This window comes from Sinohyriopsis cumingii, chromosome 2 (genome assembly GCF_028554795.1).
Source record: "Sinohyriopsis cumingii isolate HCF-2022 chromosome 2, ASM2855479v2, whole genome shotgun sequence".
Taxonomy (NCBI): Eukaryota; Metazoa; Mollusca; class Bivalvia; order Unionida; family Unionidae; genus Sinohyriopsis; species Sinohyriopsis cumingii.
The window spans coordinates 122,403,193-122,475,281 of NC_142962.1; positions in this window are offsets into that span (position 1 = coordinate 122,403,193).

Genomic DNA, 72,089 nt, shown 5'->3' on the forward strand with positions numbered 1-72,089 from the left:
ATGCCTGTGTGCTATGGGAAGCTGACGAAGCAGATCAGTTTGAAAATTTCGAAACTAATGCAAGCAAAACACCAAACAATGACGGATTTATAGAACGAAGAGACAGAATCAAAGACGGAAAGAGTTTAGAACTGATGGATCGTTTGCATTTGGACATGTGTTTGCAAGAGAAATATTTGCTGAACGGGGTGAATGTTCGCCTGAGACTTAATCTCAGCAGTACCGCTTTCCATTTATTGGCTGATACTGACGATAATTACAAAACCAAAATCCAAGAAGCCAGACTCTACGTACGCCGTGTAGAAGTGTTACCTGAAGTGGGAAACGACATCAGTCAGACGTTGAGCAGAACGACCGCCAAGTATCCCATACGACGCGTGGAAGTGAACACTTTCACCATTCCTGCTGGACAGCGATCCATGTTCGAAGATCATCTGTTCCAAGGACAGCTACCCAAACGTTTAATCCTTGGTATGGTCGAGAATATAGCCTTCAACGGAGCTATCGCTAAAAATCCTTTCCACTTTCGACACTTCAACGTGTCCAAGATCGAAGTCAGTCGCGATGGCAAGACCTTGTGTACCCGACCTTTCGAACCTGACTATAGTGACACGAAGATGAATTACTTGAGATCGTACTTGTCCCTGTACGAAGCCACCGGACAGTTAGGAACCAACACCAGTCACGGCATTACGTACGACGATTATGCAAAAGGCTACGCTTTGTGGGCTTTCGATTTCACTCCAGACCAAGGCAGCGACGAGGGACATTTCCACCCATAAAATCCGGCCAGATTCGTGTGGAACTTCAGTTTGCTAATGCTCTACCAGAGACGGTGAACGTCCTCCTGTATGCAGAATTTGATAATACTATAGAAATCAACAGTTTGAGAGAAGTCATTCTAGATTACTAGAAGCCATGGAAGACTGTTATCCCTCTTTACCTAGTGGAGAAACTTTGGACATGAAATGTGAAGAGACTGTGGAAGAAGAAGTGATCATGATGAAGTCGAGATGGCCAGACCAAGAAGCCCATTTAGTCTGCTGTTTTGCCAAACACTTGGCCGAAAAAATGACGGAATTGATCAAGAAAAATTGCTATGGATGTCAAAACGATCATCCCAGTCAAATTCAACACGATAAATGCCTGATGTTGAGTCAAGAAGAAAAATTGGACGAGTATCTGGACGAAGCTTGGAGTCTCATCTCGGACGAAGACGTGTGGCACCAGTGGTTTAAAGACTTGCGTGAACATTCTTGTCCACCATTAACCACTTAAGAGATCCATCGTATCGAAGCTCTCCTGAATCAGAGTGAGGAGACGAAACGAAGAAACGGTTATTTGTCAGACATTTTCAAGCAAAAGGTCAGGATCGAATTGATGACATATTATTACCTGTGAAGAAGAAGAAAAAAGCACACAAAACATGGATACCTGGGAACTTTATTACCTTTTGAACCACAGTTCGTATACGGCTTCTTGGAATCCTGTCGTCTGTGCTAAAAATGAACTCCCTCATCGCAAACCTCAAGACCATCAAGCTTATGTGATCAACACGGACGACAGTCATCTCCCAGGAACCCACTGGGTAGCCGTTTACTTTCCTCAAGAAGGATGTGTGGAATATTTTGATTCGTACGGATTGCCCCCCCCCCCCCCTTTGGAAGACGATATCATTGACTTTATGAGAAGAAATGCTCAGACCACCCGATTCAATAATGTGAAATTACAAGGCACAGATTCCTTGGTGTGTGGACAATATTGCGTGTATTTTCTGCATCATCTGAGCCTGGGCTATTCCTTAGAACATTTAGTAACTCATTTTGATCCTCGTTCTTCTTCAAGAAAGTAGATCGATGGTTTTGTGACCATTATGCTTATCTTTTGTCTCAAGCTAGGAAACGTAGTGTCCATCAATGGCCTAATGATTTCCAACAGTGGAAATCACAATTTCATTCACAACGTTGTCAGCCCTGTTTAAAGTAGAGTGTGAATTGAAAAAATGTTTGTAATTAGAAAAAAATGTTTGATGTTATAATGTTGGATTATTGTTAAAAAATGTTAGAGTTGTTGTTGTTTAGTGTTAAGTGATTTTTGAATAAAAAAAATGTTGTGTTTTGAAAAAAATGCCTTTGTCTTTTGTTTGGCTATAAGAATGTTTGATGCATGCTCTTTAATTTCTTACTATCCCTCTCATGACACTCACTGAACGTTGCGGCTCGAAAACCGTGTGGGGGATGTTTTCCTTCACGTCCGCGCTTTGACTTTAAGAACCGGGTTGTTTCCAGTCTAACCATCCATTGTCGACTCATCCTCCTACGAAGATGTGCTCCAAACTAGCTAAGCTAAACGAAGCCTACGTGAATTTGCATAGGGTCAGACACAGTCTGATACCGAAGCCAGAAGAGATAGAGAATGTGAGAATGTTAAAAGTCACTGAAGACCTGATAGAAGAGCTCTTTAGAGAAGAAGTGAACAGGGAGAAAGAAGAATGGACAGAGAAATACAGACTTCAGAGACAGCAGCAGCAACAGCAACAACAACAACAACAGCAACAGCAGCAGCAACCTGAAGCTGACAGAGGCTTTGTCGATTGTCGTATCGACACCAAAGAGTTCTTCTTCTCTTTCCGAAGAAGCAGACCTATCGCCAGAAAGTCTATCCTCAGAGGACATCGCATTCTTAGAAACTAAAAGATTGCCATAGCAAACAAAAAAACAAAAAAAGAGCCCTTTTCAGGGCTACCACAATACTCTAGAAAGAAATAACCATCAATTTGCCAATGTGTGTAGGTAGAGTAGTGTGAATATAAACACTAACTCTTTTTTTAATAGTGTGAGTGTATGTGTTTGTGTGTTTGTGTTTGTAACCGCTCACGTACGTTGGTGTGGATAGTAGATTAAGATGATTTTTTTTTTGGTGTTTGAGGTGTGGGGATAGTAGATTTGGGGTTGGATTGGATTGCTTTGCGTATGTGGATAGTATATTGAAGTGGTTAATGAAAAATTTTTTTAGAATAGTGATGGGTAGTATAAAAAAGTGAGTGAGTGAGTGTTTCTTTTAGGTCCGCGCGTTGTTTTGGTCATGATCTAGGTAAGATCAATTTTATGTTTTTAGGGGGGATGTTTTCCTTCACGTCCGCGCTTTCACTATAAATTGAAACTCGCTGGACAGTCTAGCTACCCTGTTCATTCGTTGACAAAACAATGAATACCAGAATTGTGAAACTGCTAGAACTCCAGATGCACCTGGAACATGCCAGGCGCATACTAAATGAACTGACCGCGGAGGCCATTGTAGAAGAAGCAAGAATGAAAGAGGAGGAGGAGGAAAGAAGAAGAAGAAAAGAAGAGGAGGACAAAAGAAACAAAGAAGAGGAGAGAGGAAATTTCAGAATCCCAGAGACAGAAAATTGGGATTCTGATTCCACATATCCCGCCTCTGCACTCCCAAGAAGAAAGGTGAAAGGAGACTGGGGAAGAAGATGCGTGTGTGGCGCCAGGCCAGGAAGGTGCCATCATTAGATAGGTGCATCTGGAGTTAAAAAAAAACCAACAGCCCTTTTCAGGGCTACCCAATACTCTAGAAAAGAAATAACCATCAATTTGCCAATGTGTGTAGGTAGAGTAGTGTGAATATAAACACTGACTCTTTTTTATAGTGTGAGGGTATGTGTTTGTGTTTTAGTGTTTGTAAGCGCTCATGTAAGTTTGTGTGAATGGTAGATTATGGGTTGGTTTATTGTTTCTTAGCGTATGTAAAGAGTATAGTTTGGGTTTTGTAAAAGCTAAAGTAGGATTGTGTGGATAGTAGATTATGGATTAGGTTTTAATGATTTGCGTGTGTAAATAGTAGATTTGGGGATTGTTCATTGATGGTTCACGTATGTGGATAGTAGATTATATGAAATGAGAAAAGTAGGGGATGTTTTCCTTCACGTCCGCGCGTTGCTTGGTCATGATCTAGGTAAGATCAATTTTATGTCTTAGGGGAATGTTTTCCTTCACGCCCGCGCTTTTCGTATAAGAACTCACCACGTTCGTCGTTCGAACCATTCTACGGAATAACAATTACAAGATGGAAGTGTCGGCGTTGTTTAATGATTTAAGAAATGTTTACTTTTGGATGATAGATGGAGAATATACTATTGAAAGGATAGAAAGAGAATGGAGGTTGAGAAAAAGTCTTGACTATGTCAATGAACTAAAATTAGCGAGGAAGATGATAGAGGAGATGATAGAAGAAGAAGTTAAGAGATTGAGAGGATTGATTCAACCAGAGTATGTAAGAGTGGGGACTATAAAAGAGTCTATGGACAAGGTAAAAGGAGTGAGATGCTATTTAGAAGAGCTAGAGAAATGGTCAGAGTGGAAGTTGGTGAAAAGGGGCAGTGAACAACTAAAGAAAGCGGAAGAAAAGATGAAAAAGATAATAGAGGAAGAAGTGCCGAAAATTAAGGACAGGTGGGCAAAAGATAGAAAATAACAAGAGAATAGAAAGAAAAAAGAAGAATATGAGAGACTGAACAATAACTGGATAAAAATCCAGCAGAAGTTCCGAGCCATGGGTCACCCGGACTGGATACCGGAAAATGAAAAGAAGAAGAACAAAGGAATTTGGGGAAAGATTAGGGGCTGGATGAGGAAATGGAGGAAATAGAAGAAAGCCAAAGGCCCTTTTCAGGGCCACCCACATTTCTCGAAAAGAGAATGACTTTCAATTGCCTACCCCTTTTTTTAAAAAAAAATTTTTTATTTTTTTTTTATAAAAAAAAATCCCATGTTCAATTTTCTTTTTGTCCCTAGATAGACCCACACTTTATTCCCATGTTCAATTCCCCTTGTCGCTAGAGTGGCCCACGATTTTTTCTCCATGTTAAATTCCCCTTGTCGCTAGATTTGCCCACGATTTTTCTCCATGTTAAATTTCCATTGTCGCTAGATTTGCCCAGGGGTCTCTGTAATGCTAATTCCCATTGTCGCTAGGGTGCCCCCATTCACTACTGATATAGTTAAAAATGGAAAAATAAATGCTACACAACCAATTGTGCCTGCTAACATGGAAAACTCTTTGCAATAGCTATCTTTGTTCGTTGATTATGCTGTTTGTGGAAGCCAGTGTTGATTTTGCCCAACTCCATTCCAAGGTCGTCTGGGTCATCGGAATGGGAGGCGGCAGCCTCGAGTCACCTGCATTGTTATGGCGTGCAACAACAAATTGACTGATTCGTTTAAAAGCATTACAGCGTTACTTATATCTCTCACCCGATGTGCTATGTTAAAATCTTTTGAGCTCTTGGCTCAATGAAAGTAATCTGCCCTTTCAGTTCAGGTCGCCCTCTGCTCTTTTGATAAAGTTGATTATTTGAGTGCAGGCTACTTCAGTCTATGGCTGATTCAGACCGGACTTATTCCGATCAAACGTCAGGCTTATTCGGACTGTGTGAATATTCAGTTTCGTCTTAGATTAAATTGTGACATTTATAGTTTCAATTATATGATATTTCTCAAAACAAAATCTGGTTTTTGCGCAAGACAATGGCCCTCTTCTGAAGACAAATCAAATACAAGATTGTTAACCTGGCATTTAAAATTTAAAAGTGAAATATTTTCAAAGCGGTTCTTTCAGCTTCGAGCAAAATTAAAATAACTCAGTTATTTTGCAGAGATGCAATACAATTACTATACTTAATTACACCCTGCCAATTATGAATATAGTCCGATAAATCAGCCATGCAAATCTGTGTGGATAATGATGGACGATATGTGGATCTGATGTCACCTGTTTATTAAAATTTATAATTTTGCTGCAAGCAGATCGTTCCGGAGCAAAGCTGCGTACAGTTTAGACACTTGCTGGTATTTGGTAATAACGATATCTAGCGCGAAATTCAAAATGTCTACAGGACAGAGTGTTGTGCTATTTCACGTGGAGTTATAAGTGGCCAAATATATGATTTGATCCGGAAGTATTATGTACATTACGCCAAAAGAACCCTTCAGCCGACGGTAGCTCAACAGCCACGAAAAATACCAGTAAGGATATAAAATATTCACCGATGTGTGCTAACAAAATTGTCCGCAGATTTTTGCAGGTTTAAATGAACAGGCGATATCTGTCCCTAAAACACCAGTCAATATCATTACAGGTATGGGATCAATTAATCGGCCATTTATGAATCATACCTCGCCTCTTTTCCTCGAAAGTATTTACCTGGCACACTGTCAAGCTGAGAATTATTTAATCCCTTTAAATTTTATAAATTTCAAACCAGGCCTTGTTCCGTCAGCTAAAACTTTTATAATTGGGAGAAAAAAAGCCGCCAGCATCGAGTGCAATGTCAAAAATATGTTATTTTTAGGTAGATGAAACAGCCAAGTGTATATCATAAGGTGCATACTTATGACGCGGATGCTTCAGTGTGTAAAAATTAAAGTCGGTAATCTATACTAAACACAACGAACAAGAAAGATGAAATATATTCGACTCATCTTGACTCAAAGAGATATAAGTTAGATTTGCCCCGAATTCATCGTGTCTCCCTTAATTTTAGGCAAATTATTTACATTGAATTAATTGATGCAGCCATGATTAAACATAATATTAAAATCGTCTGTTTAATGAGTTGGTTTGGACAGTACGCCCTTAATTCATTTTATTTCAAACAATAAAAGCGAGAACATCTGGACATCAATTTGCAAAACCTGTTTGACCCTTAAAAGCACTTTGCTCCCATTTTCCAATTTACTGAAATTAATACAATTCAAGAGCACTAAATGTAATTCAGATTTTAAGTAACAATAGTAATAGGGGACGATTCAGCGTCAATGGGAATTAGCATTACAGACCCCCCCCCCCCCGGGACTGTTTAGCGTCAATGGAAATTTAACATGGAGTAAAACCCTGGGACTGTTTAGCGTCAAGGGAAATTAACATGGGAAATAGATTTTGGGACTGTTGAGCGTCAAGGGGAATTGAACATGGGAATATGGGACTGTATAGCGTCAAGGGAATTTAAACAGGGTGGGACTGTATAGCGTCAATGGAAATTTAACATGGGATTTTTTAAAAAAATAAAAAAATAAAAAAATAAAAAAAATAAAAAAGGGTAGGCAATTGAAAGTCAATCTCTTTTCGAGACCTATGAGTGGCCCTGAAAAGGGCCTTTGGTTTCATCATAATCTTCTTCTTTTATTTCCTCCACTTCTTTAGCCATCCCCTTATTTTTTCCATCATTCCTTTCTTCTTCTTTTCTGTTTCCGGTATCCAGTCCGGGTGAACCATGGCTCGGAACTTCTCTTGGATTTTCATCCAGTTAGCGTTTAGTTTCTCTAGTTCTTCCTTTTTCTTTCTATTTTCTTCTTCTTTTCTTTCCTTTGACCACTTTTCTTTGATGTTCTTGACCTCTTCGGTCAGCACTTTCCTCATTACTTCTTCCGCTTTCTTAAGCTTGTCTAAGCCCCACTTCACAAAAGACCAATCTGTCCATTCTACAATGTCTTCTAAAAAACACCTTACACTAGTCACATAAACTATGGCTTCTTTCAACTTGCCCACTTTCGCATACGGTGGGTTAATGAAACCTCTGATTCTCTTCTCATCCTCTATCATTTCTTTCACAATATCGATTGCTAAGTGGAAGCTGATTACTTGTCTTGAGACGAAGTCTTTTGTCACTGCATGCCTCCATTCCTGTTCAAGCCTTTCTGCTACATTCAATCCATCCACCATCCAATACCAACTTCCCATAAGATTGTTATACAAAGCTGAAGCTGCTGGCATCTTCTTGTTTGCTTATTCCGTGGAATGGGCTCCAATGGCAAACACTGTTAGTTTTATAGTTAACGCGCGGACGTGAAGGAAAACATCCCCTAAGACATAAAATTGATATTACCTAGATCATAACCTAACAACGCGCGGACCTGAAGGAAAACATCCCCTACTTTTCTCATTTCATATGATCTACTATCTACACAATCGTACGTGAGCGGTTTCAAAACCCTAACTATACTCTCCACATACGCTAAGAAACAACAAACAAACCCATAATCTACTATTCACACAAACGTACGTGAGCGCTTACAAACACAAACACACAAACACATACCCTCACACTAGGAAAAAAAGAGTCAGTGTTTATATTCACACTACTCTACATACACACATTGGCAAATCGATTGTTATTTCTTTTATTGAGTATTTGGTAGCCCTGAAAAGGGCTGTTTGTTTTTTTGAACTCCATGACACCTGGTTAATGATGGCACCTTCCAGGCCTGGCACCACACACACACATCGTCTTCCCCAGTCTCTTTTCACTCGTTTTGGGGGAAGAGCAGAGGCGGGATAAGTGGCTTCAGAATCCAATTTTCTGTCTCTGGGATTCTGAAATTTCCTCTCTCCTCTTCTTTGTTTCTTCTCTCCTCCTCTTCTTTGTTTCTTCTCTCCTCCTCTTTCATCCTTCCCTCTTCTACTAGGCCTCTGCAGCTAGCTCATTCACTATACGCCTGGCATATTCCAGGTGTGCATGAAGTTCAAGCAGTTTTGCTAGTCTGGTGTTCATTCTCTTGATCAATCAACAAGGGTAGCTAGACTGCCGAACGAGTTTCAATTTATACTGAAAGCGCGGACGTGACGGAAAACATCCCCCTAAAACAAAATTGATCTTACCTAGATCATGACCAAACAACGCACGGACCTTAAAGAAACACTCACTTTTTTATACTACCCATTACTAATTTAAACATTTTCATTAATCACTTCAATATACTATCCACATACGCAAAGCAATCAAACCCCAAATCTACTCTCCCCACACGTCAAACAGCAAAAAAAAAAAAAAAAAAAAAAAACCCCCATGATCTTAATCTACTATCCACACAAACGTACGTAAGCACTTACAAACACACAATCCTATACACAAACACATACACTCACACTATAAAACTCACACTATAAAAAAGAGTGTTTATATTCACACTACTCTGCCTAAACACATTGGCAAATGGATTGTTATTTCTTTTCTAGAGTTTGGGGTAGCCCTGAAAAGGGCTGGGGTTTTTTTTGTTTGCTATGGCAATCTTTTAGTTTCTAAGAATGCGACGTCCTCTGAGGATAGACTTTCTGACGATAGGTCTGCTTCTTCGGAAAGAGAAGAAGAACTCTTTGGTGTCGATACGACAATCGACAAAGCCTCTCTCTGGTTCAGGTTCCTGCTGCTGCTGTTGTTATTGCTGTTGCTGCTGTCTCTGAAGTCTGTACTTCTCTGTCCATTCTTCTTTCTCCCTGTTCACTTCTTCTCTGAAGAGCTCTTCTATCAGGTCTTCAGTGACTTTTAACATTCTCACATTCTCTATCTCTTCAGCTTTTGGTATCAGACTGTGTCTGATCCTATGCAAATCGTAGGCTTCGTTTAGCTTAGCTAGTTTGGAGCACATCTTCGTAGGAGGATGAGTCGACAATGGATGGTTTGACTGGAAACTGCCCCGGTTCTTAAAGTAAAAGCGCGGACGTGAAGGAAAACATCCCTCTACGGTTTTCGAGCCGCAACGTTCAATGAGTGTCATGAGAGGGATAGTAAGAAGCCAAAGAGCATGAATCAACATTCTTATAGCCAAACAAAAGACAAAGGCATTTTTTTTCAAAACACAACATTTTTTATTCAAAATCACTTAACACTAACAAACAACTCTAACATTTTTAACAATAATCCAACAATATAACATCAAACATTTTTTCAAATCACAAACATTTTTTTTCAATTCACACTCTACTTTAAACAGGGCTGACAATGTTGTGAATGAAATTGTGATTTCCACTGTTGGAAGTCATTAGGCCATTGATGGACACTACGTTTCCTAGCTTGAGACAAAAGATAAGCATAATGGTCACAAAACCATCGATCTACTTTCACATCGTTTCTAGAAGAAGAACGAGGATCAAAATGAGTCACTAAATGTTCTAAGGAATAGCCCAGGCTGCGATGATGCAGAAAATACACACAGTACTGTCCACACACCAAGGAATCTGTGCCTTGTAATTTCACATTATTGTATCGGGGGTCTGAGCATTTCTTCTCATAAAGTCAATGATATCGTCTTCCAAAGGGGGCAATCCGTACGAATCAAAATATTCCACACATCCTTCTTGAGGAAAGTAGACGGCTACCCAGTGGGTTCCTGGGAGATGACTGTCGTCCGTGTTGATCACATAAGCTAGATGGTCTTGAGGTTTGCGATGAGGGAGTTCATCTTTAGCACAGACAACAGGATTCCAAGAAGCCGTATACGAACTGTGGTTCAAAAGGTAATTAAGTTCCCAGGTATCCATGTTTTTTTTTCTTCTTCACGGGTAATAATAAGTCATCAATTCAATCCTGACTTTTTGCTTGAAAATGTCTGACAAATAACCGTTTCTTCGCTTCGTCTCCTCGCTCTGATTCAGGAGAGCTTCGATACGATGGATCTCTTAAGTGGTTAATGGTGGACAAGAATGTTCACGCAAGTCTTTATACCACTGATGCAACACGACTTCGTCCGAGATGAGACTCCAAGCTTCGTCCAGATACTCGTCCAATTTTTCTTCTTGACTCAACATCAGGCATTTATCGTGTTGAATTTGACTGGGATGATCGTTTTGATATCCATAGCAATTTTTCTTGATCAATTCCGTCATTTTTTCGACCAAGTGTTTGGCAAAACAGGAGACTAAATGGGCTTCTTGTTCTGGCCATCTTGACTTCATCATGACAACTTCTTCGTCTTTGTCTTGGGATTCTTCTTCTTCCACGATCTCCTTACATTCCATCTCCAAAGTTTCTCCACTTTATAAAGAGGGATAACAGTCTTCCATGGCTTCTAATAATCTAGAATGACTTCTCTCAAACTGTTGATTTCTATCATATTATCGAATTCTGCATACAGGATGACGTTCAACGTTACATCAGGGTCTCGTTTTGCAAACTGAATTTCCACACGAATCTGGCCGGATTTTATAGGGTGGAAATGTCCCTCGTCGCTGCCTTGGTCTGGAGTGAAATCAAAAGCCCACAAAGCATAGCCTCCTGCATAATCGTCGTACGTAATCCCGTGACTGGTGTTGGTTCCTAACTGTCCATTAGCTTCGTACAGGGACAAGTACGATCTCAAGTAATTCTTCTTGTCAAAGTCGGGTTCGAAAGGTCGGGTACACAAGGTCTTGCCATCGCGACTGACTTCGATCTTGGACACGTTGAAGTGTCGAAAGTAGATAGGATTTTTAGCGATAGCTCCGTTGAAGGCTTCATTCTCGACCATACCAACGATTAAACGTTTGGGTAGCTGTCCTTGGAACAGATGATCTTCGATCATGGATCGTTGCCCCTTGAGAATAGTAAAAGTTTTCACTTCCATGCGTCGGATCGGATACTTGGCGGTCGTTCTGCTCAACGTCTGACTGATGTCGTTTCCCACTTTAGGTAACACTTCCACACGGCGTACGTAGAGTCTGGCTTCTTGGATTTTGGTTTTGTAATTATCGTCACTATCAGCCATTAAATAGAAAGCGGTACTGCTACGATTCAGTCTCAGGCGAACATCCACTCCGTTCAGCAAATACTTTTCTTGCAACCACATGTCCAAATGCAAACGATCCATCAGTTCTAAACTCTGTCCGTCTTTGATTTTGTCTCTTCGTTCTAGAAATCCATCATTTTTTGGTTTAGTTTTATCCTTTGTATCAGTTTCGAATGTTTCAAATTCGCCCGCATCGTCAGCTTCCCATACCACACAGGCATTGAGATGCGTGTTCTTGGCGTCTATTCCGTACGTCAAGAGATTTTCCAGGTACGCTCGATAAGGGTAAGTATCCATGCTGCTACTGACTAGTTTGTTATTCAAGTACAAGTCCACTCCGCTAAACAAGGAATGCATGAAATTGTTGACTGGAGCTACTGGCTCAGTGTCTATAGCATTTCCATCCTTATCTTGAACTTTGACTTTCAAGTACAAGTAACTGCTATTCAGATCGATGTAATCTTCGGGCTGTCCTTTGATTTCAAACTCGATGGGAGCTGAATCGGTCAATGAGGAGACGGGATGAAATTCCACCCACTGGGATTCTTCCATGGTCATCATCGTGGGGGGCATGGCAAACAGATCCAGTTCCGACTTGGAACAAGCGCAAGACTCTCGGTGCATCATTTTTTTCTCTGTGTCTCAATAATCGAAAACGTCTAAGTCTCGAACGGTTCTTCTTTTCTTTGTCTTTCTAGCTTTAGACGTGTGAAGTCTGGTGAAAGGGTGTTTTCTTCGTCGTCTCTTCCTGCCTTGTCCTTGCTGAATGCCAGACTCGGTAGCGTGCAGAGCATTTATAGGTGTTTCTCGTCGACCCAAAAGGTCTTTGCCCGTTTGCAGCAAGACATTTTTGCCTGCCCTCATGAAGGCTTCTTTGGGATTTTGTTTGTCGATAATGACATTTTGGAGAAATTCTTTGCCTTGCGTCAGTGCCGCATCTTTCAAGGCGTGCAATCCGCGTGTCACCATCGGTTTCAAGACTGGGGCCACCGAACGAAAGGCCGATTTCAGCATATCTCCTAAACCGTGTCCTCGCTGTCGAGCAACCCCTCGGTACACTGGATACATGACTTACGAGTCGTGAGAGAACCGTTTTCGAAAATGGAGTTTCACCGTGACTTTTCCTTTGATGAATATAATATTTTGTCCCAGATCTCCTTTTATAGCAATGTTGACCGTGTCCAAATAAGACTTACTGACAGGCAACTAGTGAGGATGTACAAATTCGCGGTGAACGTGGTAAGTGTTTCCACCTTCCTCGTCACTGGTCGTGGCACTATCCACTTTCAAAGGAATGACACGCAGTAACGGCACGGAGGTGTGTCCCACCACGTTATACTCCACCACATCGGAGTACACAAACATCAAATTCAGTCCTTGGTTCAGTTTTACAGGGAATCGGAAAGACTTGTAAAATTCCATATTGCTGTTGATCTTCGGTTTAAAATTTTTAGCCATTTTTGTGTCTCCACCTAAAATATCAAACAAGTCACGATTAAAACTGATGGACAACGTTTGGGTATCCTGAAATTTCATCAGTAAGCGACGAGCCACTTTATGGTACTCCAGGGTGACACTTTTTTGATTCTGTTCAGGGCTTTGCCAAAGGCTAACTCGAACCTGGAAGCAATGGTATCCACTAAATGTTGACCACTAAAATAAAACCCTGAAGGAATTTTCAAGGTGTAGATACTGAAGGCTGGATTGCTGGCTGGTCTTTTGTCCCTTGAAAACACGATGTCATTCATGGCTTGTTGCAATTGTTCGTTCAGGATTTCCACCTCAAAAGTGTTTTGCTTTTCGGTGATGTTTTGGATTTGTGTAGGGTGAATCATTTCCACTAAAGCCACTTCCCAATGGGCTTCGTGATCTAAGTGGATGGATGAGGTAATTTGGCCGTGTAACAGCACAACATGTTGTTGGGAAACACCTCCATGGAACTGTCGCTGGGTAAGGTTAAGTAAAATTGGTTTTGGTGACTCATAATTCCAGAGTTCTGTGGCTGTCCGAGGGGTTACTGGACGTCAGAGGCGTGTCTCCGCCCAAAATGGGGTTCTGGTTGTTGTTGTTGGAGTGGTGACTGGCACTGGCACTGGCACTGGACACAAGGTTTCCGTGGTTCCCGTTCGAGGAGAATTTCAGGGAGAGATTGGGAAGCAGGTAACTGATGCAACTGCTCAATAAAATGGTTCACAATTGTTTGTCTCCTTGTTGCAAACTCAAATTGGCAATGACTGCCCCGATGACACAATACACCACGAAGATTTGGCAGAAAAAGACGATTTGCGTTTTTGGCACACGTTTACGCACCACACCCACAAAGGTTGTTTTGTAAATCTTGCAGAGAAGAACTAGGTGAAGGAGTGGTCGACGTAGCTGCGTCTGTGTGAAAGGGCATGATGGTCACTTCTTTTTATAGTCGATGACTTGCGAAGCGTCGATCCAAGAATCAAAACTGGGTGGATATCCTTTCCAACGTACTTTGACTTCTTTGACACGTCGTTTGCCCACTTTACGGGTTCTGCGTTCGAGAATGCTTTCGATGTCGTAAACGTCGTCTTCTTTTTTGGTGACACGTTGTAACTCGGGTAAATAAAACGTTCCTTTGAGCACTTCTCCGTTCATGTCTTCCAATTTATAGACGGCAGGATGACGGCCATGCACTCGTCCAGTGACACGAAACAATTCGGTCGTCCAGTTAAGTAAGTAACCTTTGTCGAAAGTGCGTTTGGTTTTGCCAATATGCACCCAATCTCCTACGGCCAACTCTCCACTTTTCTTGGGGACAGCCCTCGTCGGGGACGTACCAAACAGGCGCTCAAACACCAGCACTTCGTTGTCGGGAGTCATTTCTTGCGGGGCACGTCCAATGCTTCGATGGTAAGATTAGTTGTACGCTTGCACCAGGTGCGGTAAGATGTCGATGTACTTCAGAGTGTGGTGATGCGTAAAATATTTCCACATGCGTTCTTTCAAAGTGCGTTGAAAACGTTCCACGATGCTGGCTTTGGTTTCGGGATTCCCGGTGGTAAAAAAATGAATGTCACGTTTCTTTAATTCTTTTTGGAAAGCTTGGTTCAGAAATTCGGTGCCTTTGTCCGTTTGCCATCGAAGAGGGTGACGACCGCTTTGTTTCAACACTCGTTGCAGGGCTCGCACTAACTCGCTGCTCGATTTGGAAGTCAAGGGCACGACCCAGGCAAATTTGGAAAAGACGTCGATGACACAAAACAAATATTTGTAGCCACGATTGTAGCTGGCCAAATGAGAGACATCGGCTAAATCGGCTTGCCATTAATGATCGATGCCTTCCACTCGGGTGCGACTTCTGGCAAACTTGCGTCGAATGGGTTTGTGTAAAGTGTAGGTAGCTTGTTCTTGTAACCATCGTTGCACTTGAGGTAAACGGAGACTTTTCAGTCGCATTTTGGCAGCACGATACAATTTTTGAACTCTTGCGTAACCTGCAGGATGAGAGGGATCGTAGTAAATGCTGGCTAAGAGTTTTTCCATTTTTGTGTTTGTTTGTGTGTTAATAAGTCACCCACTCTTCGGTGATGCTACTTTGGGTGGGTCGAAAGGGTGGTTTAGAAACGGATTTACGTGTCCGATGGGCTACGGGAGTAGAAGTCGAAGGTAGTGGTGGTGGAGGTGGCAATGGAATGGCTTTGGTCTTCTTTTCTTTTTTCACTTCTGGTTTCCCTTCTTTCTTTTTCACTTCTGCTGAAGGAGGAGTGGACATCATCTTTTTAACCCAAGCTTTCATTTCTTCTCGTTGGGGTGTGGGGGACGGGGACAACAAGGATGCTGCAATCTTACTTGAAATGGGAGCTGCTGACGGTGTTTGAAACACTTCTCGCATCTCTTCTTCCTCAGGTCTTCGTGGGGTAGCATCTCTGGTGACCCATGGGGATGGTAGTGGTGGTGGTGGTAGTGTTGATGGTGCTGGATTTTTCATTAAGGTCTTAAAATCTTTCAGAGTGGGTAGAGCTGTTTCGTCTAAAGCTTTCTGGTGAAAGAGTTGCAGTCGTTGCAAGAGTTGACCGTACTTTTGCGATTTTTCTGTTTCGGACAAATCTTGGCGATTCATCAAGGACTGCAATTCGTGTTGTAACTGGGACATCTCGCTCAAATTGGGATTGGGAGGTAAATGCGGGGTGCGTTGTTCTTGCCAACGATGGTATTCCATCCATCGTTTGTAAGGCACTAAAGCCAGTTTTCGTCCTTCCATGGGGTTGTCAGGGGTTGATTCTGAGATCTTGGGACTTCCGAGGTTTTTTTTTTATCTTGCTCCCACCAGTCCTCCCAACATGGTTCTCAAGACTCCTTTCAGCAAGGGACCTAACAAGAGGGGTAAAATGCCTCCACCTTGGACCAACATCTTCGTCTTTTGACGAATGGGAATTTTTTTTTTGAACCATTTGGCGAAGAACGTGACGATGTTTGCCTAAGCATTGTTTCTGGTGTTTGGACAAAGGGATCGTGCCTTTCAAGACGTTCAAACAACATCCGCACACGGTATCGATGACCTCTTTGGAGGCTGATTGAATGAGTTTTTTTTCGTAGAGGTAGAGAAACTTGGACAGGACAGATAACATGTCCCCATGTTTGACTAAACGAGGTTGCAGTCCTTTTCTTTTCTTTCCTTGTGGCTGTTTAGAAGAGGGATGTTTTCTGGAGGGTGACATCTTTGAGTCTTCAGGAGCACCAAAAACACTGATACCCCGACTTGGTCACAGGCCTTTTTTATACTGGAACGCGTCGCCACTGATTGTCTTTACGTCGTATCAGTTTGAGGACAGGCATGACACGTCGTGCAGTGGTACGCAACGGACTAAATCGAGCCAGTTCTTGCTTGGACAAATCCAGTAAACTTTGTAACATGCCAGATCTTTCTTGGACTTTGATTTTGGGAGAAGGTACTTTGTGAGCAGCAGCCACTGCCACTAAATTGGAGGGTCTGCCACTGGGGAAGTTCTTTTTGGGGTCATCAACGGAGAAGTTCTTGGTGTGATCAACGTCTCCAAGTACTCTTCAGTTCTTGGTGTCATCAACGGAGAAGTGGATGAACGTGAGGCTGCCGGAGACGCAGTCACCGCTGTGGCAGGTCGTGGTTTGCGAGTGTAAGGTTGCGTCCTGGCCGAAGAAGTGCCTCTCTTGCGACTAGTTTTCTTCTGTGGACTTTTCTTTTTCTGGGGACTTTTTCTCTGTTTCTTTTTCTGGGGGCTTCTTTTCTTTTTCCGGGGTGGTGTCTGGTAAGAGGAGGGTCCCGCCACTGGAGAAGTTCTCCTTGGGGACCTGGTCTTTTTCTTCTTCTTGGAGCTTCGTTTGACTTTTTTCTTGGGGAGAAGTTTGGGGGCATTAGGATCCCATCTTAAGAGAGAGCGAATGATGACCCCTCCTAGAGTACCGCTCCCTCCACGTTTCAAAATGATTTGTTTTTTGGTTTGAGTGTCGATGCGGGGATCGGCCACTTGGGTCAAAGCGACTTTGTTTCGATCAAAAAAGTGTTTGGTTTGATGAGGAATCTGAATGATTCCTTGGAGTAATTGACGTGCCGTCACCGTGAACCATCGTAAGACTTCTTTGAGACTAGCTTCTAAGACACGAGCTCGTATTTGTGGATTTTTTTCTCGACTGATGCCATACAAGGCACGAATCAAATTGACGGGAAGATGCCACTGATGGGACGTCATGTTGACGTTGTGTGAGACAGACGAAAAGGGTCTGAGGTTTTTATAGATTTTTTTGTGGAATGAAGTTAAGTTGAGGACGGAGACGTGTACAGGACAGATCCTCCGTCTTGACACCAGTGGTGAAACAAGTGGGTACGAAATCGCAAATCATCGGGGGTCGTAGGTTTCAAATCGACAAGTAAATAGGCGTGTGGAGTTTGAGTGGCATCGTCGTACGCCTGAGTCAGCCAAGGCGTTCCTAATTGTTTGGCTAAGACTTGCACTTGCGATTTATCTCGAGGGCTTTTAAACAAGACCACGTAATGCGCATTGAGACTGATGGTGCGATGGGCTTTACTTTGTTGAAACAAATTTTGGGTGATGTAAACGACACTGGCATTACGGTGATGCCCTTTGCGCGTGAACCACAGTTTAATTTCTTCTTCGTCTTCTCCTAACATGTCGTCGAAAATGACCAAATGGGTTTGACGGGAGTCAGAGACGATGCCGTCGTCTTCTTTAGGAATGCCTTCCACAAACACGATGGAATCGCCTTGACTTTCTCGCAAGAGGCTGTACGCCGATTGCCACTCTTTGTAACACCACACGATCCGCTGAGGTGGTCGATCGATCAAATGATGTTTATGTTCGATCAAACGTTTGACGAATTCGGTTTTGCCTGAACCGCTAGGTCCAGCAATGAGCATGTTAAAGGGATGGCGAAGATACAAAGCCTCCCAAATGGCACGATCTAAGTGTTCGTCGATGACTTTGACAGTAGAGGAAGAGGGAGCAGAGACAGCAGAGGTAGCCATAGTGTCAGGAATGTCACTTGTGACACGAAAACAAACAAGACGAGAGTTTATATACTTTTTTTCAGAACACGCTTATTGAATGTTTTAAACATGAATACGAAAGACAAAAATACATAAAAGCCAAAGGCTTAAGTACAACGATAAAAGGCACATGAAAATCATTAACGTGGAATAAAAACAAGTGTCTGTACAACATGTTTTGGGTAATGTTCTGACCAGTTCTATAGGGGGTAAGGTCACACAAGTGTCCTCCCGAAAGGGTCTTTCAGGCCTGTCCACGACAGTCATGTCCTGGGTGACGGGTTCTTCTGGTACCGTCTCTAACACAGGTTGAAAAGTGACTTTTTTCCTTGAACAACTCTCGTGCATACTGGGCCACTTCTTGGGTCCAAGCCTCAAAATCCCATTCTTTCCAGGCACGGACATCTGTCCAATGGGGATGTAAGTCACAAGCCACACACACATCGTCATACACGTCTTGGGTAGCTAAAAGTTGACGAATCTTTTTTTCCCGTAGAGGTCGAGAAGTATCCAGATGAAAACGTAAGGCTTTGAGCAAAAGGAGTCTCTCGTGAACATTTAAAGGCACGACTTTCATGTTGAATGGGTGGTAAATGCTGTTCGTAAAGAGTCCACAAGGAATCGTCTGGTAAACGAAATCCCAGTAAACAAGTCACTAAGACACACACTTTGCGTCGTCCCAAATTGAATGGATACAGTTCTTGTAATAATCGATGGTAATGATCCACGGTTTGAATATGGTCATTGAGTTCCTTCCACGGAATCTGTTGGATTACATGCGATAAAAGTCGTGGCATGGCAGCCTGTTTTTATAGTCTCTTTGTTTCGGAAACAATACACGTACTTTCTAGCCAGAGATATTCGTTTCCAGTGGGGAATTTAAATGTTGCATACTGTAACCGAAACGTCAGACTTCGTTTAGAAGTTTCCTCTTCCGCTAAGTAGATTCCACGTAAAATATGTCGGTAATCCTTTACCTTGTCTTCCTCAATGTGTTGTACTAGGTGAATCTCGAAGTAACCAAAATGATCAACACGTGGATCATCGGGGGCCTGGAAATATTGAACAAGGTCTGACAACTGAAACAATTTCTGACGAATCAGTTCCCTTATACCATTCAGGTACCAGTGCTTAAAGATCTGGTGACGTAACGGATTCAACTGTTCTTTACGTTTGACATGTATTTTGACCAGCTCTCGGTAAATGCGTTCTCTCAACTCCACAGGCAAAGCACGAATGTTCTCGTGTAAAGTATCCATGAACAGATTATGGTAAGTTACTTCAATGTCTCGGTCCCACTAAGGGTAAGTAATGACAATTCGGTGACCATCGAGCATGTTCTACGCAGGCCGAATCTTGCGGTTCCCAGTGGTGAAGTGACACACCACAACTGAAGCACTTGACTTTATCTCCTTCGCCCAAGTAGAAAAATCCGGCTCTGGCTAATTCTTCGGGGGTCGGTCCTCCCAGATACTTAGGCCATTTTCCTTTGAACGATTGAAGACGATTTTCAAAGTCGCAGTATTCCGACAAACGCACAGGAAACGTTTATTCGACTTTCACAGGTTCGTTTCGATGAGGGTTGAGTGACATGGGCAGGAGTTTGCTCAGAGCTGGATGACATCCGTAGAGGGGTAGACGTGAAGGTGAACATTCCCCTTTAAAACGAAACCCAGTAAAATGTCGAAGAGGACGAGTGTCATCGCTTTCGCATCCCTCAGGTTTGACACGCACAGCATCACTTTCCATGATAGGGGTAGTGAGAACAAAGTTCCCACGATGCTTTACGGCATCGCTAAGGTCACAACGTACAGCATCGTACCCATCGCAAGGCTCACAATCGCGTTCCACTTCCGAAGCCCCACACTTGAATTGTGCCTGACTAAACTTGTTTTGTGTTTCTCTGAAAGTATTCATCTTGTTCGCTCGGTCTTGGTAGTCCCAATGAACTATCGATCTTGACCATAGCCCCTTTTTATACTAGTCGCAATGCAGTCTCAAGCTTGTACATCGTTCCTTTTTTATGTTTTTTATGTCTTGTTTTGGAAGGTACCGTCTCTAAGGTACCGTCATCATTGTACCGACATGTCATGGGTGGAAAGGCCATAGAAAGGTAAGGGCAGTGCAGAGACCATCGAGTATGTTCCAGAATAGCTGAATCTTTGTAGATACATAGATCCATTCGTAACTTCAGTCCGCAAGCGAAACACTGTACTTCGTATCCCAATCCTGACTCAGGTCCCAAGTAGACAAATCCTGTTCTAGCTAAACATGCGAAGAAGGTAATCCTTTCCTATCCGTAGGCCATTTCTGAAACGTGTCCAATCGACGGGCACAATCACAATAGTCAGGTAAGAAAACCGGAAAATGGTAGGGTTTGAACTTGGAGTTCTCATCGGGTTTCTCACTCGATTCTTGCTGTGGCGAAGTCATCTTTCTGGTGGGTGGCTATCCGCTTACAACCAATGTTTTATACCAACATGTCCATACGGCAAAGTGAAATGATTGGGAAGTCGCACTCGCTTTTGGTACACGATTTGATAGACTTTTTTCCAAGGGTCGACTGACGATGTGGTGAGTGGGTAAACGTACAGTCTTGTTCGGTTGATAGGTGGTCACTTTAAAGTGTTCATCCTCTCCGGATTGCAAGGCTTCTTTCAATACCCCAAAGTTGACCACTCGACTGGTACGATAATTCAGAGTCAATCCTTTCACTTTACACGTCGTGTGCGCTTCTCCTTGTTTGTCCCGGTATTCGTAGCCGTAATTTTTGGGACCGCCACTGACGAAACTTAGAATCTTGTCGTCGGGATACTCGTATGTCCAGGCTCCTAAACGGTCTCCTTCGATGTCAGGGTGCTGTTGACTCGGGTGATGGATGTAAATGCAACTGTCCGTGTCAAAGTACAGGACGCGTTCCCCTAACAGTTCTAAAGCTTCGTACAATTTTAAGCGAGCATGAGCTGTCACGTAAGCTGCAATGATGACATTTCCAAAAGGGTCGTCTTGTACAATGTCCAGATCTTCTTCGTAATTGACCAAGATCAAATCCTCGCGAACGACGTCCACGTGTTTCATGCATTTGGTTTTGTCGTGAATCATCTGGAAGTAGCGGGAAGGTTCTGTCAAATATTCCGTCTTGGGTAAACACGGTCGTTGTGCCATTTTACCCCACAAGGAATTTAACATCACTTTGGCAAACGATCGCCTGCCTTCGTTTTTCTCGATGTGATCTAAAGAGATGCCTTCTTGTTCATAGTATTTCTCTTTGAATTTTATTTGGTCTTCGGGAGTGTGACACCAGGACGGATAGCCGCTGGCTTCTTGCTTCAGTTTCAAAAAGGCATCCACGTAGTCGGCGAAAATGCCTTTCTGACTGGGGTCACCCTTGTGGTATTGTTGTGTCTTGGGAAAGTGACAAATTTCGTACACTTCTAACAGTTGGTATCCCTTGTCCAGAGCTTTGAACAATTCTACGCTGACCCACGTCCCCGTCAAGGCACGTTCTTCCTGGGTGTGCTGACAAGGCTGATCTTGGTTGCACGTTTCGACACAAGTACGGCACAAAGGAAACATCAGTTTGCCTTGGCAATGGTGAGGTAACACGGGATGGTACAAGTCCGTGGGAGGCAAGACTTTGCACTTGATCAAGCCTTCGTATTGTCGAATGTTTCTCTGGTCGATGTGTTCCGTCAACAATTATGGGTGCCCTACAGGAAAGCGACAATATTTGCACACGTAAGGATACAGCGAACACACGTCCAAGTATTTGATTTCTTCTCCTTTCTCTTCGTCGGCTTGTTACAGCAAACAGGTGGCATTGGTCCTTCCTCCGTACAAACTATCCCTCTGGTTCAGGGGGTCCATAAACTGGTAACTTTCCACGAGGCGTTTAAACTCGGGATCGGTTTTCAAACGGTGATCGTACTCGTGTTCCCACATTTCCACCACCTGGTATCCTTCCTATTCTAACTTTAGGCGTCGCTGACAAGTGTCCTGGTACAAGTCTTCCACGGTTCGTTGTAAAAACTGATTTTTAGTGTCGCTGTCAGGGTAACAGACGGGACATCCGTGAAATAAGCAACCGTTAAACTCGTACACGATCTTGGGGTTTTCTAAGTCCCAGCCATCGACCGAATGCGTTCCGATGGTCTTTTCACCTCCTCCGTTGCGGGCATGCTGAATCCATTTGTCTTCCTTGTCGCACAAGTAATGTAACCAGCGTAGGGCTTTGACCGAGTATTGACGTTTGACATAGTTGGTCGTTTGAGGACTGATGACAGCCACGGTGTTTTCAGGCATGAATCGTTGCCGGTACACTATGGAACACGCTTTGGCAATGGTGCAAGCTTCTTTCAAAGGATCGACCCCTCCGTGTTCCATGAACAGTTCTCGAAATTTTCCACAGCATCGCCGTAAAATGTCCACGTCGGAACGACAATACTTTAGCATTTCTTCCTGAAAGTCGAAAGGGTCCGAGGCGTGAGCCTGGTACCAAGCGTAGAAAGCTTCTCGTTGTTCGGTACGCATGTTGTCGGGGTCGTAATAGTGAAACCTAGGTAAATCGGGTAGAACGGCGTGTTGATTGGCTTCCGTATTGAAAAAGTGTGGAAAGTACCCTTTAGCCATTTCTGTCATTCCAAACGTTTTAGGCATTCGGCTCAAAGGCATGGCCAAGTAACTCATCGAATCTTTAAACTGTACTGGTCCCACTTGCATGAAAATGATTTTGGCTCCGTTCAAAGTGACTTTAGGACGCTCGGTGCCATGTTCCGTATAGTACCTCAAAAGAAACTGTCCATCGTATCCGGAAAAATTGTGAGCCATCACCGTGGCATGACGATGACAATCTCCGTAACGTTCGATGTCCTCTTGGCTCCACGTCTTGGGGTCTAAGACCCATTGGGCGAAATCGGCTAGCGTGTTCGGTCCTCGAAAGATTTTTTCACGCCCTCCAGGAATATTGCTGCAGTGAGGGCAATGACTGAAGATAGGTTCTTGAATGCACTTCTCGCACGCATCTCAGGAATGCCACAGGGTTTGTCTTTGGGCAAGTCGGCTTGTTGCAACAGGAGTTCTGCTTCGTTTCGTTGTTTGGCTCGGTCCGATTGTTGAATAGTTTTCCAGGTTCTTTTCCATTCTGTCGTGTCGTTCTTGTTGGCAAAGGTTCGTCCCACCATGATGGCTCGGGCTAAGCACATCTGGTCTTGAGAATTGTGAATTTGGACGACACTCTTTTTGGTGCTGCGAAGGTCGTTCACCAGTAACACCTTATTGCGTTGTCCGGTCCCTTGAGGAGGAGAGACGTGGGTCATGTCCAGTGTGACTTTTCCATCGGTGATGTCAAACTGGTCATTAGATTGTTGCACGTGTTGAATCTTGTCCATGACTTTGGAAGCAGTTAGTTCTGCGGGTCTGCTAAACTCGATCCAAACAGGGGATTTCAAACCGTCGTGTTGTATGGAAAGTCTCAAACGATCGTCTTCTTTGGGTTGACATTGTCGCTTGAGTGCGGTGAGCAAAGAATCCCACACCCCAGTGATGAACCCTTCTGCTTTCTCTAACGGTACTTCAGCCTAGAAATTTTTAAACTTCACTGTGTATTTGTAAGCCGTGGTTCTAAATTTTCTAGAGGAGCGCTTTTCAGTCTCTCGAATGGAATAGTACTTTTCAGGGTTGACTAAGGGTGGTGAACTTTGTTTAGAGGGTTCGGATTCTGGTTCACTCATGTCTTCTTCAAAATCACTGGCATGAATTTGTGCCAAGACTTCAGCCCTGGTACGAGGCGATAGATCACGTTTCTGCCTCTTACTTTCTTCTTCTTTCTTCTCGAATGAATAGGATCGTTTCATCTTGAGTGAAAAACGTCAAATGACTCAAGTTTAAACACCATGGACTAATTTATAGTCATGGCAGACCAGCGTATATAAAAGGGTGTGTGTCTTGTCCTTTCACTATTCATTTCACTCTCAAACCGAGCACAACGATGGAAGAGACTAGCCAAATCGAACGTTTCATCAGAGCTTTGCGAGGGGTCATTAGAAAATTCTCTTCAGACCAGCCGACGGACTACTCTCCTTCATTTCAAGATAAAAGTCAAGATACTTGCTATATCTGTCAAAAGAAAGGGCATTGGTCTTCAGAGTGTCCAGACCGTCAAAAAAGAAAAAAACAACAGGGGCTAGAAAAGACAAAAGTCAAGATACCTGTTATTATTGTAAAGAAAAACGACATTGGTCTCCAGATTGCCCAAAAAAGAAACAAGAGGAGTCAGAAGAAAAGAGTGATTCTTCAGAAGAATAGAGGGATTCTTCAGAGGAAGAAAGCAGCCAGGTGAAGAAAAAGAAACAGGAGAAGAAAAGAAGGGAAGAAAGTGAGGAGGAAGAAGAGGAAAAGACTGTGACGGTGAAGAAATTTAAAAAACAGAGAGACTAAACAATGAGACAGAAGAAGTGTATGAACTTTTTAAAGTGCTCTGTTGTGAATTGGATTGTAACTATTGATAAAGGAATAAATTAATTATATAAGGTAAGTGTCTTTGGGTTTTGATTTTAAAATAAGAACGTACAGTCACGCACTCATACACAGACACGTACTATAGGGGTAAAATGTTTTTTTTTTTTTTTTTTTTTTTTGAGTTATTGGCAAATTGAAAGTGTATCTCTTTTCGAGAGACGTGGGTCTACTTCTGGACTGCGTACTGTTGATGATGATGATTTGGTTGAAATTACTAAGGGTGGTACGGTAGGCTTAGTCACAGGGTTGACGTGTTTAGCTCGGGAAGGTCGTATTCTCTTCGGTCGTGATAAAGAAGTCTGATACATTTGTTTCAGACTTCTTAACTTCGCTAAAATGTCCAACAGTACCGTGACCGTTTGATTTTCACCCTCTTGTTTCTTTGCTGCTACTTTTTCTTGTTGTTTTTTTTCTTACCTCTTCTTCTTGCTGTTGTTGCTGTAGGAGAAAAGTTTGTTCCGCTTCCTTTTGTCGTTGTATAAATTTCTCCAATTCTTCTTTCTGTCTCTGTCTAAAATTCTCCAATTGCGGTAATGAAGGTGACGAAGGTTCCGGAACAAATTCTTGCGAGGTAAGAAAATCCAAAAAATCCCAATTTACCTCTTCTGAAAGTAAGTCCGGGTTCCCTTGGGACGTCTCCACTGCTGGTGCACCCCAATGGATCGTTTTCTGAGTTTCCGTCATGTTGAATCGCTGTCGCGTTGATTGACTGCACACAGGCGCTAGCGAATCTATATAGACCACTTGACGTCACAGACTGCTCTCTTCGGATTGGATGCGGGCTGACTGAATTTTGTAACGCGTGTTTGGATTGGTCAACGAACTCAATCCGTTTCAATCCTACCTCTACCTATAAATAAGTGCAGTTCACTGCACTGATTCACCTGTTCTCGGTGCCTCAAGATGTGGACCGATGTGCAATCTTCTACGCTTGTGTCTTCAATGATGTTCCGGACGGACATACCCATGTATGTCCGATCCAAGTGGACCGTTGTCCACAGGACAGACACCAGTCTGTGGATACGTAGGATCTACGTAGAAAGACAAGGATGCCTCAAAAGAGTCCTGATTTACGGTCCTACAGTGAGACGCAGCCTAAGGACAAGAAGAAGACCAATGCGGTGCCCTTTATGTTAATGGATACATTAACATAAACCCAAAGGCCCTTTTCAGGGCCACTCATAGGTCTCGAAAAGAGATTGACTTTCAATTGCCTACCCTTTTTTTTATTATTTTTGTTTTATTTTTTTATTTTTATTTTAAAAAATCCCATGTTAAATTTCCCTTGACGCTATACAGTCCCACCCTGTTTAAATTCCCTTGACGCTATACAGTCCCATATTCCCATGTTCAATTCCCCTTGACGCTCAACAGTCCCAAAATCTATTTCCCATGTTAATTCCCCTTGACGCTAAACAGTCCCAGGGTTTTTCTCCATTTTAAATTTCCATTGACGCTAAACAGTCCCGGGGGGGGGGGGGTCTGTAATGCTAATTCCCATTGACGCTGAATCGTCCCCTATTACTACTAGTAACGTTTTGATCTTTGGTTACTTAGAAGTGTTATTATATTATATTTTATTATACATATATGTTTTAATATAACAAAATCTATATTCTGAAATCAAGCTTAATGGAACGGAAATGCTCTTTGAGTGAAATATTTACAATCAACAATATTTGCAACATTTTCAAAGGTTAGGATGAAATAAAATAAACTGGATTACTGGTTCGAGATTTTACTGGCAAGTTAAAAATTGTATCGATAACACTAATATACATTTTACTAGTGTGATGCTTACTAATAACTCTATATACAGTATTTGGTAAATTTAAAAAGAAAAGAAACATGGTTTGCACAAGACTTCAATAAACGACATGGTTCAGTTAATACAGATTACGCTTTATAATGTTGAAAGTCGGCCATACTGGTCTAATAAATGAAAGTTTCAAAATGTTTTTAACATATATTAATCGAAAGAATAACTTTATGTTTTCTTTATTGTAAACATGACAAAATTTGGGGTTTGTTTTGGTTTTGATTTTAAAATATTTTTAATGCGATATCTCATATCTATTTTGTTCTGATTTCGGCTAGAAACAACAAGGAATTATTAATTTCGGCTAGAAGTCTACGAAGAACTAAATTTAAGAGCTCAAAATCAAAGTTCTATTACTAAGTTAACGAAATAAATCATGTAGGTGAGTTCCATTGTTTTCTTACACAATTTGGCATGGTCCGAATCAGCCTGGCCTTTGGTCAGAATCAATCCGTAAAATTGGGTGCGAATCAGCAAGTAATTTGATCCGAATCAGCCAGTATTCGATTGTTCAATATTGTGTTTCGTTCTTTTGTCAGTGGTGTTTGCGCAGTGGCGATGTACATGCTTTTAGTTCTTGAAATATTCTGTTGTTACTTTATTACATTTATATGTCAGATCAACTAGGCTGATTTTTTTTTCTCGTTTAATTTAAATACCGTTTGTTTGGTTTGGCGTTTGATTATTTAATTCGTTTTTTTTATTTATGTTCTATTAAACATTTGCTGTTGTATGTGATTATTTCATATATTATTCCACTGATTTCATTTCATGTGGCATTTGTTTGCTAGTCATGAGTGTTGCTTGGTTTTGTTTCATTAGAATTTATTCAGTTTCTACCGTTACCAACTTCCCTTTGTTTCTGGTCTGCTTTATTCCGCTATTTTCATTTCATTGTATGTTATTTGTTTCATTAGGCTTGAGTCAGTTTCTATCGTCATGAAATGCTGTACCTTTAGCCTGGTACCCTAACAATTAGTTGGCTACTTTGCTCAGCGCAATTAGCTACAATGTAGGTAAGGTCAGGCTACCTCTTTCTCTGTCACTTCCACGTGTTATATCGGTATGGAGCTTGCAGAGCGGCTAAAACAACACCTAAAATACAGATGATACTAAATTATATATGTAATAATGTAAAGATAAGACACAACATGCAAGATTATGTTTTTGTCTGATTTAAAATTGCAACTATGCACTTTGAGAGATGCTTACATAGGACCATTTAGTGAATTTGATAAGTTAAAGAAAATTCAGATATGCTAATTTTTGACAAAACGTTTAACAGTAGCACTTGGGATAATGGAGAAATCCTACCAGTCATTAAATATTCGTACATTCAGATATGCAGGAAGCTGTCTCCATCTAATGACTATATTTGCATTTTACAGTCCCCCCCCCCCCACACACACGCATATACACATATGACAATCACAACCAGACTGAGTCGCACAAAAGAGGTCAAAACGTTTTCATTCCCTATCGTAATGCCCAAAAAAAAAAATGCAAAACAGAGAAGTGGAATACCAGTGTGTGTGTGTGTGTGTGTGTGTGTGTGGAAAGAGAGGAAATATTGAAGAGAGACAAGTTACCTCCCTTCCATTATGAAAATTTACTTTAAAGATGTTGCATTCGTGCAGATTTAGAAAAAAAAATCCCATGGTAAGGAATATGTTAGGACAAGATCAGACAAAAGGGTGTGACACATGTTTATCTAATAAAATATCCAAATGCAGCCCCCCCCACCCCCATGAATATATTGGCCAAAATAAGAGATGTCTTCTTTTTTCACGAGCATTATCTCCGTCTCAAAACCTGTAATGGCATTTGGAATACCCCCTCCCGTTCATAAAGAACACTTTTTTTAATTTAAAATTTCTATATGCAAAAATATAGTTTGTATTTTTGAAAATGAATATGGACATCATATACACCAGATTGAAAATCACCTTGGTATTCGACTGAAGCACCTATTTAAGAAGATCGTAGTTTTCTTACAGGTTTATATATGGTCATAATTTGCCTCTTTTGCTGACGTCATAGTGTGCCTCTTTTGCTGACGTCATAATGTGGCTCTTTTGCTGACTCTGACCCATTTTCTAGGTTAACCTGAGCAGGTCAATAGAAACATGCCGTCCAAAAATTGTCATAAACGTTCAAATTTTTCTTCTTCTGCCAAACAATGTAAAAAATCATCCATTTGCAAGTTGATCAAATCATCCATTACCTGGACAGTTTGGACCTTATAGCAATAATCGTACTTGAAGTGAAATTTGAAAATATTTAGCATTGAATCTGAGTTTATATCTGGGGTTCAGACAGTTAAAGTCAAACTTCAGAATTTCTGGTGTTTATCAAAACTGATCTTTTCAGTTTAGGCATAATGGGATCGAGGACTACATGCAAGAGTTACTCACCTCCGACACTGAAGATTTTAACACCTTTAAAAATGAAGATTTGATAGCAGAAGTGCTCCAATAAAAATAAAAAAAACACATTTTTTAAAAGACGAATCTAACATAGTTTAAATTACAATAAAGAGATGAATAATAAAAATAAGCAAAGTAATGAGGCCAAGTCTTTGGAATTATTTTGTTACTCTTAACATTACAAACTTGTCCTCTGAATTGGTCGGTGTAGGGATAATATCCAAAAATGGATATAATATCGTTAGATATCGGTGACGCTTACGTAGCGATGGTGCCGAGTGCAACTGAGTTTTGTTCTGGTGCTCAGACAGTTTGTAACTAATGAGTCCGTTTTGTTTACGTTATGGCTGCGCATTGGTTTGCCTTTTATTATTCTGCAATAAAACACATTTATGCGGCTTAATGTCGTAATGCTTACACAATATATAAATGAAAAGTTTTGTGATAGAAAAACATTAATTAGCTTGAAAATATATTAATAAACTTATTTCTCTCAAATGACGCCAACACTATTTACCCAGAATAGTTTCGCCACCTGTCATATTAATTTGTTGCTATTTGCGTGAATGCTATAAGCCGACTTTGTATTGCTACTTTTGAATAATGTCTACTGTTAAGTTATCTCAAACAGTTAACAAGATTCATTTTATAATTTGTAGACTTTTAAAAAATTTATTGGGTTTCTACCATTTTTGGCGCATTTTTTAAACCTTCATACTTGAAGTAAAGAAATACCTTTATCCATGTATGCAACATGTTATATAATCAATTCTAACTAATTTTGATTGACCTTTTCCTGACGTAATAATTGTTCTGTATAGTTTTATGTAAAATACAAATTTTCTTCTCAATTATAAAAAAGAAAAAAGTTAAAGAAATGAAAATAAGTTGGATCATTAGCAGAACAAATGTACTTGCTACAACAAGTATACTTTTGGTAGATGTTCAGTGTATCTTCTCTTCTGTCTTCTATAATCCATGTCGCTAGTCATGACGACTGTGAATAGTATTGACAATAACTAGGCAGAGGCAGCAGTTTTGTAACAGTAACAGTGGTAGTAGAAACAGCAGTAGCAACAGCAGCATTAGCAGATTTGTTGGTGGTATAAAGGAAAGAGAAGGAGAAACATTATGCATAGCAAACAATTTGTTATCAGTGGATTGACAAACTGAGAAGTGTTTTTGTTTGTCATGCATTTGTCATGCAGCCGTTACATTCTTTTGAGCGACACATTAGGACTGCACTCAAAATCGTTTCCTTTGTGTTTCTTTTTTAAACTGTGAACACGCACGTCTATATAAACAAAGAGTTGTTGTTGTTGTTATGGATGGTGTCTTTGTTGTGAAACTTAGAGATTCATTCCTTACATTCTTTACTTAAATAAGACCTTGGTTTTTAACAAATAACTACACGTACAAGTGGTCTCAAGTTCTCAACTTCCACATTTAGAACGATCTAATTAGTGCGATGCTCGTTACCGCAATAACACAGACGTTTACACTTAGTGATCGACCTTTAAATTATTTTTTGTGGGGGAGGGAGACAAACATCTGCAATTTAATCTTATCAGAAGTTTTGTTCCCCCAAGATCTGTGGCCCCCTACCCCCTCCCCCCGTTAGGTCGCTACTATGGTGCTCAGATTAGGTCATGATGCCAAGGTCAGTTTCTTTTGATTTCCTTACTCTCAGTATTTCTTGACGATAATACATATTTAGAAAAGAAACAGCTACTAATTCTAATATCAGTGATGAATAGTATCTAGGTTACGGCGAAAATCAACAGTATGTGTAATAGCTGGAGTTTGGGAACTGTAACGAATATCCATAAAACGTGTACATACATTTTCTGCCCCTCGAGGGAGTGGAAAGGGTGGGAGTGTTGGTTGGTTGGTTGATTAGTTGGTTGGTCGATTGGTTCATACGTGTGAGAAGCATGTACACAAGTATATTAGAAATTGACGTCATTTCAGAACGTGCTACTGGCCACGAAATGCATATTTTGAATTTGGTATGAAAGAAACAACATGGACCGTCGACGAGTACCATAATGGTGGACAGTTTAAAATTTAAAAACAAAAACGTAGATGTCTGAAAAAGGTGAAACATATTGTCAGACCTTGATTTTGTTTTATTCCTCTTTCTTTAGCTTGTTTTCAGCATTTCTTTTCAGAGTGGTATAAGCAGCAAGGCCGACTATACTAAACGTTCTCATTTTCACTGTGCTGACTCAAGCTATTAAAATGTCTTAGTAATTGCCTTGTAATCATGACTGCTTCTTAAAATCTGTCATAGTTCATACTCGTTGTTCAATACACCTACTCATTACTCATATTCATTGTTAATCGCGCGTATTCAGAGCTCATACTCATTGTTAACAAGACCTACTCATGGCGCATAGTCATTGTTAACTACACATACTCATAGCTCATACTCATTGTTAACTACTCCTACTCATGGCTCATACTCATTATTAACTACACATACTCAAAGTTCATACTCATTGTTAACTACACCTATTCATGGCTCATACTCATTGTTATCCACACCTACTCATGGCTCATACTCATTGTTAACTACACCTATTCATGGCTCATACTCATTGTTAACTACACCTACTCATGGCTCATACTCATTGTTAACTACACCTACTCATGGCTCATACTCATTGTTAACTACACCTACTCATGGCTCATACTCATTATTAACTACACCTACTCATGGTTCATACTCATGGTTAACTACACCTACTCATGGCTCATACTCATTGTTAACTACACCTACTCATTGCTCATACTCAGTATTAACTACACATACTCAATGTTCATAATCATGGCTAACTACACCTACTCACGAATCATACTCATTGTTAACTACACTTACTCATGGCTCATACTCATGTTTAACTACACCTACTCATGGCTCATACTCATTGTTAACTGCACTTACTCATGACTGATACTCATTGTTAATCGCCTGTAGTCATAGAACATAATCATTGTTAACCACCCATACTCATGGCTCATACTTATAGTTAGCCGTTTTTTTATATGCATATCTATGTGTGTGTGTGTGTGTGTGTGTGTGTGTGTGTGATCTGCATGCATGTATTATCATCATCAATTCCTTTATTTCCCTCTAGAAGATACATAGTCTGGCATACAAAATAAAAATAAAATGTAACATAATTTTAAAGAATCGTTGAAAATGGTAAAATATGCATTTACATACATAAATACGCACACATACATGTACATTCATACACATACACGCGCCAACGCAGGCATCCAAAATTGTATAATAATGAATTTAGTATTACGCCGTTCAGTGTCACGGTTATCGCATCATTATTTCTCATAGTTGCGACAGTTCCAAAGGCATTGCATATCAATCGATACAATCATGGAAATTACATTCTGCGACATGATGAAGATTATGTTCTAAACTGCGTTGCACAACAAATATAAAGCAATCATATCCGCTTTGTTAGAAACTAAATTGTACATATAATCAAGCATGCAAATCAAGCCACAACACATTGTCATTGGTTGCAGTCAAATGCGCATTTAATCAAAAGATGCAAAACTAGAATATTATGTTCTGACATTCAGCAAGTTGTGTGTTTATGCCACATCCCAAAGAACGATTGAAACATCATCCATTTCACAACCGTGTTTATGGCAGATCCTAAATATTGAGCAACAAAAAGTCCTGTTTCATATCTGTTTGTTAAAACAGGTCCTAAAGAACGAGTAAAAGGTCATATGTTTCACAACTGTGTTTATGACAGATCCCAAAGAATGAGTCAAAAACCCTGTTCAATGCCTGCCTGAACAAAAAATATTAATTATATACTCCGTGCTTCAAATTGAAAGAATAATAAAATTAAGAAAAATTTATTTACATAGATATATTGATCTGCTTGGTGTTGGGTCCTTGCCTTATAATCTAGATACCAATCTAAAAACTTTATTTTAAGAACAATATCTTTTAAAATTGTCCAAACCATGATGCGTTCATTTGTTCAGTCCTTTGTTCCATACTGGCCCGAACAATAACACAATTTGGTATTTTAGAGTTTTATTGTAGATGTAGTTTAATTTTTCTTTCACTAATTTGCACCAAATTGATTTCAGTTGTTGAATTCTTTCTCTACGTAATTCTGCAGTATTTTATATAAGTTAAATCATCGAGATATGCTTAAAATGTCTCCAATATAAACCATACCTCAGGCGGCCATCTCGAGTGCAAATAAGGTGAGTAAAGCCCCTTTGAAACATTTTGTTTTGTTAGAGATTCTATATGAGGCATGTCCAATCTGTGGCCCTCAACCCGTCTTTATCCGCTTTTTTACGCCATAGGGTGTGGTTTTGATTATGGCTTATCCGACCCGCGCCCTAGAAGTTGCACATCGGGACAAGTCGTTTTCTTTGGCTACCTCTACCGGGAGTATGGTTAACCCAATCAGATATTAAACATGGCAGACTGTGCTTGCTTAGGAAATTTATGTAACTAGAATATACTCTATCTTATTTAGACAATCAACTTTCTTATACAACCATGACGAAACTTATTGCGTCTCCCATCAAATTCCATTATGGCGCAAAGGTAATCCTTCCGTCCCTACACGCATCTTCCGTTTTCTTTGTTGAACGTAGATTATTTGAACGCAAAGTTTTAATGTGATTAACAGAAGCAGACTGGATAATATATTTGTGTCCGATTAGAGAGTAGACTTGTAATGAAGCAAACTATACTTAGATTGCTTTAAACATCTTTTAAAGGAATGTCTTATTTTAGAGTGTCTTTGCATATTTGACAAAATAACCTTAGCTGGAGTAATAATTTTTCTAACTGCAACTGTGTCAAAAATGCTTCACAAAACTGGAAATCCATTAGAAATTTCTGTATTTGAACAATCAACATTACCATAAACAAATCTTTCCAAGCAAATCATATTTTTCCCGACATTGTTGAATTCAGCAACTTTAAAAAAAGAAATTAATTATCAATTTCTATTCATGTTCTTTCAAAAAAAGTTTTGAATTTCCTCCGTGTTTACAGTCGGAACTTAGCAATATCTTTTATACTTAAAATATAAAACGCGTGCCATGCTTTATGCTGACCCTTAAATAACCCAATTGTTCGTTTCGTGCGTGCTTTTAGCGTCTTTAAATCTTTAGACTAATAAGGTTTGGCTCAAGGTTTAATTTAATAAGCGACAATAAACACTGCACCAGTCTAGTGTCCATCTAAGTTATCCATATCTCCGTTAGTTCATCTCGAAAAAAGCAGCGAAGAAAAGACTTTTTGAGAATTACTGAACATGTTCATGCCATCTGTGTTGAGGCAATGCAATACCTTTATAATTGACATTTCTTTTTTTGGATTAAAATTGTTAAACGATCCAACCATATCCAAACTTACACAGAAAGTGATAAAAAAAATGAATGTGACAATGATAATGTCTTTAAATTTTATTTGTCACTTAACGACTCTATACTGAAGAAACTGGTCAACAAACGGGTGATTTATCAAGGTTCTGTACGGTACAATAGTATGTCTGTATGCTGAAATAAATCAATGCAAGCAATAGATTCCATGAACATTTGTTGGAACATTCAGCCAAATTACGTGATTTAGCGTTATACACATTTTTGTCAATTATTTGCGTCTTTTGCAAAATACATATTGTAACAGTGTGAATGTTGTAGATGTCATCGAAACACAGAGCAATTTTAAGTTGATGTATGTGATTGCTCATGGAATTAAATCCGTGGCATGTTGAGGATGCAAATACTTTAAAATATATCTTTAGGACTTGATTAATTCTGAATGAGGTTCCGTTTGAAAGCCATGTTAGGCGATTTTGGACAAGGGTGAAGAATGGGTTTTGCTTATCGAATTGCTACGGGTTGAAATGTTCCTGAAACAGCGTTTGTAATTGCTTAAATAATTGTCACAATTCGAAACTTTGCAGAGATCGGTCTATTAAAGGAAGCTGGAAAAGATGCCGACTCTTTCCTAATCTGGTGGTTCGTGTGTTAATAATGGCGGTTAGATCAACCTGAGTTCTGATTGGACTATTTAGCGGCTGGGTGTGTTTCCCAAGCGAAGTCTAGTGCATTAAATTTGAATTACACCACAGAACACCTAGTCTAAGATTTTGCGCGATGTGATGTGTGCTGGCTCCGAAGGAAAAGGCGAAATCCCTCGTAAAGATTGTCCAAGGAACGTCTAGTTGATGATCTAAGAGAGAATTATATCATGTGTGTAAGAAGACGGTTCTGCTGAAAGAAAATGGAAGCGAGCCTCAAAGCAAAGCAAAACTGTACATTATTTTAATTTCATACGTCATTTTTTTGATCCGAGTCTTAAGATAAGTGTCTGAATTGTTTTGTCTTAAAGGATATATCAATCATGTATAAAAAGAATCGACCATTATCAGGCATGTAGGATGCTTTATGTCGATGAATTATTAGTTAGCTGTAAGTAGTATAAGCAAAGACATGAATTTTGTTTGATCTATTTGTTTAACTACGATGTGAATTATTTGATCTTACGGATTAAATTGCATTAATGTTTGAGCAGCATGATCGGATGTGCATCTATTTATTGTCAACCGTATGTGTGTGCATGTGTCTAACATTTAGTTCAATATCGTGATTAATAGTTCGCCATGCAGGAGCTTAACTATCATTATACGAGAGCAGACTATGATAGCAATCAATCCTTAATGGTAACTGGTTCCAATGGAGAAATGCGTTGATTTCTCTGTCCTGAGTTTTCTATGGATAGAGTTAAGCTAGAGTTTATACGGCACTATTGTGTTGATGCAAGGTTATGACCCGAGGCCAATTATCAGTGAAATGTCTGTTGTAAAATCTGATATTGGTATTCTGCGCAACGAGATGGGTGTGCATATTCATTTCTATAAAGACGATATAGTTTCCAGAGCAGCGATGCTACATGACTGACATTTATTAAGATATTTGGCTGAATAGTGAAACGTCTTTCTTTAGAATATATTTTTGCATATTGCCGTTCTGTATTTGAGCGAAATGTTTAATATCGTGTTGTAGGAATCTCATGTAGGATTGAGTTTTTGAGTGAAATGTTTAAAATTATGTTTTATGAATCCCACAAAGACTGAGAGTGTGTGAAATATCTAAAATTGTGTTGTAGGAATCCCACATAGGATTGAGAGTGTGCGAAATATTTTACATCGTGTTGTAGCAATCACACGTAGGATTGAGAGTGTGTGAAATATTATTTGACATCGTGTTGTACCAATCCCGCATATAACTGAGTGTGTGAAATATTTGACATCGTATTATAGGAATCCCACATAGGACTGAGTGCGTGAAACATTTGACATTGTATTTTAGGAATCTAGCATAGGATTGAAAACGAGGGGATACTTTATATCTTTTGTTGTCAACGCTATACTGGTCTCGATTAGTATTGCCATCAATAGAAGACGTGATACATCATACATTCCAGGCATATAAGCTTAACACAATAATTCTAAAAGCCACGAATAACATCTGCCTCATACACAGCGTCATACATAAAGTCAGTTATTTTCTGCCCAGCAGGCACTATTTTAGTATGAGTACCAGTAAAGTCTGTCACCGTATCTATCATCATATTCTCTCCCTCTACCATTATCCGACCAGATGAACAATCTCATTCAGCCACCCTGTGTGCATTTATGTGTGTTATATTCACATCTAGAATAGTTTTCAAACAATTCATCAATGTCATTAAGACGATAATCGGAATTTCTTCCATACCACCTTTCGTCCGAATATATGTATACCTAATTTCCATTACTAAATAGCTCATAATTATCCACATTCTACAGTAGATATTATCTAAGAAAGAAATTTTCAGAAATAAGCCAGCTGGCCCTTAGCAGACATGCAACATTAACATTAACGTAGTTAAACTGAAGAAAGTATATAAATATAAATATATATATATATATATATATATATATATATATATATATATATATATATATATATATATATATATATATATATATATATATATATATATGTAAGCGTCACCGCAATAAATCTAATAAGGAAGAAAATGATACATTACCATTTTTGTATCTTTTAGATATTCTGAAGAAGTGGGGATATGATCCCTCACCTGTTATGGTACTTTGGATATCGTTATCTAAGAGATGTTCGATCACGGTGTTATTGCTTGGATCGAGCAGCATAACCTGGCTGTTTCCGGTCCTTTCCAAATCACTACTGGCGTCAGGTCAGCGTTGCCGTATTTCATCATTTCCTTCTCTCTCTCTCTCTCTCTCTCTCTCTCTCTCTCTCTCTCTCAAACCTCTTCGGGTAATCAACTGTAATTCTGTTATAGTCTGTTATCCCCTTAAAATAAATAATGGGCAACCTAAATATTTGTCAGGTTTTTTTCTGGACAATATTCCCACCCTTGTTATGCCAGATATTGTCTTTTCGTAACTCAGCAGACAAGGGTAAGAAGGTCATGTCGCAACCTGATATTGATAAACAATCAGATTAACATAAAAAAGTAATGTCTCTCTAGCAACTACCCATATTTCTAACTGGAAGCATGACATAACTAGACCTCTTATATAAATTATTACATCACACTCTGGTCTGTAAATTACTAACTGAAATCACGTCATGTCTTAAATAAATTATTTACTAACTAGAGATTCATTGAAGTCGTAAAATCAATTCCTATCATACATGCTACATATCATATAAGACATATAAATTATTTTTCACAATTTCACGCGATTTCTAGCAGACGTAATGCAGGTAATTCGAACAAATTCATTTAAATACGAACAAATTGATATAATACATGCGTCATATAATATTCGAAACAAATACATGCAAACCAATAGCTTCCGAACTCACGGAAAATTGAGGTATGAATAAATTCTATAACGAACAAATTCAAAAAATATTTGCAAACTTATATTAATGACCATATTGCATGTGATTGAGACAATATATTTGTGACTTTTCGAGACCCGCTCTTTCAATGCAGCCGAATGTCGTTCCTTTTCCGTGTCTCTCAAATTTTTCCATCCTCCTACCCCACCCACTGAACAATGTATTTAACCGGAAAAATCTCTTGTTAATATCATCCAGACTTCCCTTTCGGCAAAAAACTTCGGCTTACGAATTTCGTCTGAGAAACATGCTCCCATCCCCTCATTTAGGCTTAGCTAATTAGGATTAACAAAAATTTAACACGCCCGTCGAAGCTATAATAATTATTTTCATTCCACCTATATTATTAATTATTTCTGGAAAATTTCATTTTATGACATATTTGCAAATGGCACAACTTGTCTCTGGATTGTCTCTACTTTGTTGTGTCCCCCGACCTTAGGTAACCATCTCTGTCAGACCTTTACCGTAGCGGGTGCTAATTAAAATCCAATCATACCCCTAAACAAAGCATATCCCGTCGTCCTGCGCAAGCAGCAATTTATTGTGAACCTAGCCCATACTTCAATCTTAATTGTTACGTGTGGAGCTGACCACGACAAAAATGTGCTACGACAAAATAGAAATAAGCACCATTACATACCACTGCATACATTATTACAACTGTCAATATTGTATACTTTTTAATTAAATATAATGCATTGTTTGTTCTAAGCATTAAACTAACGAATAATTGAATTTAAAAAGCTTCATAATTAAAAATATTTAACTTCCGAACAAGACATTCATTAGAACTAGATATTAAGGTGGAACATTTAAACATTCTAGGTTTTCTCCAATAATGCACTGGGATATGACATTATCTAAGCTCCAAATGCAATTGGCATTCAACGAGAAAATAATATTCATCCAGTAGAACTGAGCAAAATTTACAAGTTGTATTTATTTTAGATTCTAATTTGGTTCGTTCCATCTTTCATGATCAATTTTTGAAAAAAATATTTGATGATACTCTTACTTTAGTTAATGAAATTCTATAGTTTTTAATGCTAATATATTCTGCCTATTAATGATAGTAAAACTTAACTCTTGATGAGTTCGCCAATATTCCAATTCGATTTGGACAATCTTTGTTTTTACAATAGTTTGAAAAAACATTATCATACCAAACGTTAAAAAAGATATACTTTATAGAAATAAACTAGACTAGATAAAATAAGTCTAACCATTGTAGCAAAATTTTGCCTTCCTAGTTAAACAGTACTATCACTTAGCATTATACTGTATAACTCTTTGTATTTATTCTTTCACAGAAGTTACAAGTGTGTCAGAGAAATACAAAATTGGATTACAGAAACATCAGTATTCTTCCTATCAAAGAGATTTACAATTTCGAGTTATTCTTCCATCGTTTCTAAATATCTTTACTTTTATTTTAGAGTAATTTACTGACAAATTCCATATCTGACCGTACAGTTTTAAAGTGTCAAATCCTTTTTTCTAATGGATAATTGAGTCATCAAAAATTATAATGTTATCAGATTCCAAGAAAAGGAACCAGTGTGTCAACGTTATAAATATTATAAAAAAATAATTTACATTAAAACTGAATCATTTAAAATCATCTTACCCACTAATTTTCCTACTCTTTACGTTTGCATTCCTTTAATAATTTCATGATAAACTTCAATAATTCATTCAGCAAACGTGATCTGGCACACGTACTTCACATAGCGTTAGTTCAAATCGATATTATGTCAGCAAACGTGATTTGGCACACGTACTTCCCATAGCGTTAGTTCAAATCGATGTTATGTCAGCAAACGTGATTTGGCACACGTATTTCACATAGCGTTAGTTCAAATCGATAATATGTTCAACAAGAGTAGGAAACTGATCTTAAGAACCATTAATCCAACGGAAATATTGTGCAAGTCCTGACAATGACGTATTAGTTGTTTTTGCATATGATGTATCCTTTAATAACTTCCAATAGTTTTTAGCATTTCTGAATTTGGCTTCACGCAATGTATCGTTCTTCTGTTTTTCATATTCCATTCTACATTTCCTTGCCGTCTTACATAATTAGTAAAGACGTTTATCAATTTAGATCTACCAACATTTGATTTTGATGTTCTATGATCATTTAAGGTCAACAACAATTCTTTTTTTTCTTTAATTTACACTTAAACTATACCACAGTATATAACATTTATATGACTAGTAGAACAACACTAGCTCTTTTCTAAAATATAGAGGGAATAAACAATATAAACGATAAGAAAATTGATTTCTACAACTATTAACATCTTTATATGTTTAATTAGGATTTAACAAGCTATTTTGTTTTGCACCGAATCATCAAATCGTAAACCTAAGACCGGGCTGTTTACAGAAATCGAGAAGAATATTCACGGCTTCTTGTCATGCGATGCACGTAGAAAACACAGGTAAATAGGAATATTTATTAAGTTATAACCAGCTAAAAAATCAGGTAAAACTCGAGTTCTTACATGCATGTCGCCACAAAAGATAAACGTATACGTATCATCATTTCGCTTTGGAATTTAATTCTACCTACTTAGGATTCTGTCAGCATCTGAACCAATCAGTCGCAGTCTACTTTGGGGTAGAATATAACAATCGAATTTATAGGTTTTTTTATTGCTCTTTTGAACCATGAGTAATCAACTATCGTCAGGTTAATGTCCTCGGAATCCTTATTGGATTCTTTGTCATATTTAATATAAACAAGGCAACCGAAAACTCGTTTAGATGTCATTATAACAGTGTCCAAAACTATTTGACTCAAACGGTGACGAATTATTTGTTCATGTATCTACTAAGAGAACAAGTTTTTCGCTCTTAAGATTGTTTACCCTATGATTTTTTACTTCTGTTTTAACAAAGCACAGATGTTATCTAATTTTCTCTGTTGTCCAAATAAAATTTATCTACAAAACCATGAGCAGTTCAACTATTTTCTCTATAAACAAATTATGTTCATAATTGTAAATACGCTGGAACGAATTCTGACTAAAGAGGGCAGTAATAATAATAATAATAATAATAATAATAATAATAATAATAATTTAAGTTGAAAGATTATGACTGTATCATGACGTTTAAAGACTTGTGGCTAGCAACGGCTATTCGGGTGTACAAAATGGAACAAGATAGAATGAATCAAAAACGTACAGAAGTTATGAGTACCAATAGTTCATGTACAAAACGCTGATGCAGAAGTCGTTAAGTTTACTGTATACGGAAAGACAGATTGCAATCCACTTGATCTGAAGATACTAACAGATAATTTCTTCTTTGTATCGTTTATTTTCTTCCTCTGAATTTGAGATTTACAATTACACTGGCAAAATTATAGAAATCGGTAGAATGTGAAAACAAGAATTCTGCACTTGAGAAATGTTCTCTTCGGCACTTTAAAAGTGCATGTTTTCTAATGGCTAATTCTGGTTACAAAAAGTGAAGAAATTTGATTTCTTTCTTTACGATTGCATAACAAATGCGAAAAATATTGATATGGCAGCTAAAACAATCTTGGCAAAGGTCACGCTTCATTCGCCAATAATGACTGTAAACAGAGTTTTAATACAGTGCAAATGACAGAGAAACTGAAAGGGAACAGTGTTAAAATTCAGCAAAAGAAATGATTACTGTAAAAGGTCTACCCAGCATGGCATGAAACAGCAACACAATATTTCTTTGATGAACAGTGAAAACACACTAAACTTGGTAATGTTAGTTGAAACAATTTTGTTACTGAGCGCCATTGTTTATGGCTGGATCTGAGAAGGACACGTAATACTAAATTTCATGGCTCATGCCACAAATTAGATGTTGTTCAGTAAGAGATACACCTGTATATAAACAGAAAAGAAAAAGTAGATGCACAGATAATGTATATTTATTTTATGTCAGATGTTCCGATAAAGAGTCGACCAGATAAAGTAAATTCTGTTCCTGTGTTTGGATTTCGTTGGATTTAATCTTTAAAGTAAATTAGAAAATGGTCATCTTTGTGACAACACGAAAGTTCGTAACACGAAAGTGACTGGGTTTCGTGTATGATTTTTAGTAAATGTGACAAATGTGATCAGAATGATCCAGTTGAGCAAGAAGGCGTAAGACGTGGGTTATGAGGATGAGGTAAATATAAAATTCTTAATGACAACTTATTCACTTACAAAATAACGAGATAATTACCAGCCAAGCAATGATATAATTAAGGGCATTGCAGAATAAATGAAACGGATAACATCATAGAAACAGAGCTGAAACTCTGCTACATCTCTAAATTTGTTAAGATAACAGTATCATAAATGACCACAATTTGGTGTACACTTAACAAATTAAAGGGAATAAAATAATTAACAGTCTGGTTGCTAGTGTATTTGAGTTCAGTGGTTTTTCAAGAACATAACGTTGCATATTTGGTAATAAGAGCAAGAACACCTGAAAGGTAATAAAACAAGAAAAGAAAAAGAAACAGGATGGAATATCCGCTTGGTTTCAGTGCTATATAAAATTTGTACTCCCAAAATTCACATGGTGTCATTTAGGATCATCCACATCATTAGAAAGGTATTCCAAGATTAGCCATAATGCACAGTATTTATGTTATCGGCTAAATACTTCCTCTGATTAAAGGGTGAAAGACCGGCCTTATTTAACATAATAATGTATGTGTGATGATGATGATAGGATCAATTTAAATTCATCTCTTGGCAATTAATAGTTTTAATTAATAGTCACTCTTTTAGGTATCAGTTACTAGGTAACCGAATAGATTGACCCATGCTTTAGATCCATTTTTAAGGTCACTGACCTCAATTAGTCACATATCTATTGATATATTATAGGAATTATTATATCCATCAATAAAGTAAGGTAATATATGTACGCAAATAATTCCCCATTCAAGCGTAGACAGTTATATTAAGTCACTCCAATGCAGAGGCATTTTTATCTGATTCAGTGGAAAAGTATTAAAAAATGTTCTCTACATTTTCCCCTAATGTTTCTGTATTATAATTCGTTTTCTGCATCGAACTGTATGTTTTCTGTCTGTGTGTGTGTGTGTGTGTCCTTCTTGCTTAACTCTTTGCTTGTTTTGGTTGATGACATTCGTGGTTATTCTAGTTTTATTTAGATTATTTGCAACGGGACTAAACAAATGTGATATTAAGATATACAGAGAAACCTCTCAAAACCGGTACCTGGGTATACTGAAATCTCCTCCAGATCGACATTTTTGGGGAGGGGAGCCCGAATTTTCCCCTCTTTAATATTTTTCATGGGAAAAGAAACAAATTTTAGCCTCAAATTTCATGTTTACCTAAAACAAACTACCGAGATACGTAAACTTGCATCAAGCTTGGAATTTTGCCTGCTAAATTTATGACACACGCTGGACCGGGTTAATTTAGTACCTGTTGTAGTGGGCTTATTAGTGAGAAGAAACAAAGAAACAGTATTCACAGGGCTAAAACAACACTTGACACTCGCGCCGACAGAAATAACGTCAGGCAAAAGGCTAATCTAAAAATAGCCATCCCTTAAGGTAAATTATTAATAACTAAACGCTTGTAGATAATGTATTTAAGTAAGATTATGTTGATCTGCATTTTATCTAATCGTGATTGATTCTGTTAGTTTGTATAAATGATTCGTCGAACATATTGTTACTGTTTTCGTTGTTGTTGTATTGTTTTAATTTTTTTTAAAATACCATGGTTTTATTAACCATGCATGTCGCTGCTTTTCTAGCAGTATTCAAAAAGTCAGAGTCACTCAAATGATTTTCAAAGGAAAAAATAACTACATACATGCAGTTAAGTAACCATGACTGTTAGTTGTCTTAACTCGCATGTGAAGATGTCAGAATAACTAGATTGAATTATCCTTACAGGATAAACTTGGTCTCATCAACACATATGAATATTTGCCAAAACCTACGTTGACGAAACTTTAGCACAAGAACATTATGCATTAAACGGAGTACTGAAACATTGTGGACTATATTCAAAATTTCAATGGACTTATAGTAAGGTTATAAGAAAGTATCTCGTTCTTTAAAGATGTCTTGATACGATGACTATATTTCTGTGTGTAACAACTGTATTTATTGTATTTATTCATGTGATTGTATGTGATTTTCGGAAGCAGCATACATTGTTTATCTAATTTTTCACTGAATGTGTTTTATATAAAAAGTCAAGAAACAAACAACGTTCTATACTTAATTTTCCCTCCGTCCGTTTATGTCTGTTTTCAAGCACTGTGCATGGGCTTTTTTTTTTCTATGTTCGTGTTTTATTTTTAAAATTTTTTTTTACACTGAGGCACCTTCTAGGTATATATTTTGAAATGCCGCGGAACACACCCAACAAAAATTGTTGAAGTTATTATATGCTTTTGCAGCAGCAGAAACAACAACAGCTACCATTATTACCACCACTACAACTACTACTGCTCGGTGACTTAACATGGATGAAAATTTTGTTGCAGTAGTCTCGAATGTCGTCACGCAACCTGGCGTCCAATTTTCTGTGGAGTATGGTATTTAAGTATTGTTATCAAAAGAGTAAAAAGTGAAATGAAAAAAAATGAGTTAGACTTGAAATGATAAAAGCGAGCAATAGAGAAAGGATGAAAAGGCTAGGTATCCACGCGTTGTTTTAACCGTGTTGTGCACAAAATTAAATGGCTGTCATTCGTTGTTTTGCAGTTTGTGTGTTGTGAGATAAATTGTTCAGTTGGTAACGGGTTTCGGCTTTGATACCATCCCTGGCCTGCCCTAATAGGTTGTTTCGAATCAACGAACTAAAGGATGAAATTAAGCATTATTACCACCTCCCATAAAAAAGTCCCCATTGCTGTATTTACTGAAGTTATTGAACGTTTAGAAAATCGAAGCAATAGTTTTTGCTGTAATTTTCATGAAAATAAAAAGTAGCTGAAGCTGAATTTGATCTTATCACTGCATTACATTAGCTATCACCGAATTACATCAACTACAATGTTCAATGCCTTTCCGATCTTATCCCTGAAGAATTACATCAACTACAATACTCAGTGCCTATTCGATCTTATCACCGAATTACATCATCTACAATGCTCAGTGCCTATTCGATTATATCACCGAATTACATCAACTACAATACTCAATGCCTATTCGATTATATCACCGAATTACATCAACTACAATACTCAGTGCCTATTCAATTATATCACCGAATTACATCAACTACAATACTCAATGCCTATTCTATCTTTTCACTGAATTACACCAGCTATACTGCTCAATGCCTCTTAAAATCTTTTCTCTGAATTACATCAACAACAATGCTCAGCTACAATGCTCAATACCTCTTTGATTTTATCAGTGAATTACATTAACTACAATGTTCAGTTCCTCTTCGATCTTATCACTAAATTAATCAGTACAATGCTCAATGGTTCTTCTCTCCAAACGCAACAGCAATGACTTCAGAGTTTTATACACAAGGAAACAAATCATTGATATGTAGAGCAGCTTTCGTTTGGACATATACTTATTTTGTCCGAGTGATTACCGTTTGCGCTTTATATTTCTTCAATTTCGCTTTAAAGTTTTCGGCTCATGTGCATGCAAATTTCCGGAGATGATGATTATGATGATAATAATAATAATAATAATAATAATAATAATAATATCTGACATGGAATCAACCAAAAGACTAATGGAATAGGAAGACTTGGACATAGAGACTGACCTCTAATGGGCAATCATGAACCATAAAACAGGGGCTCAGGATGTTAGAAGACGCTTCAAGTCAGATAAAATATATATTCTTGTTTCCTTTTACATGATAATGAATAAAATGAGGTTCATATTTATATTCTCTTTATGTCGTTGTCACAAACTGTTCATCAAGTGTCCGCAACAGAGCATCTTTGCTTCTGACAAATAACACTTGTTGTAAACATGGTATATAGAACCGTTCTTACAGTCTTCCGCGTGTAATTCTTAACTAAGAGAGACCCAGATAATCTCTTCCAAAAAAGAATTTTAAGCAGATTTATTTTTCTAGTAGACATAATAATTAAGCAATATGAGAAAGTAGGGTAATTCATGTTTATTTTTTTTCGCGTTTCAGTGCGTGTGACAAGGAAATTCTCCCAAATTATTATTACTTTCAATTATGCGACACCGTATTTTAAATCGAAACTGCTTGTCTTCATTGCAAGTGGTTCGTACCTATTTCAGTATTACAACGTCTTAACTTTTGTAGTTTTAACTCAGGAAGAAAGGATAGAATGAACACAAGTTAAATTTCATCCCCCTGTAAGTATGAACGTGGCAAACGAGCAGGAGGATCGAAGTCGACTTAAAAAGATTTTGTTCACTCGCACGGATAGTTTGTGACAACATTTACTCTTACATTGTCTCGGTTGAATACGGTGCATAGAAAAGCTAATCAAGAAGGTAAGTGGAAGCTTTGAGAACCTAATTCGCTTTTATTAGCCAATCAGATAGAAATAAAACTCGCCTAAGATAAATTAGCTCACAGTATAATCATGAATATAGACTAAGTTTTGTGCCAAAATTGTATTTCCGGTACGGTCAACTTATGTAACTTTACCATGATAGCTCAGCCATAAACACCTTTATTTTCATTTTCAAAGATAAACACCCTACCCCACCCCTTAAAGCAAAACAAATTTTTCAGAAACAAACACCATAAATAACACGTACAATACAATTCATTATTTGTTTTCGACAGTATGATTCCTAACTCAGTCACCCCAGCTCCACGATTTTATCTTCGAAATTGAAATCCAAGTTTTAATGCGTCGCAAACGAAGTGAGTGAGGCAATGTCAATCACTCATTCCAATAGTTTTGATTTTGTACACACGCTCTATAAGCCAACTGAAAGATGATCGAATGAAGGTGGTCGAATGAAGATGATGGAATGAAGATGATCGAATGAAAGATGATCGAATGAAGATGGTCGAATGAAGATGATCGAATGAAAGATGATCGAATGAAAGATGATCGAATGAAAGATGATCGAATGAAGATGATATAACATAATAATAAGTGTCGTGATGTAGGATCAGCATACAATTCAAAATACCTGGTCGTCTGGTAATATTTTCAAACTGACACCCATTTGGTTTTAATAATGGTATACAATACATAGTTGCACACTTACACTGGTACCATGTGAAAATAACGTTGAGAAGACGGCCGGTGATACAAATATAGCTGAAGAGTGTAAATTAACACACATTATATGTATAAAAAAATTGGGCTTGATTTTGTAGTGTTAACAGACCTCTTGAATTACCCACCCACCCTCTTTTAAAATGCATTCTTTGCAGTCTCTCTGACTTTACAACCCATCGTAATCTTAATCAACAGATAATGGGCGTGCCTCTTTACACATTAAATAATCACTGCTTAACTTATTTCGATTGAGAATGGAGTCTGGAGAGAATGATACACACGTGCAAGTACAAGTTTTGTTGGAGCCGTTTTAGCTTTGATTGTCCGTCCGATCTCTTCGAAACCACTTTCTTCTAATCGAAAAGACTGTCTTTGGATTTACAAGTGTTGTCACGTGGTTGCAGTATATTCTAGTCTAACCCATTCAAAGATCAGCCAACCCGCACCCCCACCCCACTCTTTGACCGGCATCGATTCATTATACTAGTATTTTTAAATCTTTTCTGATGAAATGACTTCGGAAACCAAACACATGGGAAACTCATAATATTTCTGTAAAGAGGTGTGTTTCGTCTTGGCTTACAATCGTGTAGAGGACTTGATAAGAAAACTGGAGATTTAAGCAATGTCTGGTTTTCATATCGTTAAATAATTAAAGCTAGGGAAACGGTTCAATTCCAATCTATTTTAATGTAAAACTATTTGCTTGTTTAGAAAATCGACTATTTTCATTAGACAATCTGCTATCTAGGTCATAAAATCGTATGTAACATCATAAATGAACTTGGAAGGTATGTCACCGAATTTAAACAAGTAGTCTTGCAAGTTACTCTCTTTGCCAAATTCATTTAATTAAAAGATTCGTGTGTCGAACGAAAATTTGATCAAGAATATTTACTGTAAATATTGTCGACATAAATCATATCGCCAAGAATATGTATTTCAATGCTTTGCTTGAATGTTAGGCAGGACCAGTGCGCGCGCGCACACACACCCACACACACACACACGCGAGCACGAGCACGAGCACGCAGTTCTCTATGAAACCCATAATTACTGTTTCCAAGGTTGCTGATAAAACTATTCCAGGAGGAAACAGTTAACGACGGCGTGTAATTTAAGTTACAAAGCGACGCCCCACATATCAGATTTTTTTTTTTTTTTTTAAATGGGATCCAACTAGGATAAAATGCTTCCGGGTCAGTACTCTGATAAGTAGTTCATATCTAAATTTATAGGGGTTTTGTGGTTGTGCCTTTCACTGCGAAATACTCATGACAGGGGCTGAATTTTACGATATAATAATTGGGAAGAAGTCATAATTTATTTTGAGATGCATTTGATTGTGGCTGTGTAAGCAATATGGTGGAAGTGCAAAGGTAAAGTAAGTATGAAATATGGTAAAAAAGTATGTTTCAATTGACCTGGAAATGGAACCATGGATCCGGTAGATTTTATTAAGATGTTATTCGTAATAAGGCTCTGAAATAACTGACAAATCTTGGTGTGTGTAATAGACTATAATAGCACTGTCACCCCTAGGAATCCTAGTGTGATTGGAATGTCGATCTGAGTCCAGCTTGGAGAGATGCATGTATATTATATATATTAACATTAATGGTGGTCTCACCCGTTACGAGCTCCAGCTTGACTAGGCTTGTTGTGGATCTCGTGAGATCACGCGATACTCCAGTCGTTGAAATTAAGATAAGCCAGAATAAAACTCAACCTGATTTCCCAATTTCTGAGGAAAATAGAAGAACAAACAGCACACAAGTTGTGCGTAATAAAATAGTATCCAGTCAACGAATTGTCTCCTGAACGTATGTTGATTCAGAAGCAGAGCTTGGAATACCGTAGTGGTGAGAATGGGACGCAAACAAGCAGGCAAGAATTATGTAAAATGGAACACCTGGTTGGGACCCAGACAAACCCCACTTTAAGGTTTTGCTTGTTAGGCTTCTCCAGGGCGTGATTTTTAACCCTCCTGTAAAGGAAACTTCCTCCTGGAAACATCCTAGTAGTTTCGCCCTCATTTTTTTAGGATGGGTGGGTGGGACTGCGGTCATTATGCAATTGTTTTTCAGTAACAATACCTTGCTAATACTTTCGTCTATAAATGTTATATATTCACAACTTTCCTCTATACATGCGTTAACGTGAGTATTGGACTCTCCTTATCGTCCGGTCTCTTTCACCTGCATATATTTAGATACATTTTACGATTAAACCAAATTTTACCCCTTTTAGCACTCACTGTGTGTGTCTCTGTGTGTGAATTTTAACGTAACTTTAACAATTTTTCAGTCTTGTCGCTATGATGCCTGCAGTGTGGCAGTTTATAGTGATGTCTAGCACTGAAACATCATGCCGCAGACATTTAGAATCATGTCCCAACCGGTCATATTATCCTGACACCAGACCGAACAGTCATAACTCCAACCTCTTAATGCTGAACGGCAATCGGTTTGTTTGTAATTTATACTCTCCTGCATTATACAGAACTTTCCCTAAACTATGTTGTCCTTACATTGCATAATAACAAGTCATTCATTTCTCTAGTGATGGATAATATCATTATCTCTTTAAGTATCTTATCGGCGCAGACTTGTACCGAGAAAATAAATAACAGGAAATTCAAGAAGACGATTAGGGCTATAATTGCTCTCCATGAATTAGTTTGAAAATCTGTTTTTCGTTGCAAGTTTCTACATTTATTATTGATCTGTACTGAAAGGCTAACAAAAACAGTTGTTAAGTGTATGATGTTATTTTAAAACAAATTACTGCATATAAAATGATATTGTAGTAATTATCCTATGTTCTCTACGTAATATGATAACAAATATTATACATATAACCTTTTATAACACGAAGTCATCGTTTTGGTGTTGCTTTAACCCCTTTTATAACACGAAGTCATCGTTTTGGTGTTGCTTTAACCCATTTTATAACACGAAGTCATCGTTTTGGTGTTGCTTTAACCCCTTTTATAACACGAAGTCATCGTTTTGATGTTGCTTTAACCCATTTTAATTGGGTTTCTTTTTTATTATTGGTAATGCTGGGACATGAGAAGCTTTAGCGTTAAGAATGATGTCATGCCATGATGGTTGCGGTGTTGTATCTCTGGTTACAATGTGCCAGACAGGCTGCTGTGTTGTATCCTTGGTAACATCGTGTCAGGCTGTCTGCTGTGAAGCATCCTTGGTGACATGGTGACATGGTGCTAGGTTTGACTTGGTCACGTGTGTATAACGACATTTTTCAGCACATTATTAGACTATACAGTATATTTTGTGGAGGAAGAACCCAGGAAAACCCTGGGATAAAACACCGACCCAAGGGAAACTACTGGCAAGTTTTCTTACATGCCCACTTTGGCCAGCATGAGACTCGAACCCACACGGACAGAGGTGAGATGTCAATGATCTTAGACCACTCTGCCACAGTTGGTGTTGACATCGTGCCAGGCTGCTGTTGTGTAGTATCCATGGTGGCATCATGCCAGACCGGCTGCAGGTTTTATCAGTGGTGATATCATGCCAGACCGGCTGCTGTGTTGCATCCTTGGGGCAAGACATTTTGCTTGTATTACCAAACAATACTATCCAAAGCCTTTAGGCAAAAGGCACCTTAAAGTGGATTTTGCCCAACCATCTGAAAATATTTTTGTCCGCCTCTGATGCACATAAATCTCTTCGTTATCCAAATATACTTTATTATCATTTCCGCATACTCTTCTCTTAGGCATCCACATGCACCTAATGTCATATTATCATACTAATACTCAAGTCATTCAAATATGCTTTCTTTTACCATTTCCTCATACTAATCTGCGGCCATTCTTGAATAAAATTATCGATGAGCTAAACATGGTCGTATATTTGTTCTCGTTTCAAATGAAATTTATTAATCTTGTTCAGAATGGTTTAACTGTTTTTATTGACAGTATTCGCAAAAGATGTAAATCACTGAAATGAGCTGTAATGCATGCTCGATCCGCTTGCGTTATACAGATGCACGAACGCACCGATAAACGGATAGCTAGAGACATTTACAACGACAGTTTCACGCAAATATTCGATGTTTTCGCTGTTCATCCGTAATGAGACAAAGCTAAATTGCACATTGGAGTGTAGGAGATCGCAATCATCGCATAATCCGCAATTATATACGGAAAGGATGAGGAGTGATCGTATTTTTCGTTGTAAGTATATTTAACATGATGATTTTTTCCAAATTAGTAAATGTTGACCAATTGTCGGAGAATAGCTCCACTCAGAACATCTTCGACCAATTCAGTTAACAGTCACGCTACATATCGGTTAAAAAAATAAGTCATGTATGTTATAATTCTGACTTAAATATATACCAATACGAATAAACATATTAACATTAGAATACTTTATGGGCCAGATCACTCTTGGGTAAAAATCTGAAACTCTTTACCCGATTTATACCATTTTAAATGATGATAAGACGGCCCCTTCAGCTTGTCACTTTCACTCATGCCAATTAGGATATTTTAGTAAAATATTCCAACGAACTCTGTCTGCTACAAAGCAGACTCAAGATTTGCACCCACAAGTCCCACGGAATGAATAACGAACCAGTCAAGAAGATCGAATACGAACAGTGTCATTTACTTACAACATTTTTATTTTGACGTTTACATGGCTGACCCACTGTTCGCTACCCGACCCATCCAGTCACCTAACTGCACATCTCTCTCTCTCTCTCTCTCTCTCTGCTATATACAGAATTAGCGTGGCTCGCGAATCTTCGTTTGTGAAGAATGTTCATGCAATTATAAAGATCGTCTCCTCAAAACGTGCTTCAGTATTTGATAACATTCCACATGCCACGAAACTGTTTGATACAAACCATACGGATGGGAAGAAAATGTATTTCTTAGTTGAGCTGGCAGCAAAACGAAGCATATATCGAGGCAGGACTGAGCAAACAGCTTTCAAAATGACTTCAAGTGGGTCAGTATGTGCACGGTGGTATGTGCATACTGTATTCATTCCAGATACAGGACTGATCAAACCATTTGTGGGATGCAGATTGCAGTGTGGCTTAGACACACAACGAAACTACACACTTAATTGTTGATGTATATGACTATAAAATAATAACGCCTCCGATTTTAGAAAGTATGGCTAGAAGCTAATAACCATTCAGGCAGGGCCTGGATTAAGAGAGGGGGCACGTGCCTTTGCACCCCACCCCCACCCCCACCCCTACCCCCGGGCTCTCCTGGTTGCCGTTGATAAAATTACATGCATTTAAATAAATCATATATAGGTCTAAACCGTCTAATACTTAGCCATATAGAGCTATAATAAGTATACACTTATAAAGGACAGATTATGGGTTGCTTTTAATGTGCATTTGAAGATTTTTAAGGCTCCCTCTCTATCACAAGTGCCCTCCAAGCCTTAATCCAGCCCTGCATACAGGGGCAGAGGATTGGGATTCATGCTAATTAAAGAGCAGTGCTTAGTGAGTTTAGGGTTCAAGTATATCTAGCCGTTCAGAGCATGGAACGTACGATCATGCAGATAAACTTAAATGGAAAAGTTAATCACAGTCTTCGGCGTTGTTGGAATAAGTGCCAGTATATTGATATAGAAGGCAGGGTCAGTGCCAGGGTTTTTTGCGCCCTAGGCGAACCTTCCACTTTGCACACCCGCACCCACACCCAGGCATCGCTTATTATACATTTTCGAAAATGAACACCGCATGAATGTGGCATTGTTCATTAGTATTAATACACTTTCCGCTTGATAATTGATTCATTTCATTATTTATCTACATAGTTAATGATAATTAACGAATAACCTGACGGGTTGACATTGTCTTTGCTTTCGCTTTGCACAACATATAATGGATCTTAAAATAAATTTTCAGGCAATGCTTTCTGGAACACCCACACCCGCAAATTCCGTCGCCCTGGGCGAATTTAGTGTCCAGGAGGATTTCCAAAACATTATGGATTTCGAATAATAATAATATTATAGCAATAGTAATACAACTATAAATAAATTAATACCACTAATATCAAAGAGAAAAACGAAAATAAGACATATTTCCTCGCACAAAGAGAGTACAAGGAAAATAATACTCATACTCGCTTGCACGAACAGGGTGATTAATTACAAGTGACACCAAATGAAGATTGCAATCGATAAATATGTAACTTTCACCGCCAAGCACAGTAACTTCTTGCAGACCCCCCAACCCCGCAAAAATGTATTAAAATGTCAGCCATTAGGAATATGAATCAAGCTGAGATGGAGAAGGAAGTTCGTACTGCAGATCACGCTGTGATAGGAAGAATACGATCAGGACCGAGTGCATTCAAATTAGTGAAGGACTCACGGTACTAATTCAGTTCCCATAGTAAACCTATGCAAACACCATGATAATAGACATTCAAAAACTTTATATCTTTTCGTGCGCATGATCAAACCTATATTTATCAGTATAGATGAAACCTGAATGTCAGCTTCTGCGTAGAGGAAAGGATAAGAGCCGCGGCATTTTCTGGACCTGCATGTATTTGAAACATGTGCTTTAAATTCCGCACCAGTGAGTAAGGTACTCATTTTAGTAATGATTGTTCCAAACTGAAGACTATTAAAGGACTGAAATTCCATCAGTAAAATAATGTATCTATTTTATTTCACTTACAACTAGGATAAGATCTCGAATGATTCTTTTTCCTAAAACATCACTTACATTATTAACCAATCCTAGTCAGCCAAACCCATATATTCTGTATTTTATATTTCCAGGCTGGTTCACATTTTTCTATATCAGGATTACCGTATTTCCTGAAAGGATTTGGGAAACGCTCACAAATATTGGTCATGAACCTAGTAAAAAATAGTGCCATGTGCTCATTAGTCGTGACTTGACTAAAGAAATAAGGAATATGGGAAATCTCGGGAGTAATATTTTTGTCTTTTAGGTCTTGTATAACAATAACATGCAAATGAAAAGTCTGGTAAATACATGTGGAAGGAATCTAGTTTAATATAAAAGCAGAATTGATAATACACATTTCTTTGCAATGATAATACATATTTCTTTGCCCATTTGGACGGAATAAGAGTGTCGTCAACGCTGTCCTGATGTATAACATAAACATATAAGTATTAATTTTTTATGTCACACTTAATATGCTCTAATATTTCAGAAAAGATGCATATATAACATATAACTTTCAGTGATGACAACATTGAAATAAACTTCAATCCTTATAGGAAGATGGTTCAAACAATGCAGTCAAATTTGACTTAACGATCAGACACATGAAGCTACCCATCCCCGTAATCCCCATACCTACGTTGTGCGTTTATCAACATCAAAATGCGTAGTTTATTTCTTCTTCGACTGCCCTGAGTTACATCAAAAGACTGCTAGCACTTCATCTCACTCCAGGCTATTGGCACATTAGCACATTCTAGAATACAGGCACATCAACACATTCGATATCGGAAGTTTTATCTCACAAAACTGAAGTATTATAGAAATTATATATATATATATATATATATATATATATATATATATATATATATATATATATATATATATATATATATATATATATATATATATATATATATATATATATATTTATATATATATATATATATATAGAGAGAGAGAGAGAGAGAGACAGACAGACAGACAGACAGACAGAGAGGCAGTAGGACATAAATATATGTGCATATATGTTATTAATATTGCTGGTTGCGGAGAAAGACGTGAATAATGTTTGTATTTGTCGTGTATTTCAATGATATAAATATGAAGAGACCACATTTTGTAGTTGACTTCCTGTGTGATCCAATAAATAATTTGAGCTCATCCATTTAAGCAGTTTCCAAATTCGTCATTGTAGTCTTTTTTCCTGCATGTTCTGAAATAAAAAAAGAAAACAAAAAACAAAAATGCTTGTGTCATTTCGCAGCAAGTTCATGAAATGAAATGTTCTTGCTCGACACAAAACTTTATGATGGAATGAATTTAGTTATTCCCGACAATAAAGAGGAAATGTGACAAGAAAAGTGACCTTTACTTTTATGACGCACAAGTCTTGCTGGTATCAGTATTGTTTGCTGGTTAGACTATAATAAGGAATGTTCTCGCTCGACAGGAGAAACTACGTTTAACCTTTTACGCAAACAGTACAACTATTTTCAGTCACGCATGAATATTAAATTATGAAGTGGAATTTAATTCCTCGACAAAGCTGATTGACCTTTACTGCAAATGTTCAAGGTGTAGTTTGCATGACACACTCTGATGCGGATTATTTCTTGTCCAACACGAAAAGTTACCTTTAACAGTATGACATAGTTATCTGAATATTCTGTTACTGCACATGTTCGTTTCTAAGAATTATTGCATTCAAATACTTTCAACTTTCCTGAATATGACAGAAATATAAATATATTAATTAATCTTAAAGCACAAAGGCTAGAAATTTATTCACATAATCTAGGTTTGAGTTATATACAATAGTCAACAAAAGAGGGACTTAAATTAGTTTGTGCGTTTCTCATTTTAGGAGAATGCTCCACTATGACCTGAAAATTATTTCCGATTTACTGTTTGATTTCATTCTCAATTAGTCTGATGCAAACGGAAGACTATTATCGATCGAAAAGTGACTGGGAATACGTCAAGTCACGAATGACACATATTAAGGCCTTCTATAAACACAAACAAACCGACTGAACACAGGATCAGTGGTGTGTTTAGTAGGGTGACATTTATCGATTGCTTTGGTCTTTCACTGATCGTATATCTTAGACTTGAAACAATTATGTTATGATTTGAATTTTTGGGAAGTAATTGTTAATTTGGATTTATAGTATTTTGAAGTAATATATTATTTATAATATGTAAAACATAAAAATATAAGTCTCCAGCTTCCGGGTGTATTTATTGGACTTTTTATTTAAGCATGATATATCTTTTACACAAAGTGTAAAAATATAAATATATGACCCCTCGTCTCTTCAATATCCCTTACGATTGATTAGATATACAATGGAATGCATCCATACATTACTTCTCCAGATGGCATACCAATGTTATATACTTTTTTATTCCCTGTTTTAAATAGTCACTTACAAAGAAAGTCTTCTAAAAAAGGACAATCGGTTCAGAAATTCAGTAGTGCACTCACGAAATCTAGCTACAGACAAGAGTGATGGGTGAGTTTCATTAGAGAAATGTCTTTTTAAAAAGGTGCTTCGTTCAGTTTCTAATCTCTCCGGGGAAAACTTGAACTGCTTTATGTTTGATCACCCTCATTTTCTCCTGTAATTACTACTCATTCCATTAAAATTGTCACCAGTGGGCGATTTTTAAATGATGGTTTGAAGAGTACGGAAATCTCGTTGACAGGGAAAATAAAGAAAAGAATAAAATACCAAGAGACATCTGCCACACAGTTTCTAAACAATTCCCTTAATATGTTGATCTGCACGAAGGGCCAATTATCATCAAGCATGCTTCACAAATAATTCAATTATTTTTCGTTACAATCCTCACTATAAACTTTTGCATTGCTGGTCAGTACAAGAGATTTATTATTGCACCCCTCACTATGTACTCGTCGCTATTAAAAAAGTTCGAATGAAAGAGAGATTAAAACTGGTTAAAAGCGACGAAGATATAATCGATATTGTGCATGTTAGATAGTAAATGTTTGTTACATTTGTGTGGAATAATTTATTTGAAAAATATTGAAATGAGTGATCCTGATTGATCTCTCGGCCCTGCCTTTGCGGCTATACACGCTTGCTTGTCGAGAGAATCCTTCTTGAACATATCGTGCATACAATTTAACTATCGGTATTATGATTTGCCGGCTGATCTTTAAAGAGGAATTGTTTACTGAACAAAAAAAGGAACTCTAACTTTGAGACATACAAGTGCAACTATTATCAGTATTGTTTGCTGGATAGACAATAAAGTGGAATTTTCTCGCTCAACAGGAGAAACGACATTATGAAGTATGCAGTTTCATTATTTGCTTGCCGATTACACTATTAAGTGGAATTCTCTTCTGCAACAAAAAATATTGACCTTTGATATTACAACACATTTAATGTTAATGTTCTCGGTACTTTTTGCCTGCCATACTGTGAAGAATAACGTTCTTGCGCGACAAGAAAAACACCTTTGACCTTATGACGTATACAGTTATTTTTTAATTTTCTATTAATGCCCCTGTTCGTGGCTAGGAATTAATGCTTTTAAGCACTTTCAACTTTTTCGCTCTGACAGGGATATAAATATATTCCTTAATCTATATATGCCTTAATCTATAAACCTACAATTATATTCACATAATTTAGGTTTGAATTCTATACAATAATTAACAAAATAGGGTCGTATTTTGGCTAGAAATAACGAGAATCAATGTAAATTATTTTGTATTTGCCAAATTAAATGAGAAAGTCAAACATTAACTTCAAAATATTGTGCAAATTTACTGCTTTATTTAATTTCGATGTAGTCTGCTGCAAGGGGCGGACTATTATTGATTGAAAAGTGACTGAAAATGTATCAGGTTACTAATGGCGCTGACTGCGACCTTGTAATAAAATCCTCACTTAGCACACACTCTGTTGTGACGTTTAGAGATTGAATTGATGACCCAATACCCGTATATTTAGCATCAATAGGAAATTTTAATTTTGATTTATATTATCTTTTGTCTTAGAAGGAGATGGATTCGGCAGAAGCATCGTATCCATAAATGTAAAATATACAAGTATGAATCTCCAGCCTCCGCGTGTATTTCCTGGGCATTTTAGTTTAGTACTTTCGTATCTTTTACACAAGATGTAAAAACACAGATTCACCACTCCCCATCTCTCGCATATTCCTCACTACTGGTTTGATATACAATGGAACTTACCCATACTCCTCTAGATGGCACAGTACTGTGCTATGAAATTTTTCATTCTCTGTTTTTCTCTCAAATGTTTCGCTTATGAAAAAAAGCTTTCAGAAACAGACAATCAGTCTAGAATCAAATAGTCCAATCGCGAAATAAAGCAACAGAGAAGAGTGATAGGTGAGTTCTTTTTGTTAAAAAAAAAAGAGGAGCATCGTTCAGCGTCTGAACCCTCCGGGGAAAATTTAAACGGCTTTGGTGTTTGATCACCCACATCATTTCTGTCATTACAACTCATTCCATTAAAATCTTCACGAGTAGATGATCCTTAAATAATGGTTTGAGGAAAACTGAAATCTCATTGACTGGTTAAAAAAGGGCAGCACAAAGAGACATCTGTCACACTATTTTCTAAACAATTATCTTAATGTTTTGTTCTGTACCAGAAGACAGTTATCATCAAGCATGCTCCGCAATTAATGTGATTATTTTTCAGCACGTCGCTCACGGTAAACCTTTGTTCTGTTGGTCAATGTAAGCGATTTATTACGAGTATTCCTTGCTATTAAAACGCCTTGGGAGAAAAGGAAGAAAAGAACAGGCATCAAGCGCACCGAACAAAATCAATATCATTCTCAACAGCGAATAAAATGTTTAATTTGTGCGCAATCATTGTTACGGGAAAAATTGAAATCGGTTAACGAGATATTGTAGTCATGACTCCACAGTGATACAAATGCTAAACAGAATATTTATATTTCTAAAGCAGTGACAAATATTCCCCATTATCAGACTTTATTTCTGTCTTAAATTCCCAACGTTATTTATTGCGCTGTATTTTCTGATTTCATCGGTGTTATGTTTGGTTTACATAAAAAGCACTGCTAATGTCAAGGACACGACCAAGCCAAGATATAGTAGAACAATGCAAAAGAATGGCCAATTACATTTAATAATGCGGTTCTTTTTTAGGTTTAAATATGTAAACAAATCAATAGGCCTTATACACTCCTTTTCATGATCCAAAGATCCACATTCATAACTTGATTTCAATCTCATGAAGCTCGCGTTTTCTAACAAGTTTCCAGTCGTCTGCCAGTGTTGTAATATCATACTTGTCCGAATACAATTAACTTGAATTTGTGATATAATAAAGACCTTACTTCATTTAGACTGGAAATATAATCTTTGTATTTTAGTTCCTATTTGTTCCCTCGAAATACGGGTTTAAAGAACACACGTTTCCCCAGTATCCGCTTCATTTTCAAGGGATGTCTGTTTTAATTTTATCCAGAGGCACTATTACAACGATAAAATATCGATTAAGAATATTTGCGTAAGGAAACAAGGATTCAGTGCGAGAAACAGTAACACAAAATAACGAGCCGATAAATTAACAAATCGATAGCAACAGTTCTGCTCCATTTTCTAAAGAGATTAATTTGTGTAAGTTTCATTTGTAACAACAAAATCATACTTCGAGCGCCAGTTTCGTAAATGGCACCCAGGGCGATGATGATGGCCCAAAGGGACGGAATATGAGGCCCGAAGGGCCGAAGCTGGTGGAAGGTTATCGGGAGGAGATTAGTTCCCCCTCCCACCTGGTAGGGAATCCCCCAACAAGACCCGGGCTGGAGCTGTCAACATTGCGAACTGCTCAGTGACTGGTGCTTGTCTGACTGATTCCAAAACAGATGCATATTTTAACTGATTAGTGCCCAGGCGATAGTATTGATCACTGTTTGGATCCCTCTGCGATGCGAAAGAGGATAAGCGGGGTGTTGAATGGCGCCAATTGATAGAGTAGCAGTTTGTTCATGAAGCACACGATTGCAGTATAAATGAGTTTGCAAACTCTTTTCGTACGGTTGTTTTATGTAAGTGGCTGACAGGAGTAAGAAAAAGTAACAAAATTACAAACACAATTTTGGTCATTTCGAAAAAAAATCAGCTGCCTCCCCCGAGCTCTGGAGCCCGGGTAAACCGCTCCATCCTCCTCCCCCGTTAGTACGCCACTGTACGTCTTAGTTATACACACATTTGAGCACTTCGTTTTTATGAACGGTGAATACAAGGCACCACAACCTTGCCACCGTAATGGCAATAAAAACAGCATGTCCTTGTTGTTGTTGTTGTTGTTGTTGTCGGGTTTAACGCCATTTTTTCAGCACACGATAGGCTATATATGGCGGCCAGTATTAATGGTGGAGGAAGAACCCGGGAAAACCCCGGAAAGAACCACCGACCCACGAGAAGCTACTGGCAAGCTTTCTCACATATCCACATTGGCTGAATCTTAGACTCGAACCGCCGCAGACAGAGGTGAGATGGCAGTGATCCGTAACGAAGAGCGCTTTAGACAACTCGGCCACTCGGGGCCCCGCATGTCCTTGTAGTTTGCACAACCTCTCTTATGACTAATGTTAAAAATACGTCAAAAGCTTATCTGACTGGATGATGCTGACAGAAAAGATACCTGTTTATAGTTATATGTGAAAACAAATCATTATTATTTTATGTAGTCAAGTATGTACGTACGTATCACGAGAAATCGTTTCATGTCGACTAATGCACACACTTGAAATAATGATGAACTCAGTTTGTCACACGACACGCACGCGTAAACATGTTGCATTTATTAATAAGTCTTATTGGAACTAGCCCGGCCATTCAAAATGGCTGCATGTGTTATTGGATAAAATAAGTAAGATATGGTTCACCTTGTTTATTTCTACAAGGAACATTTGGAGTAGGACAGTTAATACTAGAAAATAAAGAGTAGGTCAACAGTGGTCTAGCTAACATAAAAGTTAATAAAAGAACTTGTAACATTAATCTGTAACACACCCATTCCTGTACGATTAGGCAAACATGTATACTTCCTGTTTATAACAATACTTCCACGCAATAGGCATATCTAACTGAATCATGGATATTTTGATCAACGGAATGGTACCATTGCATCGCTTTCCACTTAATTTTCTTATTCAGCTCAGACGTACCCATTCACCTTGAAATCTTGCGTAGACACTTTAATGAAACATTTTATTTAGGGTGGTCGTCGGAAACAATAGCTTGATAAATAGTTTGTATGTCTGTATGTGTGTCTTTATTGGTGACGCAACTCTTTCATTTGTAAATATATAGGACTTGCTGAACAGTCTGCAGTTTTAAAAATGATAAATCTAGGTTTTGCTTCTATAGTTCATACCGATTCTATAAAATTGTTATAGTCCAAATCTTTCAGTCGAATCACGATATATTGGCACACCCCCAAACCCCTCCCACTGTCCCACTCCAAGGAGACAACATTCACTTTTAACTCTTTATATGAATTATTATTATTATTATTATTATTATTATTATTAATAGTAGTAGTAGTAGTAGTAGCAGTAGTAGTAGTAGTACTAGTAGTAGTAGTAGTATATTTAGTACACATGTGTTGGTCATTTTATATCAACATTAAAATCGAAATACACGCCATAAATAACACAGTACATATGTTAAAATATTAATAGGAGTGAAGAATACAAAATCAAATTAAGCAAGTTAAAGTGAAGACGTCATTCATATTTTCCCATTTGTTCCTAATTTTGTTAGCTTTTGGTGAGGAATGGAGATACGTGGAATATAATTAAATGTTTCATGGCAGCGTATGCTGTTGATACCCCCGTCAAATTCGTAATAATATTTGTTGACTTACATGATGAATATATGTATCTTTTCAAATTCGTAATAATATTTGTTGACTTACATGATGAATATACGTATCTTTTCAAATTCGTAATAATATTTGTTGACTTACATGATGAATATACGTATCTTTTCAAATTCGTAATAATATTTGTTGACTTACATGATGAATATATATGTATCTTTTCAAATTCGTAATAATATTTGTTGACTTACATGATGAATATATATGTATCTTTTCAAATTCGTAATAATATTTGTTGACTTACATGATGATTATATATGTATCTTTTCAAATTCGTAATAATATTTGTTGACTTACATGATGAATATATACGTATCTTTTCAAATTCGTAATAATATTTGTTGACTTACATGATGAATATATACGTATCTTTTCAAATTCGTAATAATATTTGTTGACTTACATGATGAATATATATGTATCTTTTCAAATTCGTAATAATATTTGTTGACTTACATGATGAATATATGTATCTTTTCAAATTCGTAATAATATTTGTTGACTTACATGATGAATATACGTATCTTTTCAAATTCGTAATAATATTTGTTGACTTACATGATGAATATATTGAATATATATGTATCTTTTCAAATTCGTAATAATATTTGTTGACTTACATGATGAATATATGTATCTTTTCAAATTCGTAATAATATTTGTTGACTTACATGATGAATATACGTATCTTTTCAAATTCGTAATGATATTTGTTGACTTACATGATGAATATATGTATCTTTTCAAATTCGTAATAATATTTGTTGACTTACATGATGAATATACGTATCTTTTCAAATTCGTAATAATATTTGTTGACTTACATGATGAATATATATGTATCTTTTCAAATTCGTAATAATATTTGTTGACTTACATGATGAATATATATGTATCTTTTCAAATTCGTAATAATATTTGTTGACTTACATGATGAATATATATGTATCTTTTCAAATTCGTAATAATATTTGTTGACTTACATGATGAATATATACGTATCTTTTCAAATTCGTAATAATATTTGTTGACTTACATGATGAATATATACGTATCTTTTCAAATTTATAATAATATTTGTTGATTTACATGATGAATATACGTATCTTTTCAAATTCGTAATAATATTTGTTGACTTACATGATGAATATATACGTATCTTTTCAAATTCGTAATAATATTTGTTGACTTACATGATGAATATACGTATCTTTTCAAATTCATAATAATATTTGTTGACTTACATGATGAATATATATGTATCTTTTCAAATTCGTAATAATATTTGTTGACTTACATGATGAATATATATGTATCTTTTCAAATTCGTAATAATATTTGTTGACTTACATGATGAATATATATGTATCTTTTCAAATTCGTGATAATATTTGTTGACTTACATGATGAATATATACGTATCTTTTCAAATTCGTAATAATATTTGTTGACTTGTATCTTTTCAAATTCGTAATAATATTTGTTGACTTACATGATGAATATACGTATCTTTTCAAATTCGTAATAATATTTGTTGACTTACATGATGAATATACGTATCTTTTCAAATTCGTAATAATATTTGTTGACTTACATGATGAATATACGTATCTTTTCAAATTCGTAATGATATTTGTTGACTTACATGATGAATATATATGTATCTTTTCAAATTCGTAATAATATTTGTTGACTTACATGATGAATATATATGTATCTTTTCAAATTCGTAATAATATTTGTTGACTCACATGATGAATATAGGTATCTTTTCAAATTCGTAATAATATTTGTTGACTTACATGATGAATATACGTATCTTTTCAAATTCGTAATAATATTTGTTGACTTACATGATGAATATATGTATCTTTTCAAATTCGTAATAATATTTGTTGACTTGTATCTTTTCAAATTCGTAATAATATTTGTTGACTTACATGATGAATATATGTATCTTTTCAAATTCGTAATAATATTTGTTGACTTACATGATGAATATACGTATCTTTTCAAATTCGTAATAATATTTGTTGACTTACATGATGAATATACGTATCTTTTCAAATTCGTAATAATATTTGTTGACTTACATGATGAATATATATGTATCTTTTCAAATTCGTAATAATATTTGTTGACTTACATGATGAATATATATGTATCTTTTCAAATTCGTAATAATATTTGTTGACTCACATGATGAATATAGGTATCTTTTCAAATTCGTAATAATATTTGTTGACTTACATGATGAATATACGTATCTTTTCAAATTCGTAATAATATTTGTTGACTTACATGATGAATATATGTATCTTTTCAAATTCGTAATAATATTTGTTGACTTGTATCTTTTCAAATTCGTAATAATATTTGTTGACTTACATGATGAATATAGGTATCTTTTCAAATTCGTAATAATATTTGTTGACTTACATGATGAATATACGTATCTTTTCAAATTCGTAATAATATTTGTTGACTTGTATCTTTTCAAATTCGTAATAATATTTGTTGACTTACATGATGAATATATGTATCTTTTCAAATTCGTAATAATATTTGTTGACTTACATGATGAATATATATGTATCTTTTCAAATTCGTAATAATATTTGTTCACTTGTATCTTTTCAAATTCGTAATAATATTTGTTGACTTACATGATGAATATACGTATCTTTTCAAATTCGTAATAATATTTGTTGACTTACATGATGAATATACGTATCTTTTCAAATTCGTAATAATATTTGTTGACTTACATGATGAATATATGTATCTTTTCAAATTCGTAATAATATTTGTTGACTTGTATCTTTTCAAATTCGTAATAATATTTGTTGACTTACATGATGAATATATGTATCTTTTCAAATTCGTAATAATATTTGTTGACTTACATGATGAATATATATGTATCTTTTCAAACTCGTAATAATATTTGTTGACTTACATGATGAATATATATGTATCTTTTCAAATTCGTAATAATATTTGTTGACTTACATGATGAATATATGTATCTTTTCAAATTCGTAATAATATTTGTTGACTTACATGATGAATGTACGTATCTTTTCAAATTCGTAATAATATTTGTTGACTTGTATCTTTTCAAAATAGTAATACAACAATAACCATCTTCATTTTCTAGATTGTTCCTAATGCCGAATAGAAAGTATTCAATTCCATTGGTATTAATTTATATTTATATTTATCATCAAATAGTGATTTAAATCTTGACCAAAGGGTTCGTACATATGTAAATTAATAAAATAATGCATACTTGTTTTGTATGACCTAAGTCTTGACTTGTATCTAAATTTTTCTACGACCTTGTCCTGAAATGCACTCCACTCTGACACGCAGGTCAGTAGTCTTCACACGACCAGAATACTCGGTGAGAATAGTGTGGTCGTACGAAATAAACAGTTTTCTAGCCCTCGCAAAAGTACTATACTGAATAAGACCTAATTGTTTACTCTAAATTGTTGTGCAATACCACCCTCCACAATATAGCAAAGTAAATAGAGTTTGTCAGTTGTATTTGCAAACACTTTGCAAGATGAATGACATGTAGTGAACACGCATTTTGTGCCTCGTTGGCCTGAAATTATGTTTGAAGAAAATATTAAATGTGAACGTGTACGATACGAGTATATTTCGTCAAAGTTCTAACTTTACTACCGATTCAGATTAACCTACAGCGGCGCGGGGGTGGGTGGGTGGGTGGGGGGCGAAATTTATTTTCCTACAGCAGACAGAACGCGCATATCCTTTCATCTGTTTCAAATACTAATAAGGAACTGCTTGTAAGAGTTACCTCATCTTGAATATGTTCCTGTGTATAGTACTGTTCCTGCTCACTGCAGTCGGTGATTGCATAAATGACTTTTTACATGGCAAATGTAATCATTTGTTGAAACAAGTAACGCAAGGTAGAACAGAAAAGTAATAAAGGCAAGAGAGGAGAGAGAGAATTTCAGTATTTATTTTGAAAATAATACATGCATGTCAACTAGAATTATAACTCAAATACTTTATGAACTGAGTCATCAATTAAGTTGACGAAACCGAGTAATAAAATCAATAAACGAAAGACCTAAGGGCATGTAACTATGCTACTGAGAGTATCAGTTAGAGAAATTAGGACATTGTTTAATCGGGCGGCAGGTGAATCTTGCTATGCTTGATATAGCGTTTTGAAATTTTCTAATATTTTATATGCGAAAAAAATGACAGATGAGTTTGCTCAGGAAAATGAAGAGAAAAAAGTGACCAAAACATCATTGACAAATGAGTTTCCACGTCAAAGAGGAAATTTACTAAGGTTTCTTGAAAAGACGCGTCAGTGAAGTCAATATCGAGAACATAACCAACTTTCTGCCACCTTTCTAATAATAAAAACACACTTCAAAAATATTTAGGGACTTTTAGTCCCCTCCTTTCCCCAGGCCGATAGTGCTGACAACACTGTCGAGTTTAATATATCTGTTCATAGACAATGGCCAATGAACCCTTTTACTACCTGAAGGAGAATTGCAAAGAAAAGGAGGAGAAGAAAGATGTTTGTCAATAAAAGTCCAAGTTGAAGAAAAGCGCCACAATCACGGGTAGGTAAAGAAAAAAATGTTAACGGAACTCATTGGGGCGAGAGAGAGAGAGAGAGAGAGAGAGAGAGAGAGAGAGAGAGAGAGAGAATATTATGGGGCCTTCTCAGCAAAATCATTTGGATTTAGAATAACATATGAAGTTGCTACACATGGAAGAAAATCAATCCCACTGTTACCGCAAAACCAGGGTGATAAACGACAATCACATGTTTTTGAACAGGAAAACGATCCAGAGATCTACTGTTTGTTTCAAAGGAACATTAGTGAAACTGAAGCTACTGAAGTTCCTGTCTGTTATTTCATTAAATATGGAATTGTTATGAGAAAATGGAGACCTTCCGAGGTACCTGCTGATGACGAATGGTCAGTGAACTATCAAATTGTAGTTCCAAAACCTTACAGACAGGAAATACTTAGTCTGGCCCATGAAACTCCATTGGCTGGCCATTTAGGGATCAATAAAACTTATCACAAGATCTTAACTCACTTCTATTGGCCAAAAATCAAAGGTGTTGTTGGTAAATACTGTAGATCTTGTCATACATGTCAAATGGTAGGAAAACCAAATTAGAAAATAGCTAAGGCTCATCTACAACCTATGCCTGCCTTTGACGAACCATTTAGTTTAATATTGGTAAATTGTATTGGTCCCTTACCTAAGACCACGTCAGGTGACCAATACCTGTTGACCATTATGTGTACGTCAACGAGGTTTCCAGAGGCAATTCCTTTGAGGAATCTAAAATCTAAAATGATAGTTAAAACTTTGAATTTGTTTAAAACTCAGTATGGCCTTTCCAACTGTACCCACTCGGGTCAAGGGTCAAATTATAGGTCTGGATCGTTCCAGCCTATTATGATTGAATTTGGCATTCAGCAATTCAAGTCAAAAGTGAAATTATGGTTTAACAGAACCTCAATAGAGAGAACTTTTGAGTTTGGTAATAATGGAGTACTGTCTCTCTTGGTCATTCTTCAAATTTGTTTCAGATTAGATATTACAAGCTCTACAAAGTTGAGAAGAAAATGAATGAGTTAACTTATAATAATAGTGCTCCTGGGATCTAAATAAGCTATATGAGTACTAGTTTATTGAAAAAGATAGCCAAGTTAAACATGCAACTAATTGTACCTATCCCACTCACTGAAGATTTAAGTGAAGGAATATCATCGAATTCTACTGATATTGGATGACAAATCTTCGGAATTCAGACATTATGAAAGATCTGGACCAGAAATTGTCACATTTACAAGAGCAAGAAAGAAATGAACTTAAACAGTTATTATTTAAATATAAGCACTTATTTCCAGATGTTCCTAAAAGGACAAACAAAATCTTCCATGACGTAGAAATTGTAAATTCCAAACTCGGGAAACAACACCGGTACAGGATGAACCCTCTCAAACAGGGATACTTGATAAAAAGAATCAACTTTTCTCAAGAATGATTTTATAGAGCCCAGTAAAAGTGGTTGGAATTCACCATGCATAATTATTCCAAAACCAGATAAAGCTTTCCGTATGTGTACTGATTATAGGAAGGTGAATAGCGTGACAAAAACATATTCATTCCCATTACCAAGAATAGATGACTGTATTGATAAGATCGGGAATGCCAAGTATGTCACCAAATTTGACTTTCGGAAAGGAATATGGCAAAATGAACTAACGGAAAGAGTAAATAATTTTGGCATTCGTAACTCCTGACGGACTTTGCCAATATAAAGTAATTCCATTTGGGATGAAAGGTCGCCATTTACACGTCAACGTCTCATGAATATGATTACATCTGGTCTATACAGTTGTGATGCTTACATCGATGATGTCATCATCTACAAGACACCTGGAAAGAACATCTAGTAACTATTCGGAAATTCTTTGACGGACTCACTGATGCAAGTTTGAATATTAATTTATCTAGAAGTGAGTTCTGCCGTGCTAGTGTAACTTTTCTAGGACATATCGTGGGATATAGACAAGTTAAACCTACAGATGTAAGGTTAAGGCTATCTCTGAATTTCCCGTGCCTGTTATTAAAAAGCAACTGATGCGATTTTTGGGTATGGCTGAATACTATCGAAAATTTTGCTTCAACTTTTTCTATAATTGCTGAACCCCTGACAAATGTATTGAGTAAGAAAAACAAGTTCCTTTGGACAAAAAAAGGTCAGGAGGCTTTTGACAAGTTGAAAGCCATACTTAAAGCGCGCCCGTTCTTACAGCTCCAAATTTCAGCCAATCATTTAAACTGTCTGTTGATGCAAGTGATTTTGGGGTTGGGGTTTTATCAGTCATAAGATTTCTTGTTACATTTTTTATAATGTTATGTATATTTGATTTAATTATATCTGATGTAATATATATTTATTTCAATTTAATTGTTAGTTAATTTTTTAAATTTTCCATTACATGATTCTTTATTCAGAAAATAGTCTAACCTTAACTGTTAGTTTATAAATATCAGGTATTGATCTAAATCCTGACCGTGTTTCAAAATTTTTAGTAACCATCGTAAATAAGTTCTATTTTATTTTAAAATGATTGGTTGTTGTCGAGGTCACGATGGGACTTTGGGTTTTCGCAAGGGTCACACTGGGTAGACGTGATCTCTAACAAGTACGTAGTTTCTATACCTTCTAGAAGATGATCACGTGACCCCCTGTTTACATTTTACAAGACCATATAACCCATGTTTTGGAGAATTATTCTCAGTTGCAGCTAGGCCTTTTCTTACAATAGATGTTGTATGTTGTGCTGTTTGGAGTTATTTCAAATTAATTGGATTCAAAAGGATTAATTCTATTATTTTTCTGGAAAATACGTGTGCTCATGTAAACTTATTCAACATGGACAGGTTTTAAAAACAAAATACTTATTCAGCTATCAGAAACCGGAGTGATAATTCCTGTTTCTACAAGGAACTGTAGACTTCAACATTACAAATTGTAGCATACGTCATCGTCTTCCATCTTGGATTCTTTGTCGGGATTCGAACGTGAAATCAGTAGAACATTTTGTTATTAGGACTATTAAAATTTTATTCTTGGATTATTTTTGGATTTGATTCTATAAAACCGTAAGTTCATATTTTTCATTTTTACAGAATTTTTCCAGGGAAATAAAGTAATGTATTTTTTAAAGCTTGTTGTTTTCACTCTTTCTTGTGTTACTGTTTATTCGAGCCTAAATACGTGACATAAAAATAAACCCCGTGTATAATGAACCTATGGTAAAAAGGAAGCTTTATCAATCTTTCTTTTTCTTTCATGAGGGGAAGTGATATATATATATATATATATATATATATATATATATATATATATATATATATATATATATATATATATATATATATATATATATATATATATATATATATATATATATATATGTGTGTGTGTGTGTGTGTGTGTGTGTGTGTGTGTGGTTTAATTTAATTGTTTGTTTGTTAGTTTTAATTTTTTTAATTTTATTCCATTACATGCTGTTGCAAAGTAATATTGTTATTGGACTTGACGTTTTTTAATTAAGTTCAATTTTGTTTGTCCCGACTATTTTAATCTTCACTGGTAAACACATAATAATAGAAACACTGTAAGTAGTTTCTGACCTTGATTCAGAATCAGTGGCAGTCTTAGTAAACAACTTTTATATTGTCTCAGAGTATGAATTATAAATTAAGTCAAGGCCATACCTGGATGACGTGATAATTATCATGTAACAAGTTTCCATTCCTTCTGGAAAGATGAACTCTTGGCCTCCATCCGGGAATCTGTTTTGCGTCGCAGTTAGACTTATTATTAATGATTTGAAAAAGAATAGTCAGTCGTGCCATAACTCTTTAGACGTCAAGGTGTTTAATGTTGTGTCCAGTTTGGGCTAATTTTTTATTTTCTTCAAATTATTTTGAATCCAAGTGATTCTTTTCCCTGGAAATGCTAGTACTCTAACAAGGACATTTATCGAAATTTATCCAGAATTAAAAAGCTGGATTTATAATTTCTGTGATTCAACATGAAACTGTTGACACTGCAGCGCTTCACTTACCTTTAATGACGTCATCGTCTTCCTTTTTTTTTATTTCATCGGGATTCGAACTGAGTTTTATTCAGGACTTTTTATTTTCTAGGACTTTTATATTTTAATTCTTGGATTATTTTTGGATTTGATGCGCAAACCTAAGTTCTGTTCTCTCCTTTTTAACTTCATGTTCTAGGGAAATAAATTATTTATTAAATTTTACAAAGGTTGCTGTCTTCACTTTTCTTCTTGCTACTTTTCGTAAGAGCAAGAGCTAGGTTCGTAATTTTCTTAATGACTGTAAATTATAGTGATTATCTTTAGTTGAAATTTCGTACGTGCGTATGTTCTATTTTAAGATGTTCAGAGCTTAAATTGGTATAGGATATATAAATACTAGAAATAAATGCTTACGTACGTGTTTGTGGTTACTAATAATAAACGTAGTAGCAAATATGTTGATAAGTTTCTGGCTTTTTCCGTATGGACAGGTGGTCAGATGGTATCTTAGTGGAACTAAATTATTTCCCATTGGATGAGATGGGTCACCTGAATAGGTATTTTGAAATATAAGATTGAACATTAAGATCTCTACGTGGCGTATATTTCGATAGATAGTCGTAATTGACTCTTGAAGGTGAATACATGGAGTGAACTGAGCAATCAGATTCATTCCTATTTCGGTTTCTTATTCCATATGTTGAAATCAATCTGTAGATGTGTTGGATGTGGTGTTTAGATAATGGGAGAGGAAACATTTGTTAGGATTATTTACTGGAATATTGTTCTTATTGGACTAGGATATTATTCTGGAACTATTGTGAATTATTCAAAGGAATTCTGGACAATGCCATAACGATACGAACATTAAAAAATCTGAAATGTATTCATAATATTAAATTCTTTTGGACGTGAATAGAACCTCTTCTTATATTGGATTCGCTTCATAAATACTGTAAGTTTCTCTTACATTTTCATTTTATAACTTTGATAATTATTTTCAAAAAAATACAAGAAGCATTCAGACCAACAAGCTAACACGTACGCGCGCAGGCACCCATCCACACGCAAACAATCTAATAACAGCGGAATAATCATATTTTATGATACGAAATAAGATATGCATATACTCTGATGTTAAGCAAGTATCAAGGTACATGCAATCTAAATCCTGTTGTGTTTTGTGTCCTTCGAATTGGAAGATTACATAGACATCACTACCTGGGGTTTTTCCTTTGAGTACGTGAACAGCTGGTTAGTCCATTTTGTGTTCTAAACTGAATCTGCCCACCCTGGACAAGAGATGCCGCTTGACGTGGTTTGATTAATATAGAGTGACTTGAGGGAATCTTTGAAGCGTTTATTATTACCGTTCCAAGATCCGTTTATCTCCTTTAGCTTACCGTCGATCCTCTTTCACGTCATGTTGACGTGGTCTATTGATCTCATTTATATACGGATGTTTGGAATGCCTGCCGGTGTGTCATTTTATCTTTATCATTTGCTCAGGCATCCTTACGAAGATGGTTCAGCTTCTTGGCCACAACCAGGAGTGTTTTGCCATTTACTTTGATGGTAGACTCTACGTAAGGCTTTCCTTGTGCATGTTAGTGCATCATATCTGTATTCTTGATATTGATTGCGAGACCTAGGCTCAACAGGAGCCTCGTTTATTTAGAAAGTTCGTCGCTCCACGACTCCATTAAACACGTATCATTTGAATGATTATATGACTAGCAAACAACTCTGACCAATGAATCATAATATATTAAATTAATATAGTAATGGT